This window comes from Brassica napus, chromosome C3, assembly GCF_020379485.1.
Source record: "Brassica napus cultivar Da-Ae chromosome C3, Da-Ae, whole genome shotgun sequence".
Taxonomy (NCBI): domain Eukaryota; kingdom Viridiplantae; phylum Streptophyta; class Magnoliopsida; order Brassicales; family Brassicaceae; genus Brassica; species Brassica napus.
The window spans coordinates 35468247-35540335 of record NC_063446.1 but is presented as its reverse complement, the minus strand read 5'-3'; the positions used below and the strand labels follow the sequence as shown (position 1 = coordinate 35540335).

Here is a 72089-nt window from a genome sequence, read left to right as displayed (position 1 = left end):
ATCAGCTGGCTGATACTTTGACAAAACCATTGCCTCGACAAAAATTCCAGGCGGCAAGATCCAAGCTTGGAGTGACACAAGGCCCTCCATCTTGAAGGTGCGTATTGAGCAACTATCATATCATTGATATGATATGATTATGATACTCACAATATTCTTTGTAATCGTATATAGAAACTTAGTTAATACGCTCTAATTTAGCTCATAGTCTACGCTTCATGTATATATACAAGCTGGTAAGGTTTCTCTATCAATAAGAAAGTATTACAAATCTATATATATGATAATCAGTCCACTTTCTATAGTAGTAATGTTTTATATGTTTATTATTAAATTGATCGGATGAGCAGATAAAAAATATATAAAAATTATGGGTTAAGTCTTATATCTTTTCTTTTATTAAAAGGTTTTTAGTCCACATCTTTTATTTTTCTATTATGTTGTCATTTTCTTTGTTTCTTATTATGTTTTAATCTTTAAAGTTTTTGATGACTAAAAAATATCAAGATAAAACATTTTCCTCAAAGTCTATGTAAGTGTAATTTTCATTTCGTTTTTGGAACACCAAACCACATTGAACTAATACTATATAATATTCAAATTAAGAAAAAAAAAATCTTATATCATCTCCAATTACTTTATTCTATATTCTAAAAAAAATTTTGCTCCAATAAGTCATCTCTATCTTTTACTTTGAAGATTGATTATTATTTAATTTTTATTATCTTACCAAACAGTTTACTTTACAAGTACACAAATTCTATATATTTATTTTGCAAGCTTAGAAAATTCAATATGGCTGAAAAATATAAAATATCAAAGTCACTTTAGAGATGAATTTTAGACAAGACCGGACCAAAAATAAGTAAAACCGAGGTTTTCTCTCCTATTGAACTAGACAAACCAGTTATAGTAAAACATACGTAACTTTTAATTTAACCGTTGAATCGACCTTAAACCACTTTCACTAAAAGCTAACACATTTCTATATTTTGTATCTGGAAATGAGTTCAATCCATTAGTCCAAAGTATTTTATTCATTGATAAACTTCTGAATTTTGCATTTTAATTGTTTTTTACATCCAAATTAATGTTTTATGTTCTAAGCTGCCCAATAATCTAAAAGACTCAGTAAAAAATTAATAGCTTTTTAAAATATATTTTGACTCGACAAAAGATTCAAAACATTGATTAGAATCCGGTAAACAGGCCCGGGTTTGACCCCATACTTGCACTACAAGAAAACAATATGGATACTGAGGGAAAAAATCGTCGAAATTTCGTCGGAATAACGTTATTCCGACAACATAACGACGAAACAAGTTCTCGGAAATAATTCCTCGGAATTTCTTCTTTCCTCGGAATTCCGTCGGAAATATCCGACGGAATTCCGAGGAAATTCCGAGGAGCACCAGTTTGTCGGAAATCTCCTCGGAATATACCGAAGGAGTACTTCGTCGGGATATACATCGATCGATGCGTTTTTGGACATATACCCATCGATCGATCCGTTTATAAAAACACGTTCGAAATATACCGAGGGACACCTTTCCTCGGAATATTCCGAGGAACATGTCCCTCGGTATATTCCGAGGAACATCTCCCTTGGTATATTCCGAGGAATATCTCCCTCGGTATATTCCGAGGAAGATGTCCCTCGGTATATTCCGAACGTTTTTATATAAATGGATCGATCGATGGGTATATGTCCAAAAACGCATCGATCGATCGAGTAAAAAATATAATTAATTTCCTCGGAATGTAAAAAATATTAATTTTTTATAAAAAATAAAAATTTTGAAATTTAAATTCAAAAATATAAAATTAAAATTAAAATTGAAATCATATTAATTAATATTCAAAGTTTCAGAAATAAAATAAAACATTCTGAGTTTTTGGAAAAAAAAAAACTACGGGTCTGGCACGTCCGGGAACACCTCGTTCGGGTACATCCTCTATATCATCTCCATCATTTGCTGGTTCAGCCTCCTCTGTGCCTCATAGCCCGCCTGTTGAGCCGCCATCTGGGTCTCCAACAAAGAAATGCGATCATCCTTGTCCTTCAACTGAGCCGTAAGTACTTCTGGATCAACAAAGGGCGGTGGTGCAGAAGAAGGAGGAACCGACCGGGTGCGACGACCCCAACCGACCAAACGTCCCTTCTTCTTTGGAACCGACTGAATAGAAAATAGCCAAATTTACAAATTTAAACCAAGAAATAAATGAATTGAACTTAAAAAAAAAGAACTTACGGATTCAACGATTTCGTTGATTCGAAACCGGGACAAGTTGGTCGAAGCCGTCGAAGTGTCATCCTCGGTTTGAAGCTGAGACACTTCGTCTACCACCTGAGTTTGGACCAGGTCGACCACGTCCCTCACAAGACCGTCATCAATCTGGCCGGTCTTCTTGTTGGTATACGCCCTCCTCATTAGGGCGAGATCATCAACCGGCTCGCCATCATTTTCTTCCGCCTTGAAAAAAAACATAAATTAAAGAAACATTAGAAATTAGAAGAAATGCACAATAAATTAAAATTTTGAAACTCAAATAATTGAAGAAAAAACGTTTGAACTTACCATGCGATCTCCCAGAGTGGCAATAGATTGAGCACCCAAGTTATGCTTGTAGATGCCCTTCCCTTTACGGTCGCTCCTGCGGTTGGTGGAGTTGGTGGAAGAAGTTTCTTTCGTCTCTTCCTTATCCCAATGCGCACACAACTCCTTCCAGACCGTGTCGTTCATCGACTTTGGGACATTTTAATAATAAAAAAAATAGTTTATTAAATTTAAAAATAGTTTAATAAATTAAAAAATTGTTTAATAAATTAAATCAAACCTTATTGATTTTCCACTTCTTCTTCCAGTCGTGGATCTGCTTCCCATAGTTGTCCATAACTTTATGGACGAAGTGGTGATAGATAAAGAGCGTCTCATCGGAATTCCAGTTGAATTCTTGCTGAAAAAAAAACACAATTAGTAGAAAATTTATATTAAAGATTAAAAATATAAGTAAAAAATTAGAATACTTACCGCAAACTGACGAAACCACAGAACCTGCTTGTCGGTAGGGAAGTGAGTGAAAGTCGGATGTCCCTTGTCGAGGGCCGAGTACATCATACGGTTGATCCATGCGCTGATCCCGTTCCCGGATCGGTTGAACCTAATAAAAAGAACAAACGGTTAATAATGAATCCAAATTTAAAGAAAAAAAATGTTTAATTACCATGTTTGACCCCGTCCATGTGGATACGGAGTGAGATACGGAAGATGGTCAAGACCGGGCTGTTGAACCAACTCCGCAACACTCATCACTCCCAGAGGACCCGGAGGAGGAGGAGCGGATGCAGTAGCGGGAGCGAGAGGAGTAGGAGCGGGGGCAGCAGAGGGAGATGTATGGTTGGAGCTGTGGGGCGAAGGGGAATCCTGAAAATGGCTGGAATCCCGAGACTGGCTCCCCGTACCACCACGACCACGACGCTGTCGAGGCCGGATCTGATCATCATAAGACCTGTAAATTAAAAAAAAATATTTAATAAATACATAGGAATCTCCTGTGACAGTCAAACCAACACGTTTTCCTTCCGTGTTTTAGTTGGAAAGCATCAGTGTTATCTTGACAATATGGACATGATAGCCTTCCATGCGTTGTCCATCCAGACAACATACCATATGCTGGAAAATCACTTATTGTCCACATTAGTACTGCCCGCATTTGAAAGTTTTCTTTACACGAAACATCGTATGTTTCAGCACCTTGAGCCCATTGTTGTTGCAACTCATATATTAGTGGCTGAAGAAACACATCAAGTGATCTCTTAGGATGCTCTGGTCCGGGAACGAGAATCGAGAGAAACAAAAACTCTCGTCGCAAGCACAAGTTTGGGGGTAGGTTGTATGGTGTAAGAATGACGGGCCATAGAGAATACTGTCTTCCACTCTTGCCAAACGGACTGAAACCATCAGTACATAATCCAAGGTAGACATTTCTTCTCTCATACGCAAAGTCGGGATACTTTGATTGGAAATGCTTCCACGCTTTTGCATCTGAAGGATGTCTGATCTCACCATCTGTTGAGTGCTCCGCATGCCATCTCATTGATTGCGCTGTGCGTTCAGACATATACAACCTTTGCAACCTTTCCGTCAAAGGCAAATACCACATCCTTTTATATGGCACTGGAACTCTTCCACTCGTATCTTTATAACGAGGCTTCCCACAAAATTTGCATGTAACCCGCTGTTCATCCGTCCTCCAATAAATCATGCAGTTGTCGCTGCATACATCTATTACCTGATACGATAAACCAAGACCAGCTACGAGTTTCTGAACCTCGTAGTATGAACCAGGAGCTACATTATCCTCGGGTAGAATACCTTTTACAAAATCAGCAATCGCATCCATACAGTCTTCAGCCAAATTATAATCTGTTTTAATGCCCATCAATCTTGTAGCAGATGATAAAGCTGAATGACCATCTCTGCAACCTTCGTACAATGGTTGTTTTCCAGCATCCAACATATCATAAAATCTCCTAGCTTGTGCATTGGGTAAATCTTCCTCTCTAAAATGATCATTTACCATCTGCTCAGTACCTACACCATAATCTACATCCGTTCTAATTGGTTCTTCTAATCTAACCGCTGGCTGAGGTTCGCTAGTACTACCATGTTCATAATCAGTTTCCCCATGATGATACCAAATTTTGTAACTTCGTGTAAACCCACTCAAATATAGATGAGTCCAAACATCCCACTCTTTAATAACCTTTTTATTTTTACAATTAGAGCAAGGACATCTTAACTTACCTGTTTTTGCTTCCGGTTGTCGGTGAACTAACCCCATGAATTCGGTTATACCTCGTTGGTATTCTTCCGTAAGCAATCTCGTGTTCGGATCCAAATGAGGTTGATCGATCCAAGAACGAAAATAATTTGAAGAAGACATATTTTTTATGAATCAAATTCGTGTGTAAATAGAGTAAGAGGGAGGATGAAGATATGGAGTGAATGAAGAGGAAGAGGAGTGATTGTATTTATAGGTTAAATCCTGCCGACAGACCGAGGAAATTCCGACGGAATTCCGACGCCAACGGTTAGTTTGTCGGAATTTTGTAAAATCCCCAAACGGCTCTCCAACGGCTATAATATTTCCTCGGAATTCATCGGTTTTTTCCGAGGAAAATGTATTTCCTCGGAATTTCCTCGGAATATTCCGACGGATTGATATTTCCTCGGAATTCCGTCGGTATATTCCGAGGAAATTCCGAGGAAACCAAATTTTGTGTTTCCTCGGAATTTCCTCGGAAATTCCTCGGGATATTCCGAAGATTTCATTTTCCGTCGGAATGTCCGTCAGAATATCGCTGTTTTCTTGTAGTGTTGTGATACATTAGTATGAGGCCTATTATTTATTTAAACATTTTAGGGCCTAATTATTCAATGTTGTTATTTGTTAACATATCAATATGTTATGTGTTAATGTGTTTGATAAGTTAATAAGGTGATGGGCCATCTCTAAATAAAAGACAACTAAGTTTTATATAGCCTTTCGTGTTATTTAATATGAGTGGATTAAAAGGAATATAATAATTTAACATAATTGTCTTCAATGTTATCAATTAAAAGAGATGGATCAAAGATCAAAGCATTTGATTATGAAAATTTGATAGATGATTTTGTAGGAAAAAATGTAAAAAACCAATATTTAAGAATTGATAAAAAAATTTACTAGTTTTAAAGATATTGTAATTTTTAATCATAAATTTGACTTTTCTTATCGACAATTTTTTTATGTATTATCTAAAGGCCTCATTTTTATATTTCGTATTGGACCATGAATATCTCAGGACCGGCACTGCCGGTAAAACACAGTTTATGACGTTCTAGTACCATAAAACAATTTAAAACTTGATTATATTCATTCTTCAAGTAAGGTATTTACAGAATGATGTTGAACCCTTTTTTTTTTTGAACACAATGATGTTGAACCTAATACTAATAGGAAGATACTAGAATGTGATATAATAGATTACAAGATAGTGTAATCCTTTATCGTACTAAAAGACATCACTCTGAAAGAAGTGGACGACTCGAGTATAAACCAGTTCCCAGTTTTAAAGATAACTCTTCTCGTGAAATCTGGTTGGTTTGTGGCAAAGGCAAAGAGGATCGTCCTACGATTTTCCACCATGTGACATTGTCGATGAATCTTTAGTAACATTGAGAGCTAGAAACGAGAAGCTTAATAATAACTAGGATTTGGCCTGCTCTGGGGGGGTGGGTTAGTAAACAATAAAATATGATTAGTATATGTAAATTTTGTTAGTTATTTGAAAAAATTAAATGTATTTTAAATGAAAATTCCTGTTATGTATTAGACAAATAATAGAGCCAATTTTTTTCTTTATACTCGTTTTATATCCTTTGTGATTGTTTTCTTTAGTTTTATTTCATTTTTTTGCTATGAGGATTTATTTTATTTATAAGATTATATGACACATATGAATATGGCATTATATAAAAAAATTTATCCTTTGATATTGTGACCATTTAGTATTTATTTTTTATGTATGGCTATGTGTATGTTGTTTTAGATCGTTTATCCATATTTATAAGCCAAAAGGAATTTTCATGAGCAATTCAACATTTTTGTATATTTAAAATCATTCTACCTTGTGCATCTCCTGTATAAACTATACTACTCAGATTAAATGCTGAAACTCTCTTTTGCTATATGAAGCTCTAACGTATTTTAATTATGGGATATTCAAACACGTTTACATATATTCATGGTACAGCTTACTTGACCAATTCTATTTTATTAATTTGAAGGATATTTTGTACTAACCCTGTAATATCACCCTTCGTAAACTTTTACCTTTTTCCTATTTATAGTTAAAATATGAGTTCCGAACAATACTTAAAAGGCAAAATCTATACTATTAAAAAAGAAGAATTCTAAAATAAATCTACTTAAACAAAGTTATTGGACCATTTCATTAGAACTATTTTTTGGTCTTACCTTATATTTCTCTAACTATATAAATACTTTACATAATTTAAATGAATTCATTTATTATTCTCCCATAATCTATTATATAATTACTCTAATAATAAATGTCTATGAATATAGGACAAATAGATTATTCAAACAAGTTTACACATGACGTTATCATTACCACATATAGTTCCATTAATAGTATAAAATTTCCAGTGGTTTAGTTATGTTTAATATATGTTGTAATGGAGAATCCTTTGGTGTATAACAATTTTTTTTCATTTTTACGTGAATTAGAAATTAAAAGCTTTAATGTCAACTATTCAACTATAAAGCATTAATTTAATTAATTACATGCAATCAATTATTAAAATTTGATCTTACATTCTTATAGATGAACTAAATTATTAATCTTATCATAAAAATATCAAATGGGTCTAAACGGATCGGAGATTTAAATGGAATTAGTAAAAAAAAAGAATAGTTTAAATAGAACATGTCATTTACTTTACAAATTATAACAGTGCATATGATACATTTTATTGATTCTTACAAATGTAAAATATCTTGCGCTTTAAATCGGGTAGTTTAGGTTGTTTGAAAAAAATATAGGATAGGTAATTAACTATTAATTAATTGAATAAAAAATATCGAGTCATTAATTTTTTTTGCATAATTTGGTTTCTAAATAGTATTTTTAAGATATTTGGTTATTTAAAAATTAAATATAATTAGTATTTGTAGGTATATAATTTTTATTTTAAAAATTGAAGTACTTATTTGGTTCTCAGTTCAGTTTCTAATTTTCGGTTCCAATGATATAGGATATGCTCGGTTATTTATGAAATTTAACTTAATTTTAGTTCTTTTTTCCAATTTGGTACGGTTCACTATACCCAGATAAATGTACCCAAATCTACACATTATCTTATATATAACATTACCAGATTCTCTCATATTCATGACCTTGAGTTCCTCAAACAGTAACAACTATGCTCCAACAGTTAATGTTTTATGCATTGTAGTGATAGCGCAGACTGACTCCTGCAATCTCCAACCATCTTGGTGTCCACCACTATTCTACCTTTAAAAGTGAACGTGGCCTATGTTCAGACTCATCCATATGTTGTGACCTTGACCAATTCCATTTTATTAAATTGAAGGATATGTTGTAATAATAGCACCCTTCGTAAACTTTTACATTTTTCCTATTTATAGTTAAATATGAGTTCCGAACAATACTTAAAAGGAAAAAAAATGATTAGTTTAAGAAAGCTAATATGTAAAGTTCTTTTTAGTAAAAGTTGACCACCTCAAGAATCCTAAATGTGCAACTAAATTTTCACAGCATATCAGTTTCATGAGTCTATAGGAATCATATGTGTGTTATATATGAAGAGTTATTTATTTCAAGCTTCCCCTACGAATATTTATTTTTGAATTTCAAGATTTGTACAAAACTAAGCCATAAGTTTAGTCCACTGTGATTTTCTTCAAATATGCAGATTTGAAATGTTTTATATTATTCCATTATGAAACGAATCATAATTACATTAGAAACCAAACCTGAGGCGAACAGAAAGCAAATGTTGCCACACAAGAAAAGTTATAAAATAAATAAGAGAGAGGAGAAGAAAAAGTGAAACTGCCAAAGCTTCTAACTATATATACTCGTTTTTATAGCATATTTCCAAAACATAAGCATACTCATTTGTTCTGTTTCAGAACACCTTTAGGCTTTTTCTTCTTTTCGGCTTAAAACATTACCAGATTCTCTCATATTCATGACCTTGAGTTCCTCAAACAGTAACAACTATGCTAACAGTTAATGTTTTATGCATTGTGGTGATAGCGCAGACATGACTCCTGCAATCTCCAACCATCTTTCTGTCCACCACTATTCTACATGTAAAATTGAACGCGATCTATGTTCAGACTCATCCATATGTTGTGACCTTGACTTACGTTAAGAGCGGCTGCTCGAGCGAGAGCGTGACCGTGGCCTGTGCCTCTCCTCTCTTTCTCGATCGAAAGACCTCTTCCTGTGGATAAATGATGATACCATCAACTTAAGAATGCAACAATCTTACACCAGAAAATAACTGCAACACATTATCAGTACCTGATCATTATCATCAATATAGTCTCTCTCATGTTCCCTTTTCTCACTATGTTCTCTGCTGCTGTGTCTATAACAATTTCTACCATTGTTACGTCGCATTCACTATCCTTTTCATCATGTCTCTATCTCTGTCCATGCTCTTCACACTTTCAATGTCGATCGTGATTCACGTCTGTCATTTTGACGTCCCATTTTGTTATGAAAATTCCGTTTAAAATTAATGAGATTCAAGATCTGAAAGAAATGGTAAAGGCTTCTTCAAAAGGTACATAAGAACCCATAAGTAAAATATGATCTTTACATCATAGAATAATATATAAAGGCTCCCTCCAACACAAGGTCAAGGAAGCAAAACATACAAATGAATTAACCAATTCCCAGGCGATAAATGAGTGTAAGAAAGTCAGCACATGCATTGTTGTTAGTGATCAATGATATCTTGTGGATCTAAAGCAAACCTGTGAGGAAGCCGATCAATGGAACCAATGCTTTCCAGCTGCTGCCTGAATTCACCGAAAAAGAATAACAGTGTATTAACATACGGTTATATTTTTCGATAATCAAAGCAAACAATGACTAAAACCATAGCATATTAACACATTATGAGAAGACTTTTGACTCGAACATAACCTTAACACATTATGAGAAGAGCCCAAAGAAGGGTCAAGCGGTTTTGTTCGTTGGGGAGATCTCATACGCTGATAATCATCCGAATCACGACAATAATAGATGGGATAGTTGGTGAAGATTTGCTGAAAGAAGCACAGCTTATCAGCCCTGGATTCGGACCACAGGAAACCATGAACTCGATTTTGCTCCCGAGATTGTAAAGCTTCTTGCTTCCTCTATGTTTTTGGCTTTAATCTTCAAAATGTTATTAGCACAAAGCATTACATGGACTAGACTGCCATTGAGATGGATTGTCTTTTTATGCACTCTTGCAGGGAGATAACAGACCGCTTAAGCCATTCACGCATAGGTACCGTACTCCTTACCGAGCTTCAGGCAGCACAGAACCATTCTGGTACTCGATCAAGAGAGGACGAGCTTACATAATCGTGCTATCTTCATACTCAGCATACGGTAAATACATGCCGCAATACACGTGGCTCGAAGAGGAGTTCCCAAAGGTTAACAGATCAGAAACTCCATGGTTGATTGTTCTGAATCATTCTCCGTGGTACAACAGCTACGATTACCATTACATGGAAGGTGAAACTATGAGAGTAATGTATGAGCCGTGGTTCGTCAAGAACAAAGTAGATGTTCTTTTTTCAGGTCACGTCCACGCCTACGAAAGATCAGTAAGAACACAAAACTTAAGCTCATCCCCTTTTTAAAACATATATTTTGAAAACTTTGAGCTATTTGTGAAACTAGGAACGCGTATCAAACATAGCGTACACCGTGGTTAACGGCATTTGCAGTCCAGTAAAAGATCAATCTGCTCCTGTCTATATCACTATTGGTGATGTAGGAAATATTGAAGGCTTGGCTACCAAGTAAGCTATATAACAAAGGACTTGTGACCATTATTGCAAACCAATTTTTTATAATTTGTAACATGGTTTCTGCAGAATGACTGAGCCTCAGCCTAAGTACTCTGCATACAGAGAAGCTAGCTTTGGACACGCGATATTCTCGATAAAGGGAAGGAGACGCAACGAGAGAAGGATCCGAAATCACTGATACTCACTGGGCAGCTAGATTAGGGTTTTACCTTTGTTATCTCGCCTTGTTGTATCTCTCCGGTAAAGCCTTCAAGGCTCCGGTACCTTTCTTTTCACGCATCTCCTTTCCTTGTAACCAACGAAACACTCTTCCGACCGTTAATAAGACGTCTTTGCTTTGCCCACATCTAAAAACTGAACGTTCTCTCGTTCCGTACCATATCCTGATCAAACACATGGCACAGGAACCAGGATGGTTACGCCGTGGAGGCTGACACTATGTGGTTTTACAACAGGTTCTGGCATCCTGTTAATGATTCACCTTCTTCTGATTCCTGAGAACCTTGGAATCTAATTTGTGTTCTTGTATAACGATGAATAAACGCAATGTGGCTGAGTTCTTGCTAATAAAACTCGTCACTCAAGGAAAAACATTGGCTCTTCTAGGATTTATTTCGTCATGGTTAACCTTGCTTCAAGATCCTTGATCTTAGTTCATGTTTAGTTAAACTCGAAAGAATAAACGTTTGAATAAAATTGATATTCACTTTGATTATGTCTGGTCTTTTCTATGCACCACATTTCTCATTTTTCTTCTTTGCGCACTGACCGAAGTTACTATATATACACTCGACTCTTGTGATTTAGTGCATGCACTCATTAATGAGAATGAACCAATGTACCTAGTTGAAAGAATACTTTCAAAGGCTGGCTTGATACTTTTATAGTTTCTGAAGAAAATGTTCTCAGCTCATATGAAACCTACTGGGTGTAATGTGGGAGTTTAAATGGGATTTTTAAGTGTTGCTACAGTAGAGTCTCCCAAACTTATACTACTATTAGGCCAACTATGCAGTACCAATGCTCTAGTTATGTAGCTTTTATTGTATTATTGTAAGCTTGTAACGAGGATTTACCACCTAATCACTCCTCTGCTTCAGTCTCATTTAGCCTTTGGGCTCGTCTTCCCTCTCGTATAAAATCTTACGGTTGTTGTAACATGGAGGTTTGTTATCATTTTTCTACTAAATACTTGGTATTACGGTTCTTGGGTCGAGTTTTAACTACTTAAAACTTGGTAAACTCTACCCTAAAACAGAGCAAAGCTCAAACATTCTAATAAAATAATTATTTGAAGCTTTACACATGTATATCTAACTATTATATATTTATGTACATATACCTAACTATCACAAAGCTTTAATTATTATAAAGCTTCTGTTTTCTAGCTAGCGATGTTATAAAACAATCTTGACAAAACAAGGTCGACAATGTCACATGGTGAAAGATCGTAGGACGATCCTCTTTGCCTTTGCCGCCAACCAACCAGATTTCACGAGAAGGGTATCTTTAAAACTTGTAGCTGGTTTATATATACACGAGTCTTCCGCTCTTGAGGAGTGCTGTCTTTTAGTACGATAAAGGATTATACAATGTTGTAGTCTATTATATCACATTTTTTTGGTAAAACTATTATATCACATTCTATATATATTCCTATTAATATTAGATTCAACATCATTCTCTAAATACCTCACTTTAGGAATGAACACAATCAAGTTTTGTTAATTATTTTATGCGTACTGAAGAAAATTAGAAACTTTCGCTTATGTCAAATAATTTTGTAAAAGATTTATAGGGCATAGTTTTATATATTGTTTATAAACAAACGTGTTTGGTTGTTTCTTAACTAAATAGATACAACTTAAATGCTACTAGCAATATAATGTAACGTATTATCTATAACCTTTTTTGAGAGAAGGCTAACGTATTTTCTGTAACAACTTAGATATTAATCAAGACTAGTTAATTGCAATTACATCCTAGCTTTATTTTTTACTAGAGGGGTCTCCGCGCTTCGCGCGGAATATTGTTTTATTATTGGTAAGAGCATGATTTTTTTTTTGGATAATGTAATTATGTTATAGTTTTTATTTGTTAAGATCATTATTTGGTGTTTTTAGTTTGTTATGTAGTAGGTGATAAGCTAATATATTTTGCGTTTGTTTTTTTTTGAATAATGTGTTGTTGTGTGTATAGTACTTGTTAGTAGTCAAATGAGCCTCTAACGTAAACTAATATTGAATTTCAATAACTTTGCATCTACGCATTTGTTGATTCTAAGATTAACGGTTTCATCGTCAAAATTGTATTATATTTTTTTCATATTTTTGAAAATTATAATTTTTAATATGTTTTTTGCCCTCTCCCCATATTTTAAACTTGAGCCCTCACCGTCTATGTATTTCGTTACATTTCTGGTGTGCGGTGCTTCTCACCATCACCGGAAAAAGACTCACATTTTTCTCTTGTTCTTCTTGCCTTCTTCACCTATGAGATTATACGGTATTTGTTGCAGATCGGGTTTATGAGTTTTCAGTTGTTCGGTTGCTTCCCACGGCATTGTAGGCTGTTCCAGTCAATATTGATTGCTCCTCTTCTTCCTTAGATTTCAGCTAATGTTAGGAACTGCATCTCCTTGGTTGGGTCAGAGTTTATTCGTCTTTGATTTTGTATTCCTCGTCGTTGGCTTACCGTTAATAGTCTCTGCTCATTTTGGTTTTCAATATCTAGTTTTTGGTGTTCTGACTTCTATGCTCTCTTTCATAGCTCGAGGACGGCTCCATAGTTTACTGATTTCGCTCCGTCTCCTTTTCCCTCTCAATTCTTGCATCTCATTGCAGCTTTCATCGCATCTCTGGTGGCTCTCCTTTCACCATGTTTGCCACTCGAGATTTGGATAATGTTTTCGTTCGTGTATGCTATGTGGGCTTGGAAGGTTATTTCTGATCTCAAGTTTAGTCTCTGATTTTTTGGTGGTTGTCTTCTATTCTCCGTCTCTCAAGTTGTTTCTTTTCTTTCCATGTTTTCCCTGGTATAGGTGTGCGGAGTTAGTCTCTTGGAGCTTTGGTCCTTTCTATCCAGAGCTTTGTGGTTTTTCAGTTGCATGCCGTCTTGTATGTTCTTGTTTAGTCTGTGAGGTGTTTCTTACTTTTTAGCTACTGGTTGTGATTCCGGTGTTTTAGACATATATTTTCCTGCTTTTTGGTGGCTTTGGCCTTTCGATTATTATTCTCCGTTTGGTCCGCTTTCTTAGTTTATGTGTTGGTTGTCTAGTTTCTTATTCTTAATTTGATTATCTTATGATACTAATAGTGAAATAAATATAATTTGTAAATGAAATAATAAAAATTAGTAAAAATAATAAAATAATGAAAAGTCTTGCTATTTTTAGGTGTGAATAAATTAAATATTTAAAATATATTTATATTATTTTATTTATTTCTTGAATTTTAGAGACCAATAAGTGTGAGAAGGATTAGATAATACACAATTAGAAATTGATGGAGAAAATTGCAATAATTTAAAAGAAGAAGAATTTAAATACAAAAAAAAACATGAGGACACATGTCAACAAACCCCCCTTCCACATGTCATAAGAAGGGAAAAAGCCAATTTTATATATATAGATTTTTTGTATTTATCCACATGCTCACCTTCTTTTCTTTTTACTAATTCTTTTTTATCGGTCATATGTTTTTCTTCTCTTACTATTTATTTCTTTTGTTTAGTAGTGCTTAGTTTACAATTTAAAAATAAATGATGTATATGAAAAATCAAATTTTGTATGTTGCAGTTTTATATTTTTAAACTAAACATAACACTATATTAAAACTGGTTATTTTATAAAACTTTATTTCTAAATTTTTTTACTTTCTATATTAATTAAATGTTAAATAATTTTATTAAATAAAATATTTTCTTTGGCTTAGGACATCAAAAATCCATGGCACGTGCGACTTACAACTGTGATAAACAGTGTTTTTACCATTTTTTTTTTTTTTTTTTTGAATTTTTCTATAGAATTAAAGTGTATTTTTAGTGTCTCTTAATTTTTTATTGAGTCTTTTCAGATTTTATATCAATTTACAACGAAACAAAAATTTAGGTGCAGAAAAATAATTAAAAATATATAATCGTGCATATGCATCAAAAGTTTAGCAATTGAAGAAATACTTTGCACCGATGGATTAGGCTCAATTCCAGATAGAAGATAAGAATTGCGTTGTCTTTCCAATGCAAGTGGTTTGAAGTCAATCCAACAATTGAATTAAAAGTTATGCATATTTTACTATTCACTGTATTGAAATCTACTTTTTTTTTTGCTATTTTATTTGGCGAATACAAAATTGAAATATGATTTTACATTTAAAAACATATCTTATTTTTTGTTGTTGCATTATTACTATGAATTAGTGAGTTTATTTTTTTCCATGTCTCTTTCTTTGTTTCATGCTTCTTAATTCTTCCATTTCTCCACCTACTGATCTTTCCACTTTTTCTTTTCATTTCTTCGTCTCCTTCACCTCCTCTTCTCAGTTTTCTCTTTTTACTCTTTTTTCGCAATTAGTAGAACAATTATGTCTGGTACTATATTATTGATATAAATACATTGTTGTATATTATTTGTCTAATGCATATAGTATAGTATAACTTTTCTGATTTACATCGAGTCAATTAGACAAACACACGCTTGAACAAAGATAATTGGTCTTTTGTCCGAAATTGTCCAAAATACATCTGGGAGAACCAAATTATTACATGATTTTTTCACCAATTTTTTCTCTTGTTATGTGTACTAGGTTTTTGTCCGTGCTACGCGCAGATTATTGGTCTGTAAATTTTGAAAATGAAATTTGTTGTATGAAAAATTGAAATCAAGGAAACAATATATAATACAAACTAATTTAGAGTTTGTCATAGTACAACATAAATACATTCACTATTTTATTGAAATAATTTTGAGTGTTGTTTAGATTCAATTATAATTTTTTTTTAATTGTTTGATGTTAGCTTTCCAATAACTTTGCACTGGTATCAATTTAATTTTATATAAATAATTATATTTTTTGTGTACTATTTATATTAATTTAATAGACATGATTCTTTGAATTAATACTTTTTTAAAAAAAAGTTACATTCTATAAAACATTTTTTGTTATTTAATATTTTATATTACTTTTGGAATAGTTATTATATATTTCATGTCAATTTTTTTATATTAAATATTATACATGTTAATTTTAAGTTGGCTTTTAACTTATATATATAATAAGATGGATGTTTGTGACTAACATAATTTTGCTTTTCTATTTTGATGCTCAAGTATTGATGGGTGCACATGTGATTTACATATATTAAATGTAATATTATATTGTGTATTATTTATATATTTTTAACTATTTTCTCCGTATAATGGTGTAGTAATGTTGTATGTGGTTGTAAACGTTTATTCTCAAACCATTATAAAAGCATGTAATCGTAATTTATTGTAACTTAACCATATTGATAAATCTATATTTATAAAAAAAACATATTATTGTATTTTTGGTGGAGTTACATTTTTGTGGTTTAAAATTCAACTAATAATAATTTGTAATTATATTTATTTTGTATAGCAGTATTGACGTATTTATATGTGAATGTACTTATTAGTTTCATTTTGATTTGTATTTAAAAAAAAAGTTTCATTTTGATTAGAGAATGTATTCACCGTAAGTGTCTTTGTATCGGAAAATCATATCTACAGTTGCTTTAATGCTGTGACACAAAATTTAGAATTTAGTTTTATATAGAAACAATTGGATTAAGAATTGGAACATTTCAAATTTCTCCATAAACATAAGATATGTTTGATTTCTTCGACCTTCGTAGGAAACACAGTTTTGTATTTCTTAACATTTGTACCAAAAATAGAAAAAAAAACAAAGTTTAATTAAAAAAAGGTAATGATGCGTGTATCTTTATAGAAATGTTATTGTATTAAAAATATTTATTAGAAAAGTATTACGTTTTTGGTCTAGATTAGCAGCATTTATATTCAGATATACATCTTCATATTGGTATGTCCGTAGCGAAATAGGTACCATTTGGGAGCCTTTAATGCTCAAAACAGTAATTTAATTATTTCTAAAACAAATGGTTAGAATATAGTATATAAACTCTTTGATTTGAGAATTTTTGATGCGAGTCTTTCAGACTTTTTGAAACACTCCCAAAATAAATAGATGAGACAGAGAGTTTAGGTGAGAAATAATTGATGCAATATCCTTATTAATGCACACTTAACATATCGTTTTGTATTGTAAAATAAGGTAGAGAAAACCATAATTATTCTCGACTATTCTAAATATAGAAAATAATCCTTTTTGCTCTCATAACCCTTCTAGTAAATTCTCCAATAGAACTTTTCATATCTTCGGAATTTGATTCTGAAATGATCTTACAAAGACTTTCAACGACAAAGGCGATGTTTGGGGTTCTCTTTAGCCACTCTGCTAACCATAGCAAAAAAAAAAATACTTGTTTCATAGATTCAAAGTCAACTATCATTCCAAAGCTTTATATAATATATATGAACACAAAATAGTTTGATCCTTTCCAAAAGAATCTTTTCATTCGCTTGAGTGTGCGAAGACCAGCAATAATCATGTACGTAACAATTCCAAAGATATTTACATCGATGTGGTTCCTGTCATGATGGGTTCTACGTACTCCCGAGATGCATAGTCGTTTCTTCCGGTAATCTCTTGAGAGAATCATGAAAAAGGGAAAATGTGAATTGGTTACTTGTTGAAGAAGTAACTAATAATATTATAAATTTGTAACAGAGACGGGAGACATGTTACTTACTGCAGTAACAAAATGATTATTATCTCTAATACCTTTCTTTAGCCAGACCAATGCCTGATTATTTTGGATTAAAATCATCATCGAAAAAAACGTATCATGATTTGAAGTCTCCGTATATAACCTGGTCAAGAGACATGCATCTACTTAATGCATAAAACAATGAAAAAGGTCTGTTGTAAAAGCAGATTCGTTGTTGATGTACCTGGAGTTCATGCAAATAAGCCAATCCTTGAGCTGCACAGAGCATGATCTCAAGCCTTTGATGGGATCTGGGCTAAAGTCACCATGAAGATCACCTCTGAGATCACAATTGGCTTCAAAATCTGTAAAGGAGTGCATTCTGAATCGGTCTGACAAAATTGGGGAGACTATTTTTTTCAGGCCCTGAAAGGACAGAGTCGTGTGTAAAGCAAATAACACGCTTCTGATCAGCTACACAGAACATAGCCTTGCTGTTGGAGTGTGTAGATGGAGCCATGCTTGAGCCGACTTTCATATCACTTGAGACGGTTTTGAGCAATGAAACCTTGTGCCACAGTACCTTATAGATAAGATCAAAGTACTATTTTAGTCAATATATAGAAGAAGCATGCCTATTATATGGTGAACATACAATAATAAGCGATGAATACTGGATTGATTTATATCAGAAAGCTAAACAGTATATCTCCTTTGGCATGGTTGCAAGCTTCCCAGGAATGAAGAAACAACATCTTCGAAGTGGATGGTCCTATGACAGCCACTTGACTGAAGAAGAGTGCAGGAGCATTGGCAGTGGTGTCTTACTGTCGAGTAGCCATGGTATTATTAGGAATGAGTCAATGAAATTTTGCGACTGAGAAGGAGATTGATGGGGATATAAATATTCTGATGAGGGGAACACAGAGAGTTGGACGTTTCTAATGAGTGGGTAATGATGGTTACTTGAAGAGCCATCGAAATCGTTGGTTAGGAGGGATGCACGAAGCTTCGTCTTGAAGGGTGATTAAGGAGCATTGAAGGTTGGGCTCGGTTTTTTCATTGATGAGGATACATGCGTTATTCCGGAGGAGGGAGATAGACAATCGATTTCGAGAGCTTGATGTCGGAGGAAGCGCCTAGGGTTCGCGAGGAAGAAGCTGCAAGATGACTACTGGACCTCAAGAAAAATAATAAGAATGAGCTTAAACCTTTGTTTGCTGCAAGATGAATGTTGGACCGTGATGACATGGCAAAATGATTGGTGGAGAATTTTTTTGCCTATGTGGCACCCCTCTTTGGGTTTCAAATTAGCTTCTTTTATATAGTAGAGATCGCACCAATTCATCCTTATTAATGTTAATCCCACTAAATTAGTGATAAAATATCATTACGACACCAACAATCCAGAGTCCGCCATTGAAAAGGGTGCATTGATTTTGTAATGTAAAATCTTCAAGTCTTCCGAGAGTTAAAATATGCCATTTCGGCATTTTAGTCAAAATAAAAAATAAGTAATTAAGGAAAGAAAGAGAAATATAACAACATTATCATATTCCATTGCGCAAAACAACACATGCATATCTTGCCTGCCCTGAAATTCTAAAGAGCAGAAACAATCCAAATAAAATTGGTCTTTTAAAAATATTTTTCATTAAAAATAGCTATTTTGTATATATTAGCAACTTTTTCTTACAAAATGCCAATTTATTCAACCTTTTATGGGAGGGACATGGAAAATGCTTCCCATCAGGACCGGCTTCGTAAGAAAACTTCTCCGTCTTTATACAATTAGCTCTTCAGAGGACCTTTCTTCACAAAAGATAGTCTGAGCACTCAAGAAAATGGGCAATTTCGAAGCAGTAAATCCATATTATGTTCTTCTTTTCCTGTGTTTGGTTCTAGACAGCTTAGTACTATTCTGTCATGGTGGTACAACAAGTAGTTACGTCAGGAGGTTACAAGCAACGGTTGATATGCCACTCGATAGTGATGTATTTCGTGTTTCTCCTGGTTGCAATGCACCTCAACAGGTACGTATCACCTTTCCTTTAAATAATCAACAGTCTTTTATGAGTTTTGATATGGTATCACTTTTGTCTCTCTTTTTTTTTTACTTGTTTTAGTGTAGAAAAAGCTATTTATTGGATGTTCTTGAATGATTTAACCTTTGCTTGTTGAAAGATTATAAATATGCAAGCTTTTTCTTCTCATCTTTGTTAAGCAATTGATCTAAATTAACATCAGGGTCGACATGAGATGATGGGGACGCTATATAGTGAAAATTATAATAATTCTTTTTTAACAATTAAGAGGTCTATGTTTATGTATATTACGTTTAAAAATTTTGAAATCTCAAAGCCAATGTTTTATTGGACTACCCATGATCGGTTATGAATTAAGATTTTTTATTTGGGCTTTCCACAAAAAGGTGCAGATTACACAAGGAGACCTTGAAGGAAAGGGAGTGATAGTTTCTTGGGTGACACAAAAAGCACGAGGATCTAACATGGTTCTTTACTGGAAATAGCATAGCAGCAAAATGCTAAAAGCCCATGGCAAATCCAAGACGTACAAGTTCTACAACTATACGTCTGGTCACATCCATCATTGCACCATCAGAAACTTAGAGGTCCATCATCATCATTATCACAATCTTTTCTATCATAGTGTATCTGACTTTGTGGTTGTGATAATGATACTCTACGACAGAAAAGATTATGAGAATGATGATGATGGACCTCTAAGTTTCTGATGGTGCAATGATGGATGTGACCAGACGTATAGTTGTAGAACTTGTACGTTTTGGATTTGCCATGGGATTTTAGCATTTTTCTGCTATATGCTCTTTCCAGTAGAGAACCGTGTTAGATCTCATGCTTTTTCCGTCACCCAAGAAACATTCACTGCCTTTCCTTCAAGATCTCCTTGTGTAATGTGCACCTTTTTGTGGAAATCTCAGATAAAAACCCTTATTTCAGGACCGATCATGGGTTCTCCAATAAAACATTGGCGTTGAGATTTCAAACTTTTAAATTGTAATATACATTAACATAGACCTGTAAATTGTTAAAAAAAATTTATTAAACTATTCACTATATAACGTTCCCAACATCTCATGTCGACCCTGATGTTAATTTAGATCAATTGTTTAACAAAGATGAGAAAAAGCTTGCATATTTATAAACTTTCAATAAGCAAACGTTAAATCATTCAAGAACATCCAATAAATAGATTTTCCTACACTAAAAGAAGTATTAAAAAAAAAGACAAAAGTGATACCATAACAAAGCTCATAAAAGACTGTTGATTATTTAAAGGAAAGGTATACGCACCTGTTGAGGTGCATTGCAACCAGGAGGAACACGAAATACATCACTATCGAGTGGCATATCAGCTGTTGCGTCTAACCTGTTGAGGTGCATTGCAACCAGGAGGAACACGAAATACATCACTATCGAGTGGCATATCAGCTGTTGCGTCTAACCTCCTCACATACCTACTTGTTGTGCCACCATGACATAACAACACTAAGATAAAATCCTTCGAAACGACCCATTTTCATAGGTTTTTTTGTTTTCTTCTCGAGTGCTGAGATTAGCTTGTGTGAAAAGAGCTATTCTTATAAAGACGGAGAATTTTCCTTATGAAGTCTTGCCTGATGGGAAGCATATCAAAAATCTTCTACCACCCTCCACAAAAAATAACAATAGAGATGACTTTTATATAGAAATTGCTAATATATCTTTTATTTTAATTAAAAATTATAATATTAATGAAAATTCATTTTAGAAAGGACATTTTTAGTTAGAACATGTTTAACGGGAAGATATAATAGGAGTATTAGCTATTAAAAATTAAAATAATAAAAAAGCATGTGAGATGGTAAGACATTCTTACTGGCGCACCTTTCGGATATGGGTTGTACTAGGGGTGGGCATATCGGTTTAGTTTCGGGTTCGGTTTGGGTTCGGTTTGGTTTGGTTAATTTGGGTTTTATAAAACTCAACCCAATTAAAAGTAGCTTTGGTTTGGGTTCGGTTTGGGTTTAGTATGGTTCGGTTTAGTTCGGTTTTGGTTTAGATTTAGTTTGGTTCTTTAAAAATCTATGAAACAAAAAAAAAATTAAAGCTCGATGACAAAACTCTTAACCACGTCAAAGGAAGAAATACATAATAAGCAAAGAGCAGACTATTTGTAATATAATTAGCGTAACAAAGACTTGTAAGCATTCCAAAACCTATTAACTAAAAGACTATTTGCATCTACCTTTTTGTTTTTATTTAGCGCCCTTGACAGGCACTCCAGGACCCGCCAACGCTAGAAATCCTGAATGGAGATGTGGGCGGAGGCTTCCGAATGCTTCGATTGGAACTGGAAGTTCCAGAACAGGAGGTTGGTATACCACCATAATGAAACTGCCTTTTATACCTCAGAACAATATATTTTTTTTGCCACGAGATATATTAGCAGCTGCCGATCATTTGATTGAGATGAAATTTGGAATGGGTACACTTGATGATATGAATCATTTGAAAAATAAACGTATTCGCTCTGTAGCGGATCTTTTACAAGACCAGCTCGGGTTGGTCAAGATCTCATTTGTGATCTTCTTCTTCGCGAACCTAATCTCAAGTGAACATTTATTATTGAATTCTCAATTTTCGTATAAAAATACCTGCCTTTCATTTTATTGAAGAGAAAAACTCCCCCCACTTGCTGAAGAATTCTCCCCTGGATAAAGGCCCCGCCCCTCAAAATCAAAGAGTCCTTACATACAATTACAAACTACACGAAAGTTGCCCCTTTTTCATGGGGATTTGCCCATCACAGAGATGCACAGAGGAACAAAACGAACTTCATAGCTATTGAATCAGCTGCTATAGACTTAGCTAAAGAATGTCTTGCACGAGATTCAATGTTATGTGCTTGATTACGATCACATTTTTCTCGTAGTTGATGAGCTGCCAACGATAGCCGCCCTAGCTGAAAAATCAAGCTGCGGTAGAAGGTGTAAAGTCAATAGTTCCAGCTGGGCTTGGCAATTATCTATAGAAGTAGAAGGTGAAACCCCTACTTCTAAGGATAGATAGAGAGAGTTACTTTATGAAATTATCTCCCTTATAAAGCAGCGCAAGTCGCCCCCCCCCCCAGAACAAAGCCCTACTCCCGAGAGGCACGGAGTGACTTGACTAAAAGGAGAGGTCCAAATGGACTTCCGTGAATTACAGTGATCCAGTCTCACGGATATGGGGCCTCGCCTTCCTAGTGCTCCTCAATCAGATCCATAACTGCTGTTGCTTGTGCAGGAGTAGCTGGAGAACTTGACATCTGATGCCCTAATTAGGGCTAAGCACGGAAAAAAGATCCAATAACTGAGAAAGACAAAACAAAGATTCTTTTCGAGAAAATAGAAATAAGACAAGATATATGAGCAAGAAATCTGCCAAAGGTCTTCGAGATCTTGTATTTAAAATTACATAAAGAAACGCGAGAATCTTCACAGTTGACATTTTCGATTGAGAAAGTGGCAGGCGTTCCTCGAGCTCTACTTGTAGGCCCTTGCAAGGTCGTAGAGCAAAAGCTTGCACTGTCTTTTCGCACTTAGGCACACAGCGTGCCATTGGTAATGATTCTACTACGGTGCCACAAATTCGCAAGCTGATCCTAAGTAATCGTTGTTGTTCATTGGATTCCAGAGGAACTACTTCGTTAGGATTGGGGAATTGCTGCGATTCTTCCTGACTAGCCTGGATTCTCCCTTACCATAGATTAAAGGCATGAAGAGTCGTTTGACAAATTTACGATTTATTTGAGTTTTGACAAAATGTAAACATTATTGCTCCTGAGGTGTGATGTGCATCTATCTCTGAAGTTGTGACTGGTGTATCCTTCTGATGTGTGGAGGGAACCATTGCTGCTCCCCCCCCCCTCGCACTTGTAGCTGAAGTAGGCCCTCTAGTTTCGTAGGCGAAGTACTATTTGTTTGTGCGTTTATTGGAGGAAGTATCTAGAAGTCTCCAAGGTTTCTTCTAGTCTTCTCCTCCCTCCCGACCGTTGCGTTTGCCTATAATAAATTTAGAGAATGAAAATTGGAGAAGATGAACGAAACGAGATGGTTATGATTTAGATGCTTATAGTTTTTAGGTTTTGTTTTCAATACAATATTTGGGTATTAGGATTATTTGAATCATATTTGGATTTTTTTTAAAAATATATGGAAGTTAAGAAAAAATGGAAAACAAAACTTTAACTAAAATTTACAATATGTTAATATATATATTGGATTATTGGTTTGGTTCTGTTTGAACCCAAACCAAACCAAACCATTCGGGTTGAGTAAAACGTGAACCAATTGGGTTATGTAAAGAGCACGGTTTGGTTTGGATCGGTTTAACTTCGGTTGGTTTGGTTTGGATCGGTTCGGTTTGGGTTTTTTGCCCACCCCTAGGTTGTACACCTATCACCAAGCTGTTGGTTTAAATTTGTAAAGAAGAATGAAAAGTCATTTATCATTTTAAAACTATTTTTTTTTCCTCTTAGAAACTTTAATGAAAATTTGGTTGTATAACCAACAAAAAAATTGTGATTCAAAAACTAACTATTTTACCTAAAATGATAGAGTGCACAACATATTTTATATATAATTGCTATTTTGTCCTTCTAAACAACCTGTATAACCTCCTAAAAATGTATATTAAAATAATTATTAGATAATGTATTTATTATGTCGTGTCTTATTATTCTTCGCATGTTTATATATCATTAGGTGATGAAAAGGTGAAGCCACAAAGACATCGGTTCTTCTCCTTCATTATTCTATAAATTTCACCTCTGATCATTACGCCACGATCACCTTCGTCTGTATAATCAAACCATCACCGCACACCATTAATTATTTTACTCTTCGCAACCCGTTTCTTCCACTTAAACACCTGATGTTCCGCCGCCATTATTTCTTCCATTTGAGGAGAAAAGGTAAATAAAGCTAAGCAAAAAGACATTTCACATAAATTATATATTTCTATTCTATTTTCCTTGCGTATAACATTCCATATTTTATAATCATGCATGTATTTGCACATCTTTCAAGCGATCCAACTTGACATTGTGAAAGATTGTGCATCTGAATGGAGGAAACAAGTTTGGAGGTACCAGTGGTGAAGGTGGTGCGTATTTTCGCAATGGAAGGGATAATAGCTCATGAGATTTTAGGTCTATTCTAGTTTTTTTTTTTTTTGAAACAGTCTATTCTATTTGCTACTTTCAAATATTTGTAGTATAGTAATCTTAGACTATTTTCTAATTTTACTAATAGATTATAATATTTATTTATTTCATTCCATTTGCGGATTAAGCATAAGTGTTTTACTATGTTTAAGATTACAGTTTGTAATATGTTTATGAACATTTGTAATTTTTAATGAAACAAAGTCGTATTATTTGATCATTTAAGCATTTGTATCATATATTTTTTATCATCAGAGAATACAAGTTTGGGTTACCATTTCGTAAATGTGTTGTGTAGTGTTACAATGGAAGAGAAAATAGTTTTATGACTGTAAATTTAAGTACTATTTTATTTGCTAATTACATACATATAGTATAGTAATTGTAAACACTTCATAATTTTATTAATATGTAATATACTATTTATTTGATCCATTTTATTTGATGATTGAAAAAGTTTGTTCAATTTTGTTGTAAATTACAATTTGAATTTCAGTAGTTACATTCTAATACTATCTTGCATTCACTCAACTTATTTATCCGCATGTATAAATATAATACAAGATAAATGTAAAATAGAATAGAATAGAATAGCTTATTCTACTGTTCACTTATTCTTTATATTATATTTATATTTGTGTTTGAAGTTTATGATTTAGGGTTTAATGATCAGAGTTTATGGTTTAGTAGTTAAAGAATGGGGGTGAGTTGGGGTTTGGGTTTTGATATTTACATAAACCATCTATGTTTACTATTATAGAAAATCTATACTATTGTTTTGTATTTTTTATTTAAAAGGTTTTCATGCCGCATCTTTTATTTTTCTATTATGTTGTCATTTTCTTTGTTTCTTATTATGTTTTAATCTTTAAAGTTGTTGACTAAAAAAAATATCAAGATAAAATATTTTCCTCAAAATCTATGTAAGTGTAATTTTCATTTCGTTTTTGGAACACCAAACCACATTAAACTAATACTATATAATAGTCAAATTAAGAAAAAGATAATCTTATATCCTCCCCAATAATTTACTTTATTCTATATTCTAAAAATAAAAAGAAATTTGGCTCCAATAAGTCATCCCTATCTTTTACATTTTAGAATGATTATTATTTAATTTTTATTATTCTTACAAAACAGTTTACTTTACAAGTACACAAATTCTATATATTTATTTTGCAAGCTTAGACAATTCTATATGGCTGAAAATATAAAATATCAAAATCACTTTAGAGATGAATTTTAGATAAGACCGGACCAAAAATAAGTAAAAACGAGTTTTTTTCTCCTATTGAACTAGTAGACAAACAAGTTTCAGAAAAAATTCTAAACTTTTAATTTAACCGTTGAATCAACCTTAAACCACTTGCACTGAAAAGCTAATACATTTCTATATTTTTTTGTCTGGAAATGAGTTCAATCCATTAGTGCAAAGTGTTTTATACATTGATAAACTTCTGAATTTTGTATTTTAATTATTTTTACATACAAATTATCGTTTTATGTTCTAAGTTGACCGATAATCTAAAGAGACTCAGTAAAAAATTAAAAAAAAAAATTATAATACATTTTGACTCGACAAAATATTCAAAACAATGATTAGAATCCGGTAAAACACACAGATTATGACGTTCTAGTACCATAAAACAATTTTTAAACTTGATCATATTCATTCTTCAAGTAAGGTATTTATAGAATGATGTTGAACCTAATACTAATAGGAAGATACTAGAACTAGATAGTGTAATCCTTTATTGTACTATAAGACAGCACTCTGAAAGAAGTTGAAGACTCGAGTATAAACCAGCTCCAAGTTTTAAAGATAACTCTTCTCGTGAAATTTGGTTGGTTTGTGGCAAAGGCAAAGAGGATCGTCCTACGATCTTCCACCATGTGACATTGTCGATCTTTTTTTGTCAAGAATCTTTAATAACGCTGAGAGCTAGAAACGGGAAGCTTTATAATAACTAAAGCTTTGTAATATTTAGATATATGTATATAAATATATAATAGTTAATGCTTTGTATATATATATATTTTTTGATAAAGGTTTACTGCTTTGTATCAAATAATTTGATTAGAATGTTTACGCTTTGCTCTATTTTTGGGTAGAGACGTTTACCAAGTATTAAGTAGTTAAAATTCGTCCAAAGAAACGTAAGAGTTTACCAAGTATTAAGTAGCAATAACAAATCTCCATGTTACAACAAAACGGGGGTAAATTTATAAACCGTAAGAGACTGTACGAGAAGGAAGAGGAGCCTAAAGGCTAAATGAGACTGAAGCAGAGGAGTGATTAGGTAGCAAAATCCTCGTTACAAACTCTTACAATATACAATAAAAGCTACATTATTAGAGCATTGGTAGTTGGCCTAATAGAGATGACATAACTTTGAGAGACACTACTTTAGCAAAACTTAAAAATCATTCTGCATACAAATTAACTCTCGCATTACCCCCAATAGGTTTGTATGAGCAGATAAGATTTTAGTCAGAAACGATGGAGGTATCCAGGGCGGCTCAACATATATATATATAGACCACCCTAGTGAAAAAAAAGGAAAGAAAAAGAATTAGACCCTTCAAATTTGATCTTTTTAACTTTACTAAACTTTACCCTTTAAGATTTTATGAACAATATTTATATTATTCAATAACAAAAATAATAAGTATACAGAAAAAAAAAATTTGAGCCTTTTTAAATCTATTAAATAAGATCTTAATTTTTTATATTTAAAATATGTATATACAAAATCTGAGTCATAATAATCTCTAAACCAGAATAGGTACACCCAAACAGTTATATCAAAAAATCTGTAGTTTCTGCATTTGTCTATTGATCTAATTCTTTGCTACACTTTCGCTGTTTGATCTAGAACAAGGACATGTACAATAAAATTGATGCATACAAATAAGATACTAATGTTCTCATCAAGAATCATCATCAGGAGAGTCATCAATGGGATGCCAAAATCTATTAAAGAACCACATGGTGTCCCCATCCACAGCGCAGCCATCCTGGTTCCTGTGCCAACCATAGTAAGTGTGCGTCCTGTTCTTTATTGAGGATATAGCATGTCCGAAGCTCGCGTCTCTGAAGGCAGAGTACTTAGGCTGAGGCTCAGTCATTCTGCAGAAACCATATCCATTCAAATTCGATCTTCATAGTACTGATGAATCTAATGGAAAAAAAAAAGTTGCAATGATTAGAAAAGTTTAATTAATAGTTCACATGGTAGACAATCCTTCAAGATTGCCTCCATCACCAATGGTGATATATACAGGAGCAGATAGATCTTTCACTGGACTGCAAATTCCATTAACCAAATTGTACGCAATGTTGGATATACATTCCTGGTTTTCACAAATAGCTCAAGTTTATTAGGAACTATAGTTTAGTAGAGACATGGTGGGCTAAAAAAAGTTAATTGTTGTCTTACTGATCTTTCGCCATGGACGTGACCCGCAAAAATAACATCTACTTTGTTCTTGATGAACCATAGCTCATACATCGCTCTCATGGTTTCTCCTTCCATGTAATGGTAATCGTAGCTGTTGTACCACGTTGAATGCATCAGAACAATCAACCATGGCGTTTCTGTTTTGTTAACCTTTGGGAATTCTTGTTCAAGCCACATGTACTGCGGCGTGTATTTACCTGACCAAGAACAGTTGGGGGTCCTCTTAGTCTTCGTTTAAGAAAAATAGGGGTTTAAGAGCTTTAAGCTGCATTTAATTACCGTATGCTGAATATGAAGCCAGCACGATTATGTAAGCTGGACCTCTCTTTATAGAGTACCAGAATGGTTCTGTGCTGCCTGATGATCGGTGAGGAGTACGGTACCTATGCTTGAATGGCTGAAATGGTTTGGTTTCTCCCTGCAAAACAATCAGTGTCAGTCTAGGTAAAGCCAAAATAGAGAAAATAAATCCAAGAAGCATTACAGTCTGGGGGGCAAAATCAAGTTCATGGTTTCCTACGGTCCAAATCCAGGGCTGATATGCTGTGCTTCTTTCAACAAATCTTCCCCAAATGTCCCATCTATTATTGTCATGGTTCGGGTATGTGTCAGCGTATGAGAAATCCCCAACAAACAAAATTGTTTGACCTTTCAATGGGTTATTCTCATAATGTGTTAAGGTTATGTTAGAGTCAAAACTCTGCCCAAGTTCCCCTGCAACAAAACTTTACAACTCAAGTTCAGGTCGATTCAAAGCTATAATAACTCCCTCTCTTTTAAAACCATTAATATGCTTTCAGGACACAATTACCAATAAGACCAACCGTGTAGGGAACGTCAGGACCAGGTTTAGGAGGAGTGAGGAACCAGAACGTGCGTTCGGTTTGTCCCACACCTACCATATAGTAGTACTTGGTGTCATACTGCAAGAAGAGAACCACAAAGTCAGATACACTATGATAGAAAAGATTGTGATAATGATGATGATGGACCTCTAAGTTTCTGATGGTGCAATTAGGCCTGGGCAAAATAACCGAAACCGAAGAACCGAACCGGAACCAAACCGAAATACCCGAAACCGGAACCGGACCAATACCCTCAAATATCCGAACGGTTCCTATATTTTTATATCCGAAATAACCGAACCGAACCGGAACCGAACCGAGAACCGAACGGGTACCCGAATATATAAAAATATTAATTATATATACATATAACATCACTAAATATATATTTTTAATTTAAAATTCTATTAAAAATATTTAAAAATAGTTGAGGATAACTAAATTATTATAAAGTATCCAAACTACCCGAAAGTATCCGAAACTATCCGGATATTTTTATCCGAAATATCCAAAGTAATCCGAAATATCCAAATTTTTTATCTAAATCATCCTAATTATTTGATATTTTACCTTAAATAACCAATATTTTATCTAAATTATCCAAACTACCCGAACTATCCGAACCCGAACCGGATCCAAATGAGAACCGAACTTTTTATGGATATTTTCCGGTTCCTACATTTACTATCCGAACCGAACCGAACCCGAAACTATCCGAACCGAACCGAACCGAAAATAGGTCGAGTACTAAATGGATCCTCTAGCCCCTATCCGAACTATCCGAAACCCGAAATACCCGAACCGAACCGAACCGATACCCGAAATGCCCAGGCCTAGGTGCAATGATGGATGTGGCCAGACGTATAGTTGTAGAAATTGTACTTCTTGGATTTGCCATGGGCTTTTAGCATTTTGTTGCTATGCTCTTTCCAGTAAAGAACCAAGTTAGATCCTCGTGCTTTTTGTGTCACCCAAGAAACTATCAATGCCTTTCCTTCAAGGTCTCCTTGTGTAATGTGCACTTTTTTGTGGAAAACCCAAATAAAAAACCTTAATTCAGGACAGATCATGGGTAGTCCAATAAAACATTGGTTTTGAGATTTCAAAATTTTTAAATGTAATATACATAAACATAGACCTCTAAATTGTTTAAAAAAAAATTATTAAATTTTTCACTATATAGCGTCCCCATGTCGACCCTGATGTTAATTTAGATCAATTGCTTAACATAGATGAGAAGAAAAAGCTTGCACATTTATAAACTTTTAATAAGCAAATGTTAATTCATTCTAGAACATCCAAAAATAGCTTTTTCTACACAAAAACAAGTATAAATAAAAAAGACAAAAGTGATACCATAACAAAACTCATAAAAGACTGTTGCTTATTTAAAGGAAGAAACGTATACGTACCTGTTGAGGTGCATTGCAACCAGGAGGAACACAAAATACATCACTATCGAGTGGCATATCAGCCGTTGCCTCTAACCTCCTGACATATCTACTTGTTGTGCCACCATGACAGAACAACAAGAAGCTGTTCAGAACAACACTAAGATAAAATCCTTCGAAACGACCCATTTTCATAGGTTTTTTTTGTTTTCTTCTTGAGTGCTGAGATTAGCTTTTGTGAAATGTGCTATTCTTATAAAGACGGAGAAGTTTCCATATGAAACCTTGTCTGATGGGAAGCATAAAAAGCACCTTCCACCACCCTCCACAAATAACAAATAATAAAGATGCCTTCTATATAGAAATTGCTAATATATCTTTTATTCTAATTAAAAAAATTAATATTAATGAAAATTCTTTTTAAAAGAACATTTTTAGTTAGAACAGGTTTAACGGGAGATCTAGTAGGAATATTAGTTATTAAAAAAAAAAGGCATGTGAGATGCTAAGAAAAGTTCTTACTGGCACACCTTTCAGATATGGGTTAACACCTGTCACCAAGCTGTTGGTTTAAATTTGTAAAGAAGAATGAAAATCATTTTATCATTAAAAATTATTTCCTTTTTTTCTCTTAGAAACTTTAAGGGAAATTTGGTTGCATAACCACCAAAAAATTATTATTCAAAATCTAACTATTTTACCTATAAAATTAGAGTGCACAGCATATTTTATATATAATTGTCATTTTGTCCTTCTACACAACCGTTGTAACCTCCTAAAAATATATACTCCCTCTGTTTCATAATATTTGATGTTTTGCTTAAGTGCACAAAGATTAAAAAAGTTAGATTTAAGTAAAAAACAATTTTAAAAATATAGTTTTTAAATCATTTAACCAATTATAAAAAAGACGATAAAATCTAATTGGTTGAACATTTTCCATTAAAGTTAAAGTTAACCTTAAAATCTAAAAACTTCATGTAAATTGAAACAAAATACTTCTTCTAAAACATCATCTATATTGAAACAGATGGAGTATTAAAATAATTATTAGATAATTGTATATATTATGTCGTGTCTTATTCTTCTTCACATGTTTATATATAATTAGGTGATGAAAAGGTGAAGCCACAAAGACATCAGTTCTTCTCCTTCATCATTCAATCAATTTCACCTCTGATCATTACGCCACAATCACCTTCGTCTGTATAATCAAATCATCACCACTAATCATTTTACTCTTCGCAACCTGTCTTTTCTTCCACCGTTGCGAATCACTTTGTTCATTTCCTCCCATTGCTCTTCTTTTCTTCCAGCTATCAGTCTCTTCTCTTCTTCGGGCTATCGTAAATATAATACAAGATGCATGTAAAACATAATAGAATGGAATAGCTTATTTTTCTGTTCACTTATTCTTCATATCTATCTATCTATATATATATATATATATATATATAAAGTACAGTTCTTTTTTTCCAGGTGAGGACACGTCGGATGACAGGTCATTAAGTCATTCGCTGTGGAGACGACACGTGTATCTACGGACAGAACACAACGCTTCTTCGTTTGTCATTTGGGCTGTTTCTTCGTTATGTCTACGTACAATCCTATTGGGCTTAGGTCAAGGGAGTGATTCGGCCCAGTCAACTATATTCTGCGTTAACCCTAATTTTTTTTTTTGTCAAAAAAATGTTCATCCCTTCTCTCCCTTATTCGGCGACGATGACTGTGGAACTTCCTCAACGTCCATGAAACGGATCTGTGATTAATCCCATCGATTGAGACTCCCACTACGAGTTCTTCAATGTGTTGTTTGCGTTGGCTGGATCTGTGAGGTCGGGTATGAATTGGTCAGTATTTTTCTTCTGGAAATCACAATCTCTTCCTCACTCTTCTACTCGACTCTCTTATATTGTACTAAAGATTCACTGCTTAATGGCTAACTCGAGTTTTTTTTTCCGATAACTCCAGCAAGTGTTCTGCTGCGATTCTGGGAAGCTCAAGCGCTCATGTGGCTTGATATGCTGATGGTGGACGTTAATGTAAGTATTCTTTCCAGATCCTGACTTATTATTTTCCGGTGAACCTGTGGTTTCCGGTGAAACTCATCCTGATAATCATCATTGATTTTGATTTTCTGTTAATTTGCTCTAATATTTATTTTCGGGTGAACTTCCTTCCATCTGTAAATCGACCATAAGGGTTGCTCGATCTCTCACCTGAATAAGGTTTCTGGTTCGGTAACCAGACGGAGCTGTTCGATTTAGCTAACACAAGCACTCATCTACCAGGTATTCTAATCGAAACAATATTCTTAATTAGCTGGGCTTCATTTATTAAAGATTATGATATGTTTATCTATATAACATACTGATACCACTCTCAAACTTTCCGTAGACATCACAGGAGGAATCATTGGTGTGCAAAGTACTGTTAGTGATCCTCCGGAAGAAAAGAATCGTGTCATGGTGTCATGGTGACTATAAAACTAGATAGGTAACTGTTATTAACCTTGATTGTCTATATATACGTACGTATGTAGTGCCTGGTTTTTATTTTTTTCTAACAAATGCTATTCTGGATATGCGCAGTGATGAAACTGTCACCGTAAGCTTATTTGACTCCCAGTTGTTTCTTTTCACAAAGAGCTTGAAGCCATGCGTGTTGATCCGAAGGTCATTGTTGGTTGTACTGATATTGGAGGTACTACTGAGATGTTCCATATCATATGCTAGTATTTAATGACATAACATTCAAATTTTTATAAATTTAGTGCATTATACAGGTTGTTTGTTCCTCAATGCAACGTCAGGAACACATGTGTAATTTGATAAGAAGACGAATGCAGGGGAAGTCCGATTCTACTAGTATGTTATTCGTTTATTAAATGTGTATATGTGCATTGACACTATTAGGCTGCCTAACCGTTCTATGGTGCGTTGGTTGGTCGCCAGGGACACTGGTCTACCATCAGCCGCCCCACTGCTAAGATCATATGCGAAGGTTGAGACAATGACAATGGCTGAGCTCAACGCTTTTGTCGTCAATGCTGCATCGCAGGTAACGTGTCTGGCAGTGTTTTAAAAAAAAATCATGGATTTTAGGATGTGACGTTGCATGTGAACCTTATTTCCATAATGCAGGAAATTGATTTCCTGCGCATTGGGAGGTTTGTTCGCCTTGACAAAGATAAGGGGTGGTGTTATGCTGCATGCTCTAAATGCAGTAAAAAGTTGCAGCGCACTGCCTCTGCTTTTACGTGTGCGCGATGCAATAATTTGCATGCTGTTGGAGCCCTTCGGTGAGTAGCGTCTCTACTAAATAGCTATGTAAATATCGGGACGTATACCTGTATTTCAGAAGTATAATTTTTTTGTTTGGTCAATGTGTTTAGAGAAGCTTAATTAGTTTTGTTAGATTTAAAAAAAGAATATAAATTTATTTATTTATTAATTACGAAAACACGTATTGTTTTTCTTTTGGTATGAAAGGTGAGAGGTCACTGTGAATAATACATGCAAGAATGTTTTGTTTTGTTACATGCAATCAGTCATCGCCTGTGCGTCTGTACTAGAATGTAGTTTGTATCAGATCTCTTACAGTAAGAAGCTTTTGTCTGATTGCAGATGCTCAAAACAGTGGGACAAGATGAACTCAAGGCTTCTTCTCGGTTGCTATCTTTCTTTGTGGATCACCTTAATAATATGTTTGTAGTGTTGGACACAAATAATTTGATTCTCTGTTGAAAATGTTACATTGTTCATCTAACTTGATATTGAAAAAAAGTTCTCTGTTATTTGTTCAAAACAACCCCATATACAGCTTCAATAAATTAAGACTATTGATTGATCCCTGATTAGTACTAAGATCTGCAGTGTTATGTTAGGTCAAGTGTATGAAATCCAGTTCTAATTGGTTTCCACTGTCGACTAATTAGAGAAAGTCACTGAAAAATATATTAAACATGAGGATTAAACATGTTATGTGATCTCTTTGATTCAGAAAGGCATTATGGATCGTGAAAGATTTCATTCATTAACTTATAAAAATATCCTCTAAACCTAACCACCGTAATTAGGAGTTTGTCTCAAATAATTTAAAGCATTCAATTTTATGTTTTAGTTTGTGAATTTTATATATATAAAATCATTATGCTCTGAACAATCATATTGAATCCAAATTTACGTTCGTTATATCTTTATATATAAAAGAGACTTTTAATCACTCCTGGTGCTGCCAACAAGGACGACACGTCAGAAATAGGAAGCCTCCTGCGCTGACACGTCAGTTGCTTTAACGCTCCGTACCATTCTTTTCTTTTCCAAAATCCGTTGGGCCTACGTTCTTATTCTGTCTGAACATTTTGCATTATTAAGCCCATAGACATTTTTTTTTGTGCGACTCCCATAGACTATTTTATTAAAGCATGATATGATGTATTGCGAAAAGGTGCGTTTATTATCATGTCTTTTATCTCTCTACCATCTCTGCCGTAGGCGATTTAGGGTTTCCATTGAAACTGAATATTCTTCCTCCTGATCCAGCGATCAATTGGCGCCGTATCGACTCTATAGTTTCCAGCGAACTGTTCATCTTCTTCCTACTGATCAAGTAATCAATGGAAACGTTGCTATTGAATTCCCTCTTTAAATCCACCTTCCACGATCTCTCTTCAATTCCACTTTAGCTCTTTAAAGGCGGTGGTGGTTCCACTATAAAAAGGTTAGCATCTCTACAATCTATAGCATCCTATCAATCTATTAAAACAAAACAATCTCCTTATTTTCTGAAAAAAATGGCTAATGCTCGAGTTTTCCTTTCAGATTTGAAATTCTGTAGATGTTTTTCCACGGTGGAGGTGGAGGTTAGGCTATTGCGTTTCTAGGAGGCAAGGAACATCAGGCGAGGTGATGAACTGATGTCCGTGGATATGCTCCTGCTTGATTCTAATGTGACTACAAAGTATTCTCGACTTTAAAACTCACATATTTATCGACTTTTTAAAATGCAAAAGACTATGTTCATATTTCTAAGATCTTTTTTTGCTTCCTTTGTTAATTTTTTTTCACTGTGTTCCTGTGTTGCAGCCGACACTCATGTAAGCTACCGTCAACGTCCAACAAACACTCATGTATTCCAGGTAACCCTATTATTATTATTTTTTGGACTTAAACTCACTCATCATTCAAAGCAGTTTTATTTTTTCAAATGTTCATCTTAGGTCATTTATAACTGGTGAACTAACTTCTGTAAAGAGGCATGTAAGCGATCCTCCATAAGACAAAGACCGTGTTATGGCAACCATAAAATAGATAGGTGTCTATTACTTTATTATATAGGTTTCTACACCTTTATAATTGATAACACTACTTTATTAGACAAACACGTTGAAGATTTGGTCCGCATTTTTTTCTTTGTAGTGACGTGTCTTTCACCTTGAGTGTGTTCCACTATCAAGTTGTGTGGTTTCACAAAACTTAAAAGCTTTAGGGTGGATCCACGAGTTTTTGTTGCAACAAACTATAATCCCAAGATTGTGGGAGGTATTCTTTCATACTGTTGTGAAACCCTATTATGTTTTCGTAAAATGATGTCCACCATGATGCTTTTGCAAAGACTGACACCCCATCTCCAGGACGATTTTTCTAAATGCCACATCAGGCACTCACTATGACAAGGAGAATGATGCATGAGAGAGTTATTTTTACAAGTAAGCATTTAAAAATTACTGCTTGATTACATCTAGAAACGTACTGCTACATGACTTATCTCACACACTCCCACGGGACACTCATTACTACTACAGTTTCTTCACAAATGATACTGGGAACACATCAGCAGTTTCTTTGTTGAGGGGATTTTCAAAGGTTGAGCCTATGAAAATAGCGGAGCTTAACCAGTTTATTATCACTGCTCAGCATCAGGTACAGTTTCAAACTATAATATGTTTATATACAGCAGTTTTCTTAACTCTGTTTCTGATTGCAATAATTTATACCTGCAGCCCATTAAATTTATTTGCACTGGAAAGGTGACCGTATCAAGCCAGAAAAAGGATGGTGCTACATCTTGGACCCTGGAGATCACATGCGTGGGATCAGTTTCTCTCTCAGCGAAGATGTTTGGAGGTGGGAATGAGAAGGAGAATAACTCTGGCAGCAAAACTTCAACTGGTCTCATACTGAAAAAAAGCTCAGACCACAACATCTGCTAAGGTGAAGAGTATGCTAGAGCTGGTCACATTAATACCTGTTTGAAAATGCTTATGAATCATTATCCCTGTTCACCCTATTCTCTGTTGTGTTTTCTTCAGAAGATCTTATAAATTAAGTTCAATAATCCAATGGTTATTTTACTCCTGAGTCATTCAACCACTTAGGTTCCTAGATTCCAGATATTTACTCAGCAAAACATGTACTAAAAAAACGTATGGCCATAAAAATGATAATTTAAACACTGAAACAAAAATAAGATGTGTGACGTAAGGAAATAAAGATAATGTGCTGAACATATATACTCTGCTTTTTATCATCACGCTGTATTCCCTCACTGTATAGCTCACGATCTAAAATAATTTTATTTTTCCATTCCTAACATTGTTTTGGATAATTATGCGAACGCTTTCCGGTCTTAGCTCAGAGTTTTAACCGTCTCGAATAAGAAGGTAGATAATGTAAAGATAGTAGATAAATATAATTTTCCTTTTTACCTATCTCTTCTTTTTTTTCTAGTGTGTTACCTTCTCAGACGCATTGTTCTTTTTTTGACATGATAAGACACTTCCCACTGGAGGGACACATCGTCCTCTTCCACCCTATGTGATTTTACAGCAGTACCCCTCACGCTTGGTTAAGGGAAACTAAAGGATGGTTGCATTTTTTTATTTTAAAATGTTGTCTATATTGTGGGGATCAATATTTACTTTAATTAGTTCTTTTAGATAATTGAGTTTAATTTTAAGCCACTAGATGACATCTAAAACAAAAAAAATTTAAAGATTGAAATATATATTAAAATTAATTGTTTTTTGTTAAAAAATGGTTTTGTATTTCCCAACATATTTTTTTGGTCATTATTACAAATTATAATGTATGAAATCTATATTAATGTATAAAATAAGTTAAAACTTTTTCTCTTCTACATTTTGATATCCATAATGTATATATTTTTTTTGTAAATTTCTAATAAATTTTGATGTCCATGTGAACGAGTTCTTGTGGACGAGGTTTTGTGGACACTATTTTGTGGATATACATATTTCTATATATCATATAGGATTGTGTGGACACCGTTTTATGGACATGCATATTTTTATAGAGCATTTCGTCGAACATCTTAAATGCATTTTTTGTGTTTTTCCATTTTGATGTTTTTGTCCATATAACCTTCAAATTATTTTCTCAATAAATTAAGTTATTTTACACACTTTGTTTCAAAACTCAAAAGTGATTACAACAGCCAAACAATGAACAAAACCATCAAGGAACAAATATAAATTTAATCCACAAAATAAGAAGACTTTGTACATAAACAAGAAAACAAACAAGCTTTTTAAAAAAAGAGGAAAAGTAAGAGTGAAGCACATACTTACTTCTCCAACGAAAGAAAAGAAACAATTAAGGTAACTATCATCCATCCACTTAAGAAAAATAATTGATCACTACAAGAAATTCTGTAATTAGCCATGAAAAATGTTGTGGCTATCGCTTAATATTTGTGGCTATTTAACGCTTAGCCACAAATCGCTACAAAAAAATTTCGTTGACTACGGGCTTGTGGCAATCGAATAAGCGTTGTTATTTGTTGCTGTGCTTCTACGACTTAGCCACAAACGGTTTTTGTGGACAATGGCCACAAATAGCGCTAACTCGGATTCGTTGCAATTTTTGCTACAAAAAGCCACATTTTAAACCGTAGAGAATATTCTACAAACAGCCACAAAACTAATTGTGGATGTAATACGCAATTAGCCACAATTTTTTTGTGGTTTTATTAGCCACAACTCGTGCCACTTAAAATCGTGGCTTTATTTCTACTGATAACAACAAAACGTTTTGTGGAAATTTAGACACAAAATAACCACAATTATTTGTATTTGTGGCTTTTATAACTATAACTTATTATGTGGAAATCTGTGGTTTTATTTTAAAAATTGCCACAAATTTATATGTGCTTTTCTGTGGCTTTATTATTTATTTTGATTTATTTTTTAAACTGTACTGATTAATAATTTGAAATCAAATTTAAAGCATTAAACAACATAATAATTAATTTAAACATTCAAATACCATTAAAATTATAAATTTTTTTTACAAAAGACATCTAATGATGTTCTTCAGAAGTTACAAAAGACATCTAGTGATGTTTTTACAAAAGACATCTAGTGATGTTAGAGCTTAACTTAGTATAAACACAAAAAACACCAAGATCAGAGTTAATGTACGGGAGAATTTTGGTCAAGTTCTTGGCTTGATTGGGGAGTTCGATCAGATGCATCACTCTCACGCTGAATAGGTTCAAAGGTAACAGGGTCCACTCCATTCATCTTCATCAGAACCTCAATGCCTCGCTTAATACCAATTACATCCTCCTTCAAGCCAGAAACATCATCCTTCAAGCAAGTTACAACACCCTCCATGGTGGTCAAGCGTCCATCAACTGCCACATGTGTAAATAAAGATGCTGGTGCAGTCTCACTTGGTTCATCATCAATATCCTGAATTGAACCAAGCCCATAAACTCGCCCTTTGCCATTGGTTGCCACCTACAAGAATTTTTTTTTGAAAAGACTCATGGATATAGACAAACAAAACAGTGTCGATCAATTCATTATGCAAAACTAAATTCATTCTGCTATTAAAATAGATTATGTAAGTTAGATTAGGAGATTCTTACTTCAATGTAAGCAGCGTTGAGCTGCTGGGTAGAGGGTGCTGATGGGGTTTCATCAGTCAGACAGGAACCTTGTGATCGCTCCAATGCAAGAGCCTCGGCAGCCTTCAAAAAACCTTCTGCTCTTTTGTCAATGAAAGTGCCATCCTTGCGAGTATGGGTCATACGCACTACTTCAGTGACTGGAGGTGCTACTCCACCAGCCTTAACAGTCTGCAAATGGTGTTAAAAAATTTATGTAAGTTACAGAAGATAAAGCTGATGGAATATAAAAATTGACTAACCAAGTCATAAGCATAACGCTTGTGGTTTTTTGATCCTGAAGTATGACGGTGAGTGCCTAAACCATCTGGGTTTGAGGAAGCATTCTCAGAATTCGTTTTGCTCCTCTTTTGGTGTGGCTCCTCCTGCCAAGTCTCTAGCATCAAGTTCCAATCTGCTAGGCCAATAAAATCTGGCTTCTTTTTTTCTTCTGATCTCCTCCTCTTGCTTACAAGGTCTCTGATTGAGCTTTTCAGAATTTGTTCCCACTGAAAACGAACTTGACTGTGATGCTTAGGATCCCAATAGTATTGTTGCTACAACAAAAACAGAGTTAATTAGAATAAGGTGAGAGCTTATACAACTATATCAACCAATAAACAAAGTAAATCTAGAGAAGCTACCAGAAAACTAGTCCACCAAGCGACCTTCTTCTCATCTGGCACCATTCTGTAGGTCCACCATGGTCCCCAAAAGTTTGACTGATATGTTGACACTACATCTTTCCGGATGCAATCGTCTATCCCAAACCTATGAAAAAAAAAGCACCAAAACATTTTGTTAGATGAGACAAAGACCAATGTAAACTCAAAGCATTACAATAGCCCTTAGACCTAGTACAAGACCACTGTCTGAACCATAGCTCAAATACAAAACTTAACAAATAAATTAAACACTCAAACACATAATTAAAAATACAGTCGTTTTAAACAGACGTTATCAAGTCAACAAATCATCTTTATCCTTTAGTTCATGTCTGAACTAATAACTCAAAAGACAGAACTTTAAAAATAACTCAAACACTAAAACGACAAACAAATAACTGAAACACTGAACTCACCATAAAGTTCCATTGGGCCTTTGTGGATGGAGAAGAGGCATGTTACGTCTCTCTGGCGCACTCATCACAGCAGCTAAGCTTGGAAGTGGATGTCGAGACGCAGACGAAGCCGGCCTGGTCGCTCCAGGAGGAAGAGAAGCGGACGTAGCAGGCCTGTTCAATCCAGGAGGAAGACAAGTTTGACGGCTCCTCTTAGCTGGCCCTGAAGAAGAACCACGTAGGATATTCATCTGCAAAAGAACAAAAAAAACATTACAAATACTTGAACATTACAAATATGGGTTGTACATTGACCCCAACCCTAAAACGAAACAGAACATGAAAATTAAAAACCCAGAAGATTGACCCCTCAGATTTCAATATACGAATCTAAAAGGGAAACAAATAAGAGATTTCTGACCTTAAACAGAGGAACGTAAGGAAGAGAGAAAGGATACTGAGGGTTAGCTTTTTTTTTTTTTTTTTTTAAATTGACTGTGAGAAAAGGATAGAGATTGACTGTGAGAAGAGGACAAGATAGATACGTAATATTTGTAGGCGGAGCAAACAAGTAGATTAGCTTCCTTTTTTTCAATTAATAAATCAAGTGGCTGATATTGGTTTAGCCGGGGAAACAACCCGGGAAGTGAAAAATTTCGTGATTACTTTCTAATTTTTAGATTGTTACCAATCTACTTGTCGCTATTTGTTTCTACGGGAGTTATATACCCGGGAAATTACTCCCGCCACTTAAGAATTTTGTGGTTAGTATTTTACAATAATACTATTAATAATTAAATAGGAATTTTGATAAAGTTTAGCATTCAAAAATAAATTAAAAACAATATTAAAACAAAGGAATTAAGTTAAATACATGACAAATTATTATTTGTTTTTTTATTTGTTTTAGAACACATACATTATTTTCTTAACCATTTATTCATACAATATTAAATACATTACAAATTATTATTTATCTTCTTATTTGTTTTATAACACATACATTATTTTTTTAACCATTTATTCATACAATATTATTAGTCCGAATGCGAATCTGAATCAGAATATTCGTCATACTGATCGATAAAATCATTTTCAGATAAATATTCATCTTCTGGATTAATCATTGGCATCGGTTCGTAATTTGAATCATCTTGGACTGCATGTGCTTCGACTCGCACAATATTAGTGGATGGTATCACATGATCAACAATATTGTTTTGTATTGCATTTTGAGAAACTTCTTTAGTTTCAAAAAATCCTCTCGGCATAACTTTTATTGTTGTCCACCATTCTTCTCTTCTTGATCGTAGACGAGGATAAGGAACATAACATACTTGATCACATTGTTCTGGTAATATAAAAGGATCGTACTTGTCATAATGCATTTGTGGGCAAACATCAACAATGCCAGATGGATGTCTTCGTATTCCTTGATCGATGTTGAACCAATGACATTTAAAAATCATGGCTTTTAACCCAACGGCACCGTGATACTCTATCATGAATATTTCTTCGATAAGTCCAAAATACTCGGTCTCAGTAGTTCCAGGAACACAAACACCAAAATTCATTGTCTTTTTATTTTGTCCATGGCTTTGTGTGTGGTAATGATATCCTCTCGAATAATACATAGGCCATGACTTGATTTGGTGCTTTGGACCTTGTACAAATTCCAACATCCACAATGGAAATTCAAATGATTTGCTAGCATTGTTAATCTGCATATATTTCTTATTTAATAGCTGAGATAAAAACATGTATATAATATGTTATAACATGTATATAACTTTCGCACTTACGTAATCTTTACACCACATTGCAAATTTTTCATCTTTTGCTCTTGTCATATCGTTAGAAGTTATGTTTGGGTGGTTATCCATCATATAATCTTCAAACATCCTGCATATATATTATTGGTTTTCTAGATATCCATTATATATTAATAACCATCTACGTCATTATTAATTATAAATAACATAACATACCTCTCATATGGTTCAAATACTTCACAGTTAAGCAATAAAAATGTCTGAAGAATATTATAATCTTCATCATTTAACCATGCACTACTTGATTTTCCACTGATTCTTCCTTCTTGCTGGAACATTATTGGAACATCAAGATATTTGTAAGTGAATCTGATTTCGTTGACATCTTTTTCAGGGACTTGAACTGTTGAAGGTGCAATATAATTATTTGTCACGTAAGAAATTTCTTCATTCACACACTGAGCCACTATTGATCCTCCGATCCTGGCTTTGTTTTTAACCTTTTTTTTCAGATGATACATGTATCGTTCAAACGGATACATCCACCTATATTGGACCGGACCACCTAGTAAAGCTTCATCTGGGAGATGGACAGGTAGATGTTCTATCACATCAAAGAATGCCGGTGGAAATATTTTTTCAAGATTGCAAAGCATAATTGCAATATTTTCTTTCGGTCTAGCAACATCTTCAATCTTCAAGATTTTGGAAGATATATCTCGAAAGAAGAGTGCGATATCTACACAAATAAAACAAATAAGAATATTAATTAAAAATATTCAGCAAGAGTATTATATCTTTTTGGCAAAAAAAATAAATAATTATTTCAAATATTGAATACCTGAAATTGCCGTATGAACAGGTTTTGGAAGAAGTTCCGCAAATGCAATTGGGAGAAGTCGTTGCATGATGACATGACAGTCATGGCTTTTTAATCCTGATATCTTTCCACTGTTCAAATTAACACAATGTGAAAATTTCGAAACATACCCATCTGGAAATTTAATATCGGTCTTCAACCATGTTAGAAATTTTTCTTTGCCTTCCTTCGACAGTCTAAAGATTGGAATAGGCACTCTTCCATCTTGGGAAATCTCTAACTCGGGTCTTCTGCAAAACAAAGGGAGATCCATCCTTGAGTTTATGCTATCCTTTGTCTTCCCAGGTACATTTAGCACTGTGTTAACCAGATTATCAAAGAAATTTTTTTCTTTATGCATAAAATCAAGATTGTGTCGAAGAAGTAGGTTCTCCCAATAAGGTAACTCCCAAAAGATACTCTTCTTCACCCAATTATGATCAACACCATACCCTTCAATAGATCGAGTAGGATTGTCATGTCCTTTGCCTCCACAATCAACTGTTTTACGCAGTCCACATATATTATTTATTCTTTCATGTAATATTTCCTCTCCGTTTAACCATGGTGGAGGATCATCATGGACAGTTTTACCTTTTAAGAAATCTTTAACATTCCGCCTATAAGGATGTCCTTCAGGCAAAAACTTTCTATGACAATCAAACCAACTGTGTTTTTTACCGTTTGGTAACCAAAACGACTTGGTCTCATCCATACAATACGGACAAGCCAACCTTCCATGGGTCTAACATCCAGATAACATCCCGTATGCTGGAAAATCGTTAATTGTCCACATCAAGGCCGCTCGCATCGTGAATTTTCGTGAGACATCGTAAGCCTCCACCCCTTCACTCCATAAATTTTGTAATTCTTCAATCAACGGTTGCAGATATATATCCAAGCTTTTCTTTGGATGCTTTGGCCCTGGCACTAATATAGAGAGGAAGAAATATTCCCTTTTCATGCACACTCCGGGGGGTAAATTGTATGGTGTCACGATGACGGGCCATACAGAATATGATTGTCCATTCATACCAATTGGATTAAATCCATCGGTTGATAAACCCAGATAAACATTGCGACTCTCAGAAGCAAAATTAGGATATACCTCTTTAAAATGCTTCCATGCTCTTCCATCTGAGGGATGATGCATTTGTCCTTCGGGGGACACATGTTCAGCATGCCACCTCATTTGTGAAGCTGTCGTTTCTGATTGGTACAATCGCTTCAACCGATCCGTAATAGGCAGATAAAACATCCTTTGCTTTGGTATTTTCTTCCCTGATCGGCCGACATTTGGTTCATAACGGTCTTTTTTACAAAAGCGACAATGTAGTAACTTACTATCTTCCCCTTTCCAAAATAGCATACAATTATCCTCGCACACATCAATCTTATGACATGGCAACCCTAGAGACCGCGTTAACTTCTTTGTCTCGTAGTACGATTTAGGCGCAATATTAGGCGACGGAAGAACAGCTTTAAAGGTTTCAGTAATTTCATCCAGACATTCCTCTGAAAGATTAAAATTGGTTTTCCAATTCATCACTTTTGAGGCCAAATACAGTTGAGAAATTCCATCAGTACACCCCTCGTATAAAGGTTGATTTGCCGCTTCTAACGCTTGAAAAACAGCATCATGTTTTTTTTCGTAAGCTGGCTCTTGGACGTTGTCTGGAAAACTAGCATCACCGGGTAACATATTAAAATCTGTATTGGAATCATGGTACTGATCCTCCATTGGAACATTGTTAGAATAATCACCCCATGGTTCATGCTCCATCACATGATGACTTCCTGATGCTTCACCATCATTGTATTGCCAATTTTCTCCGTGATGCGTCCACAAGTAATAATTTTCTGTAAATCCTTTCAACATAAGATGTTTTGTCACTGTATCAACATCGCGATATTTTTGATTCTTGCATTTTTTACAAGGACAAAACAACTTCCCACACTCAAGAAAAAATGCTTGATTACAAGCAAAAGAAATAAAAGTGTTTACACCCTCAATAAATTTCTCGCACAAACTATGATCAGAACGTTTTAATCTTTTATACATCCATTCTCTTGATTGAAAGAAATCTCCCATTTTTTAGAAAGTTTGTTTCTTGTGTTATGAAACGATGTCGAGCTTGTTTACAATTTATAATCATCTTAGGCTTCAAATACAAATAGTCCTTGCCCCATCAATTATTTATGGCTAAAGAGAATATATTCTTTGCTCCATCTAATGTATATATATACAAGGTGATTCTCCCGTGATCATGCACGGATATAAATATTTATAAAGATAATATATTATAATTAATTGATATTTATAAAGAGAATATATTCTTTGCTCCATCTAATGTATATATATACAAGGTGATTCTCCCGTGATCATGCACGGATATAAATATTTATAAAGATAATATATTATAATTAATTGATATTTACTTTTGGCTTTAACTAAATTTATAATTTATTTGTATAATTTGTTTTGATAATATTATATTATTTTAACTAGACATATGATTTTGGATATGTTTTATTTAGTCGGTTTGGTTGTTTCTGGGTAAACAATCGATTTTTTTATCACCTAGGTATGTTGGATTGCATCTATTTCTCCGAACTGGACTATAATATTTTATTCTAAATATAGTAAATTTTGATTAAATTCTTATTTGCATTTAGATTGGTTGTTTTTCCAGATATGTAAATATATTTTAGTAAGATGATGTACAACGTAATATATATTTTTCTTAAAATTAAGTAAAGAATAAATGAAGTTTTTATTGAAAATTACATAAATGAATATAATGATAATATTCTGAAGACTCATACATATATATATTTAATTATATTGTAACAATTAGTTAATATTTTATTTTTATTTATTAATATATTTTGAGTCATCCTACAATAAATATGTATAAAAATAAATATATTATTATTATAAATTATATATTTTAATTGTGGTTAGATCTTTGATTTAGGATATAAATTGGATTAGTCGAGTTAAATAAATTCTGTCAAATTCAAACTCAAGTAAAATTATTTTTTATTCTAATTAATTCAAATCAAATTAGTTTTATTTCTCGGTTATAAGTATATTTTTGTTCGGTAAAAATATGTTTTAAACGGAATATTACTATTTTGGGAACTTTCCTTTTTAATTAAATCATATTTTATATACATATATTTTCGTTTTTAAATTCGTTTTTAAACTTTATAATTTTTTCTTTTTATATATGTTTTGGAAAAAAAATAAAAAGAAAACTAAACAAAAAAATTAATAATAATATATTAATTCAATATTTTAATTCATTAAGGGTATCTCTGTAAATAACCGTTGTAAAGATTAACGTGAGCATGACACGTAGAAAACTGACTTCTCAAATAATATTATAAAGATATATTCTTTTCCCCATCAAATATACATATTCTTTACGTACTTATATTTGAGGCTAAAGAAAATATATTCTTTGCTCCATCAAATATAGATATTATTTAGATAGCTATATTTGTGGTTAAAGAGTATATTCTTTGCCCCATCAACTATTTGTCTGAACCAATAAATATGCATCTTACAACCTTATGAGAGATTGATTATATGACTTATATTTAATGTACAACATGTGACTTGTTAATATATGATTCTTCTTTTTTGTCAATAATATATGATTCTTCATTACTCATTTTTTGTGTTTACTCTTTAATAGTGTTGCGATGAATCATTTATTTTTCGGTCCCAAAATCTAGTTAATATCTTTTGTAGTTATGATGCTAGTCTATGGCTACTTCTTAAATATTTAAAAGAATTATTTTCCGAGCTTTTTTATAATTGATGCAACTAGTCTTTCACACATTTATCTGGAACCAAAGAACCAAATTAAACTAAATCGGAAAATAAGTTTGGTTCGAGTTTGAATCCCAACAGTTATATTAGTGGACCATATATATCTATTGAACCAAAAAAAAAAACTGAATTCGAACCAAACCGAGAGCCAAATAAGTACCCAAATTTCTATAATATAATATATTTATATATATATATACTAATTATATTTATTTTAAAAATAAAAATAACTTAAAATTATTTATAAGTTAAATAACCAAAAAGTTAAATGACTAATATAATTTTGATCCAATATTTATTAAAATTATCTGAATTATTCGAGTTTTTATCTGCAACCCCAAAATATCTGATATTAATCTCAAAAAATTGTTTTTTTTTATTTTTAACCCAAATTAACAAAAAAATCAAAACCGGATAGTATCTTAGATTACTTTGGAAATAAGAAGGATTTCAACTTGGTTACCCAAACCAAACAAAAAAAAACGAAATAAACAAAACAAAACCAAACTCAATATTTTAATAGATCCTAAACCTTTAGAACCGAAGAACCAAACCATGAAGCAAACCGAGAATTGAAATGCCTAGTGATATGTGAAATTGTTTTACTTTGTATCTTCATTTTTTTTTAAAAAAAAATTCTTATCTTTTTTTTTTTGGTAATATAAAGATATGTTCTCCCTGCAACCTAAAAAAAAGTAAAAAATGTATATATTTAATGTATCGTACAAATCCTAGTACAAGCGTAGATAGTTAATGTAATTAATTATGGAACCAGATTTGAACATGCTGATATGTTTTCTTAACATTATAATCTTTTAAATATTATAACCACAACCACATTTGTGACCACATGCAATTTTAAAAATTATATTTCTACGGATAGCTACAATTTAAGTATGTGTTTAAAATGTTAACGAAAAATTCTGTGGATATTTACGGATAATATATGTCCACAATTTATTCTGAAGCGTATTGTGGCTTTTTATCCTCGAGATAGCCACAAAGTACATTTTGTAGCTATATAACAACAATTATCCGCGAGTAAAGTTGTGGATACGGAAACCATGAATCTTGTGGGGGATTTTTGTGGAAATGTATATCCACAATTTATTTTTGTAGTTAATTGTGGCTGTGTTTCTTCGAATAGCCACAAAAGTTATTTTGCTGCTATGGAGCGACAAAAAAACAACAAATGGCCACAAATTTTAGATTTTGTAAGTAGTGGCTAATTTTGCGGATATTTTGTAGCTGTTTTATACTGTCCACAAAAGTTTTGTGGCTAAGTTGTGGCTAAAAGCAAGTTTTCTTGTAGTGGATCCAGTTCTCAACGTTCTCAGCGTTTTTATGTTTGCCACCACGAGATTGGTGATGATGATACAAATAATTATAGTGGTCATAAGGAGAGTAAGGAGGCGGCGCATACATCATCTGGTGAGGCATCATGGTCGGTTTTGAAATCAAATGAAACGAGAGGTGAAAGAGAAATCAGTGAGATTAAAATTCATGGATTTGGGAAAATGATTTTGAGATTCGGAATAAGAGAGAGAAAAAGTCTTTTGTTTATTTAAAATAAAGAAAGTATTAAGGAGAGAAGAGACGTGGATTTGAGTTAGTTAGTTTACTTAAGAGAGTAAAAAGGACAAAGCATAGAGAAAAAGTGTTTCAAAAGCAAGATGTGTTCTATTGTGTAATTGCAAAGACATAATGTGTCTTTGGAGTGTAAATTTTTTTTTTTTTTTTCAAACCTCTTTTTCCCTATCTCTCTAGCTTCTTTCTACAAATCTATTTTTTTTTGTTATTTGGCAAATAACAAACAAGACTGCGAATACCTAGCTTGCTCACTTTCCATAACAAACCTTATGGTCGTCAAAACTAAAAACTGACCACCAAAACATCCATCATCAACCATTGCATGATCTTGGCACCAACCTGGAGGACACAATATTTTCAAGTAATAAGTCCCAAAAAGAACGACACACTCATTCCATTAAGTCAAACACATGAATAAACCTTAAGATTTAAACTTCCCACGTCATAAAATCAAATCCAAGTACTAATATCTGACAATCACTATGTACCAAAATATATACAGGTCAACATAATCACTGAGCTTGCAAAGTTTTCCAGAGCAGATGTTCGTAACTTAATGGCATCGTGCCCAATTCTCGATGAGGCAGCACAAAACCCGTAGCCCACAGGTATACAAGCATCTTAACCTCCAGCCATTTACAGTCTTTCCATTGACACACGTCCACCGTTTCCACGATCTTATATATAATATATATCATCTTCATCAACCTGCTAAATGATTTGTATGACATCAAATTCATGGAAGCCTCAAAATCTCCAACAATCAATTCCTTACGTAAAGTTCAAAAAAAAAAAAAAAAAAAAAAAAAAAAATTCCTTACGTAAAACATTTCAAAGATATAAAACTCCATCCTAACCAAACAAATAACTTTCAAATGCAAAATCTAGCACATCCAAAAACAGCCAACAAAATTCTAATATTTTACATGACAATGACAAGTTATGATGAAGATCAAACCAGATCTACCAGAAGATACTAGCAATTGGATCACTAATTTTGTTTTTTTTTTTAAAATAAAATAGAAGACAGTGAATGTTACCTCACTTTAAACTCAAACAGAAAATATTTATCAAAAATATCAAAATGATCTCAGAATTATATTTTTATTTGTTATTTTATAGTTATTTTAATTTTAGAATATTTTAAAATACTTTATAAAATAAAAATATATTTTTGTATAGAATAACTTTTATTGTGTACTCAACATCCGCCCGTAGGGCGGGTCAACCCTAGTTTTTCTATATACAAAAGCAAGATAAAATTATATATGTCTTCGTTGAAACTATTAAATTCCTGACAAAAAATACTGGCTGAAACGTACTGTTTTTCTGTTAAATAAAACATTATACACTAGATTGTGCATCCATAATATTTAAGTCTTCATGATCCAATGCAAATATATCTTCCGTACGTTTCTGTAATCATTACTATTTTGTTATAATTAATTAAACTTCAATCACAAATTTCAATGGAAGTTTAGCAGCTTATAATTTATACATTTTTAAAGTAAAAAACATAACGAATACAAAAAAAACCAAAAAACAAGTTAACAACCCCTAAGACTATTATCCATAAATTTACTCACATCTCAACCACAACGTACACAATATTAATAACTTCTCACTTATATATAAAAATAATCAATTACAATAAATATGAAATGCACCACATAGGTTATTACGTAATAATAACTTACGGTACGACAACATGAAATCTCAGCAAAAACTGATGTAATGTCACCTCAAGGAAAAAAAGAAACCTAACTAATTATTAAAATAGCATAGTTTATTAAGACTTCAAAAAAAAAAAAACAAGTTCAGAATTTAACAACTATTTTTTTTTTAATTAATAAAAATAATTATAGTAGATTACTCAAACTATTTCAATTAATTTCGAATATTCATCCCGCCCATAGGGCGGGCCGACCCTAGTTATATTTTTATTTGGGTTTGAAGTGTATGATTTAGGGTTTAATGATCAGAGTTTATGGCTCGTTATTTACAGAGTGGGGGTGAGTTGGGGTTAGGGTTTAATATTCACATAAACCATCTATTTGTACTATTTATAGAAAATCTACACTGTTCTTTTGTAAATGCATGGAAAACGATTCATCAGTGACGATTTCATAATTATTTGTACTCTTCTATGAAGCTGTGATTGCACCTCATCTTTTCTGTAGGATATATTGCCAGAAGAAGCTACCATAACTATCAGAATATCACATAGCCAGTGATCCACTAATACATAAATAATTGATTTCAAACTGAAAAAGTATAAATACTTGTGTATGTGGTAGTTAATTCTATGATGTAGTGTTGCATATATTACTTATCTAATCTATTAAAGCTGAAGTACAAAAATAAAATAACTCTTAATTTAAGGTAGATATTACAACTTTTGCCACTGACATAATAAATAACTTCTAATCTATCATTAATTGTTCTTATCATTTAACACAAATATACAACTTACCTAATTCACTATTATAAAACATTAGAGGGGTGTTCGCGCGAAATATTATTTTATTATTGCTAAGAGCATGATTTTTTGGATAAGCTATGTAATTATGTTGTCGTTTTTATTTGTTACGAGCATTATTTAGTGTTTTTAGTGTGTTATGTAGTAGTAGGTGATATGTTAATATATCTTGTGTTTGTTTTTTTGAATAATGTGTTGTTGTGTGTATAGTACTTGTTAGTAGTGAAGTGAGACTCTAACGTAAAAGAATAATGAATTTCAATAACTTTGCAATTACGCATTTGTTGATTCTAACATTAAGGGTTTCAGCGTCAAAATTGTATTATATTTTTCATATTTTTAAAAATTATAATTTTTAAGATGTTTTTTACCGTCTTTCCATATTTTGACCATGAGCCGTCACTGTCTGTGTATTTCGTTACCTTTCTGGTGTGTGGTGCTTCTCCCCATCACCAGAAAAAGACTCACTTCTTTCTCTTGTTCTTCCTTGCCTTCTTCACCTGTGAGATTATATGGTATTTGTTGTAGATCGGGTTTATGAGTTTTTAGTTGTTCTGTTGATTCTCAAGGCATTGTAGGCCGTTCCAGTTAATATTGACTACTCATCTTGGTTTATGCTCGTCTTGGTTTTCAAGATCTAGTTTTTGGTGTTCTGACTTCTATGCTCTCTTTCATAGCTCGAAGACGGCTCCATAGTTTTCTGATTTTGTTTCGTCTCCCTTTCCCTCTCTATTATCGCATATCATTGCAGCTTTCATCGCATCTCTGGTAGCTCTCCCTTTCACCATGTTTGCCACTCGAGATTTAAATAATGTTTTCGTTCGTGTATGCTATGTGGGCTTGGAAAGTTATTTTTAGTCTAGTTTAGTCTCTGATTTTTCGGTGGTTGTCTTCCATTCTCTCTCCCCTAAGATGTTTCTTTTCTTTCCATGTTTCCATTGATATAGGTGTGCGGAGTTAGTCCCTTGGAGCTTTGGTCTCTTTTATCCAGAGCTTTGTTGTTTTTCACTTGAATGGCCGTCTTGTATGTTCTTGTTTAGTTTGTGAGGTGTTTCTTACCTTTTAGATATTTGTTGTGATTCTGGTGCTTTAGGCATATATCTTCCTGTTTCTTGGTGGCTTTGACATTTCGATTATTATTCTCCCTCTGGCCCGCTTTTCTTGATTATTATATAATGTTTATTATCTTACAAAACAGTTTACTTTACAAGTACACAAATTCTATATATCTATTTTGCAAGCTTAGCAAATTCTATATGGCTGAAAATATAAAATATCAAAATTACTTTAGAGATGAGTTTTAGACAAGATCAGACCAAAATTAGTAAAACCGAGGATTTTTCTTCTATGAACTAGAAAACCAAATTCAGTAAAACATGCATAACTTTTAATTTAACCGTTGAATCGACATTAAACCACTTGCACTGAAAAGCTAACACATTTCTATATTTTGTGTCTGGAAATGAGTTCAATCCATTAGTGCAAAGTATTTTATTCATTGATAAACTTCTGAATTTTGTATTTTAATTGTTTTTACATCCAAATTAACGTTTTATGTTCTAAGTCGACCTATAATCTAAAAAACTCAGTAAAAAAATTAAAAGATTTTTAAAATACATTTTCACTCGACAAAAGATTCAAAACAATGATTAGAATCCGATAAAAACACAGTTTATGACGTTCTAGTACCATAAAACAATTTTACAACTTGATTATATTCATTCTTCAAGTAAAGTATTTATAGAATGATGTTGAACCTTTTTTTTAACACAGTGATGTTGAACCTAATACTAATAGGAAGATACTAGAATGTGATATATAGATTACAAGATATAGTGTAATCCTTTATCGTACTATAAGACAGCACTCTGAAACAAGTGGAAGACTCGAGTATAAACCAGCTCCAAGTTTTAAAGATAACTCTTCTCGTGAAATTTGGTTGGTTTGTGGCAAAGGCAAAAGAGGATCGTCCTACGATCTTCCACCATGTGACATTGTCGATCTTTTTTTTTGTCAAGAATCTTTAATAACATTGAGAGCTAGAAACGAGAAGCTTTATAATAATTAAAGCTTTGTAATAGTTAGATATATCATATATGTATATAAATATATAATAGTTAATGCTTTCTGTATTTTTTTTTTATAAAGGTTTAATGCTTTGTATGTAGTTAGATATATATATGTAACCAGTGGCGGAGCTAGACATTTGTTTCACAGGGGTCATAAATAATTGAGAAGTTTACATTATTGGATACTTACTTTCTCATGGGTCTTTATCATGTTGATATACTTTTTCTATGAGAGGTATTTTGAGCCTTGCTTTTATTTTTTTCTTCCCTTATTTCCCTTCCATGGATAAGAGATGCTAAGTAATAGTTCGATGCTAACTAAATGTAAAGTAGCCGCTGAGGCCGCTGGTGTATGAGTTTATGAGGTTTGAGGTAAATGATGGAAAAACTGCATTTTTCTGGTTTGATGATTGGCTGCGTATGGGAAGACTTATAGACATCACGGGTAACGTCGGAACTTGTTATCTGGGTATAGCTCGCAATGCTCGGGTCAGTGATGCAGCTAGACAATCAGAATGGAGGGTTAGGGGACAGAGAAGCCGACACTATCATGAGCTTCATGCCCGTATACAGGCTGAGCCGGTACCAGATGAAGAACGAGGGGGAGATGTAGTGCTATGGAAGCATTCAGATGACAACTATAAGACATGTTTTTCATCAGCTAAAACATGGGATCAAATTAGAGACCGAAGGCCTGTAGTATTCTGGAGTAAGAGTGTTTGGTTCACACAAGGAGTGCCAAGGTTCTCCTTCATTGTTTGGTTGGCTGTGAAAAACAGATTATCTACTGGTGACAGGATGAGAGCTTGGGGGATTCAGCAGGGTTGTGTTCTTTGTGGAGAGAGGGATGAGACTAGAGACCATATCTTCTTCGCCTGTCCCTACTCATTTACGGTATGGGATACTCTTACGAACAGACTTACAGGTAGCAGAACTGATCCAGATTGGATGCATACTTTGCAGTTTGTGAGCAAGAACAACCTTCAGCTGCTAGACAAGATCCTGGTAAAAATGGTCTTTCAAACCTGCATCTATCATGTGTGGAAGGAGAGAAATGAGAGGAGACATCAGACTGGCTATCATACAGTGCAGCAAGTGGTTCGAATCGTCGACAAGGCAGTGAGGAATAGAATCACATCCCTTCGGTATAAGTCTGAGCATAAGTTGGCTGGACTGATGCAGAGATGGTTTGCGGTCATAGGGTAATACCATGGCAGGAAAGTTTATACTTTGTAAAGATTTCTTTTAGAGTTTTGTAGTCTATTGTAAATAGTCATTCTTTACACAGATCAATAAATTTCACATTTTATCAAAAAAGAAAAAAAAGTAGCCAAAAGTTAATTTATTTTGGGTGCATTAATTTGGTAGGTTTATTGAACAATGGGATTAAGTTAGAACGCTAGATTAAAGATTTATAAAAGAAATTAGATGGATGTTATTGAAGCAAGTACACATCTATTTGTTTGGTGGTGGCTGGGGATTCGTACTTTGGTTGGGTGATGTGTGGTTAATGTTAGTGTGGGCGGAGAACTTGTGGTTGGGGTAGGGGTGTGACTTTGGAAAATTGTTGCTGTCCATGAACATGTGGTTGGGCGAGTAGTGGTCGGAGACAGGTTTTGGTGATGTGGGGTTAGCTGATGTGTGGTTGGGAGAGTTCTGCGTTGGTGAAGCGTGTATCAGAGTGTATTGAGGTAAATACCATTCATCATTGAAGCTACGGCTAAAAAACGTCTGCAAGCTTTTTTGTGTTTTCGATGGGTCGGAGAAGATAGATGGTTTAAGAAGGCATGAAGCACCAATCAGATGGTGAAAATAACGCTCGCGAGGAAAATAGAAGGATCAAGGAAGTTAGAAATCGACAAATTCTTCGATTTGATTCACTATGTTTTGGAATTACCGAGGTTATGAGGAGGCGGCGGTGAGATTGAAGAACTCGACGACGTTTTAGGGGTTGGAGGCTTTGGATTAATGATAAATTATAAATCAATGTGTTAAAAATAAGAAACGACACTCTCCTTTTAGTTACAAGGGTAATTTGGACAATGATATGTGAAAAAGTATTTGACATGTCCAAAGTAGGTTAAAGTGTTATAGAGGAAGGAGAAAGTATGTCTGAGCGTAATTATTTCTAAATAATTTTTTTTAGTTAAAAGAAACATAGCTGAGTTTTGAACTCAAAAAAAAATAGTTTAGCCATTTTGTCACAGCTAAAACACTGGATATAAGCTTACATGTTAAAATATTTATATTTCATAGGGGTCAGTTGACCCCTACCTCTCATGTGGCTCTATCACTGTGTGTAACTAAGGGTTTGTCCGCGATTCGTGCGGGATATTACATCTTGTTAGTTTAATATTTGACATTTTTATTTTTATTTGGTATAAAATATATTTTGTGATAATTATTTTAACTATATTTTCCTTTTGCATTGTTTTATTTTTGTTTAGCGAAAACACATTCTCATTGCATCTTCATATATTTTTAATTGAATTAACATTATTTTTACTAATTTTATTATTTATTAAGAAATTATAAGTTTTTAACATTAAAAAGATTTTCATGATTATAACTATTGTAGATTTTTAAATTTTTGTTATATTCTTACTATAATAATCAGTAGGATGGAGTTTCTTAAACATTTTATTTTCTTTTCATATATATCTTTACAAATTTGTTGGTACTTTTATTTTAGCTGTCTGGAAGAGACATCGATAGAAGAAAAAATGGAAATTCTCAAAAATACATCAAATAAAAAATATTACAAACAGCTGATATTTCACATATTTCCTTAATCAAAAGTCTTGTTTCTTCTGCTGGAAGCCTTCAAACAGCTGAAGTTCGATGCAGAGCAGCCAATATGTTAAACTGTGGATAAAAACACAAAAGAATCAAACCCACTGTGAAGAAAAGAAAAGAATGGTGATAATATTCACAACCCTTACTTCAAGCTATCTAGATGATCATGTTATGTACAATTATTCAAATACTATTATCTTACCTTGTCATCTTCTCTCCTCAGCTTCCCCGCCAATTGAGAATATAGGTGCCGCAATCGTGCAAGCTTCCTCACAGCTTTTTGTCACATATAGACTGAAAGAAAGATATGATAATAGAACATGTGTCAATACATTGTTAAAGAGTAAAATTGAAACTAACTGCAGACAAAAGGTTTGAAGATGCAGAGAAATAAGAATGAAGTTAAGTTTAACTTGTCTCTTATATTCTCTTGTATAATAGAGAGCTCAACGTCATATTTCGGGCTGCAGCAGTTTAGTAAACCAAATCAGTATGCATATCTGGAAATTTCAATGAAAAAAGTGATTATGTGATTCTTCAAAACAGTAGAATAAGAAACTCATGGTTAGTAAGTTACGCTCTATCTCGATATCACGCGCAGTTGAAGCAGCTCGAGGCCTAGTTGCAGCGGAAGCTTCACTGCAGACACCTAATTGATTCCTTTGGAAAAGTCTGTCAGGTTATTTCACAAAAATGTATGTCAAACAATGTGCACATATCTTTAACAACAATTTCTTCAAGATATGTGAATCGAACAGAATGCACCAAGAGATTACTTATATACCATATCGTGTTCCCGATAAAAGCTTGTGCACCAGTTAGTTACAGACAGAACTTATGAGCATCATGCCCTTCACTCCGTGAAACAATAACTTGAGTGAGATTCAAGTCTTAACCTTGCTTTATTCTAAAAAAAAGAATATAGTATCCTTAGTCAAAAAAACAAACATGTAACTGTGCAAACCAAGCAACGGGATCAATATCAATATCCGTTATAATCCTGCTCTTGCGAGCAAGCAAGCACAACCTGTTTTTTAAAGCAGAAAACATCTGCTAAGCTGCAAGAATAGAGACGGACATTGGTCACTAAACTACCTTGCTAAGAGATGAAATTTTTGCTTAATCATCTCCAAAGCCTTGTCTACAGCAGGGTAATGCGATCCTTTTGTGGGAACATGATTCTTTCTAAGAACAGATACTCCCTTCGTAACCTCATAACAACATAAGAAATCTGACACAACAACTCTGATATATATATGACAAAAATCCAGGGCATGAGGATCCCTACATGAATGCCTTAAAAGATCAGATTACAGCAAAAATGAGATTCCAAAGGATGAATAGCGGAACAAACCTGTTGAGGAATGGCGAGAGGAGAAGAAAATCTCCCGACCATGCTGGTCATCTTCAAATACGATTCCAGTGATTTTCAAGTGATGAGGCCTTACCCTTTTATAGGAAGAGTTAATATATCATTGATAACGGTGAATCAATGGAACTTGTAACGCATGAGAGGAGATGAATCAAAAACGAAACGACACAACACGAACCGACATAGATGCAATGATTACTGACTATGAATCATTTCTCTGAGACTTTGAAAACCTCCATTGATGGTATACCTAATCAGCTTTGGGAGAGGAGTATAACTCCAAATGCCCCATACTCCCTTTGAAAATCCTGAATTCTCCCCTTAATAAATATATATATATATATATATATATATTAAATGAAAAAAGTGGCTAAAGACGACGGTATCCTTAACAAAATCACCTAATTACTTAAACCGACCAGAGATACCCAACCCATCCAAACCAATCTGGATCCAAACCGGTTCCTAAACATAAACGTTCCCATTTCAACTTTTTTCCTTGTTTCTGGCAAGTCGATTCTCTCTCTTTCTCTCGCGACAGAAACGACGATAGACCCTAAAATCTCCATCATCTTCGTTTCTTCTTCTTTCTCTGTAATAATTGAGCCCCCATCTTCCGAATCGACAAGAGATCGACATCCTTCATCTTGGTAAGTGATTTATTCTGGTTGATTTCGTCATATTTTGTATTTAGATTAGATAAAAATTGGAAAAAACTTGTACGTTGTAGACGAAACTAAGGTATTGTCTTTAGTAAGCGGGTTTGTGCTATGAAATTGGGGAAACATGGTGAAATCTTAGATTTGGTATATGTTATGATAGAAAGGTTTTTTGAACTCCTATTTTGGACCAAACTGTTGCGATTTTGTGGGTTTTTTTTACTGGATAAGTTGAATCTAATTGGTGAGATTCCTTGTTAAAACATAAACTATGAATTAGGGAGAAAATGTATATGAGTATGTATTCAATTGGAGAGAATGTTGGGGTTTTAGGCTATGGAGATTGAAAGTAAATTTGGTTTTGAGATTAGTGTAGTGAGGAGAGTCTGTGTAGTGATGATTGTCGAGTATGACCATGGTTTAGAGTTAATGTTTTCGTGGTTGAATGTTTGATTTGAAAAACCGAATTGGTGGTTGAGTCTTTGAATGTTTGAGCATATAGATTGAAAGGGATTTTTAGATTTATTGATTGAGTGAATGGTGTTGAGATTAGCCAAATTAATGATTCTCGTTTTTGGTTGTTTTTGGATTTTCAGAGGATCAACATAATGGCAGGCCGTAAGAGCGCGGGAAGAAAAATCAGAGTAATCAGAAAAAGGAAAAAATGATCAAGAAGAGATCAGTGAGGCTCGGGTTGAGGCAGAGATCAATGAGGCTCGGGTTGGAGAAGAACCTGAGGAAGCTGAGAAACTAGAGAAAGAAGCTGTGAAAGAACTCGAGGAGGAAGAGTGTAGGAAATACACGGAGGAAGAGAAAGCATAGTGAATTCTTACCATTTTCAAGAGCTATGATGGATTTTTTCCATTTTCAAGAGCTCGTGTTGTGGATCAGATGGATAGAACTCCTCCTGCTCCTGTTGTGGATCAGACGGATAGAACTCCTCCTGCTCCAGTTGTGGGTACACCACCACGTGGTACGACTAAGGCAATGGCCGCGAAGAAAGGAGTAGATACACCACCACGTCGTAGGGAAAAGGCTGATTATCCACAGAAATTTACAATGCCACCACCGGAAAAAGGGTATGTGTACCATCACAGTGGCTTTCCTCTCCTTTCATGGAAGTGAATACCAATGAGATCGAAGAGAAAAAGAAGAAGCCTAAAACCAAGGCTTAGAAAGACTATTGGGTTAAACTATTTTGATGTTTAATATTAACTCGGCTTTGTAGTGAACTTATGTAGGATGGTCTGTTTAAACCTATGCTTTGTTGATGTGAAACCTTAGAAGTTTATTATTTTGGAATTGTATGATTGTGTTGTAACAGGTTTGGACCACTAGTAATACAAGGTATTACCATGCCTAAGAAATTAAATTTGTACTACTAGGTTTATTAGATATTATTAAGAAATTATCAACACTTTCAAATAAAATTAACACACGTGTAAAACGTGTAACATACGTGTAAAACGTGTAACATACGTGTAAACGTGTAACACATGTAAAACATTCTCAACATATTTACACTTAGTAATACCTAAGGTTGTAGTAATACTATGTTGTTCATAGTAATACATTTACAAAATTTCAACATTTATTAGTAATACCACATCTAAAACAAAACTTTCATAGTAAAATCAATTCATTTAGGCAGTTTAAGATTGAATATAAAAAATTGGTAGAAAAACATTTCAGAAAAAATGTATTTTGTGTTATTCACCTCATTATGGTCTTACCATAAAGACATTAGTCATAGAAGTATAAGGATGGTTTGTATGGAATGAGAAGTTTTCTATGGACTTATAAAATTTATAGTTTTTAATGTATAATTTGATAAATAAACACATATTTAGACATATATATACAACCAATAAAAGTTATATCTGATAAAAACAAATAATAAGACGAAAATATAAGTTTTTAGAAACATGCATAATACAAATAGTAGTTCAAAGAAGAAGTAGTACTCTAGATTACACATATTAGTTCTAAGTAGTACTGCAAATGCGGTCAACCAAACCAGAGTAAGTGACTTTCTCCACTAATTTCTTTAACACAATCGTGTGAATTTCATCTCTTCCTTCATCATCATCGCCCACTGAGTTCTAAGTAGTACAGCAAATGCGATCCATTTTATTTCAGCCACATCATTTATATAATATCTCTCATAATCAAAACAAATGATTGTGCAATGTGGATTTTGCATTTTTTCCTGAAATATAATAGCATTATCATTAGAATTATTATTATTAAGAAATACGAATTAATTCTCATATCGTACATCCTTCTATTACTAATATTAATTCATTTCACTACTACTATACAATATAGTAATACCAGTAGAACTTGTCTACATAGTAATACGAGTAGTACTAGTAACACTACTTTGCCATAGTAATGCAGTTTCCTTAGTAAGTTAGTAGTACCCAAAAAAATTTATTTTAAGAAATAATCTATTTTTAACGACTACATTGTTCTGATTATACCACTACTATCAGATTTACGACCATCTAAAAAATCTTACTATACTACCCACAGAGTCTCCCACAAACAAAGTTTAAACTTTCTTTTTATTCAACAAAGTTTAAACCTAAACACAGTTTCAAATTTGTTTTCAATCTCTATGAATTTCTATTTAATCTTACATTATTTACATACCCATGATATATGCTTCATTTTAATGATATTCTACAAAAGAAAGTTCATCAAAAACGGACATAAAATGAAGAAATCCAAAAACACTGTTACGAAAAACTTTTTTAAACTCACGAAATTTACATTAAATCTTATATTTTTTTTATCACCCATCATAGAAACTTCATTTTAATGATATTCATAAAAAAAATCATCAAAAACGGACAAGAAATACCTTCTTTTTGAGCTTCAAATTTTGTCAATGGAGGATGATAACAAACGAGAGTTTGGGGAAGAAGAAAGAGAATGGGTTGAGTGATTTAATTGGTTAAAGTTGTTTGTGGGGTCGGGTGGTTGGAGATCTGATTTATGGAAATTTATCTAATTGGAGAGTTAAATGTAAAGGGAAGGCTAAATTTAGGAATGCACGTATAAAAAGGTAGTGTGAATAGAAAGGGGTAGTGGGAATCGTTTTAAGAGGGTATGGGGTATTTGGAGTTAGTCTCCTTTGGGAGACGACGATAAATCCTAAAACAAATGTCAGCTTCACCTCTAGAAAGTGAATGTGCCTAACGGGTGTTGAAATGGACAAATGTCAGCTTCACCTCTAGATAGCCGAACGTTAAAACAAATGTTGAAATGTCAGTTGAAATGGATAAATCCTAAAACAAATGTCAGCTTCACCTCTAGATAGCCGAACGTTAATGAAACTAAACATTTTATCAAATGGACAGGTGTTGAAATGAGGTTAATCGGCTTGATGACGTGGTGGGCTGAGAAAAGAAAAAACATAACTTTAAATATATAAGTAAATAAATAAATAGATAGATAGATGTTAAATGATATTTTTAAATGAATATTTCCTGTTTTACTATGTAATATAATTATACAAAATATAAAATGGTCAAAATATCTCAAACTTTTAAATTTACAACTATATTATATCTACAAATAAAGAAACATAAAAATTTACAATTTGTTACCAAAAAAATAATTCTGCGTTTTTGTTTAAAACACATGTCAAAATCTTGTTGTTTATATATAGCTACTAGGGTTGATATATGGAAAGTACTATAACCTTGTTATTCAAGGAAACATTGGCTCTTCTAGAACTTATTTCATCATATATAACCTTGCTTCAAGATCTTTTATCTTAGTTCATGTTTAGTTAAACTCAAATGAATAAACGTTTGAATAAAAATGATATTGACTTTGATTATGTCCGGTCTTTTCCATGTACCACATTTCTCTCTTTTTTTGCGCAATGAAGTTACTATATACATTCGCCTCTCGTGGCTTTTAGTGCATGCACTCGTTAATGAGAATGAACCAATGTACCTAGTTGAAAGGATACTTTCCAAGGCTGGTTGATACTTTCAAAGTTTCTGAAGAAAATCTTCTCTGCTCATATGAAACCTACTGGGTGTAATGTGAGAGTTTGTATGCAAAAGGATTTTCAAGTTTTGCTACAGTAATCTCCCAAAGTTATATGTCATCTCGATTATGCCAACTATGCAGTACCAATGCTCTAGTTATGTAGCTATTATTGTATTATTGTAAGTTTATAACGAGGATTTTGCCACCTAATCACTCCTCTACTTCAGTCTCATTTAGCCTTTGGGCTCCTCTCCTTCTTGTATAAACTCTTACGCTTTATAAATATGCCCCCGTTTTATTGCAACATGGATATTTGTTATCAGTTTGCTACATAATACTTGGTAAACTCTTACGGTTTTGGGTAAACTCTACCCTAAAACAGAGCAAAGCTCAAACATTCTAATTAAATTATTTGAAGCTTTACGTGTGTAATCTCCCTTATACAGACACACACACATATATATCTAACTGTTACGAAACTTTAACTATTATATATTTGTGTACATATATCTAACTATTACAAAGCTTTAATTATTATAAAATATTGGTGTATGTATTCCCGTTTAATGGTTTGGTTTAGGTTGGTTTAATTCTCTACTTGTATAGCTAACTATATATAATTGTAAATGTTCATTTTAATCAATAAAAGATATTTTGATAACAAACTTTCTTCACTCTCTCTCTGAAGCTTGATGGTAATATGGTATGAGAGAGAGAGAGAGAGTGACGAAAGTTTGTTATCAAAATATCTCTTATTGATTAGAATGAATATTTACAAGTATATACTATATATAGTTAGCTATACAATTGGGGAACTAAACCAACTAACTAACCAAACCACTAAACCGGAATATATACACCAATTTAAAGCTTCTTTTTTCAAGCTCGCGATGTTATTAAAGGATCTTGACAAAACAAGATTGACAATGTCACATGGTGAAAGATCGTGGACGATCCTCTTTGCCGCAAACAAACCAGATTTCACGAGAAGAGTTATCTTTAAAACTTGGAGCTGGTTTATACTCGAGTAGCCCACTTCTTTCGGAGTGCTGTCTTTTAGTACGATAAAGGAATATACAATGTTGTAGTCTATTATATAACATTTGAGTTAATTCCTATTAATATTAGGTTCAACATCATTCTATAAATACCTTACTTTAGGAATGAATACAATCAAGTTTTGTTGATTATTTTATGGTATTACAACTGTGATAAACTGTGTTTTTACTAGTTTCTAATTTTTGTTTTGATTTTTTCTATCGAATTAAAGAGTATTTTTAGTGTCTCTTAATGCTTTATCAGGTCCTTTCAGATTTTAGATCAATTTGAAACAAAGAAAACCAATTTGGGTGCAAAAAAATACAATTAAAAATACATAATAGTGCATATGCATTAGAAGTTTAGCAATTGAAAAAAAAAACTTTACACTAAAGGATTGGGCTCATTTTCAGACACAAGAGATAGAACTGTGTTACCTTTCCAATCCAAGTGGTTTGAAGTCGATTCATCGATTGAATTAAAATGTGCATGTTTTACTAATCATTGCTTTGAAATATACTTTTTTTTTATTCTATTTGGTAAAAGTAAAATAAAAATATAATTTTACATTAAATAAACATGTGTTATGTTTTATTGTTGCATCATTACTATAAATTAATAGGTTTATTTTTTCATTTCTTATTTTTTTTTCTCCTTCTTTTTAATTCTTCTCCTTTTCTTTCTACTCATTTTCCCATTTCTTTTTCTCCTCTCTCTTTTTTCTTTTTATTCTTTTTTGCAGTTAAGACAAATATGTTTGTTGATATATTATTGGTATTAATGAATTATTCTATATTATTTTTCTAATACACATAGTGTAGTATAATTTTCTGTTTTGCATCGCGTCAACTAGACAAACACTCGCCTGAACGAAAAGAATTGGTGGACTTTTCATCCAAAATTATCACATTATAGAACCAATTTGTGACATGATTATTTCACAAAGTTTTTATTTGCTATGGGTGCAAAAGTTAATAAAATCCTACGGGGGAATCGATCTTAGGCCATGAGAGGGGTGCATAACTCTACTAAACCAACTCAGCTAGCTGATTTCTTTAATATTTTACATACAAAACGTATAATATTTATAAAACTACGGGTGCACATGCCACCATAGTCTAAGCGGTGGCTTCGCCCCTGATTATGACACCAGAACAATCTTGGGTCCGATTGAAAAGGGTGCATTAATTTTGTAACATAAAATATTCCCAGAGTTAACATATGCCATCTGAGTATTTTAGTCAAAAAAAAAAGTAATTAAGGAAATATAACAACATTCATATTCCGTTGCTGAAGACAACACATGCATATCATGCCCGTCCTGACATTTTAAAGAGTAGAAGCAATCCAAATAAAAATTGGCCTTTTTAAAGTATTTAATAGCTACACATGCATATCAAGCCCGTCCTGGCATTTTAAAGAACAGAAGCAATTCAAATAAAAATTGGCCTTTTTAAAATAGTTAATAGCTATTTTGTATATATTAGCAATTTTCTCTTAAAAATGACAATTTATTCAACTTTTTTTGGGAGGGAGGTGGAAGATGCATGATTTGATTCCCATCAGGACCAGCTTCATAAGGAAACTTCGGTCTTTGTACGCTCTTCAGAGGACCTTTCTTCACACAAGATAATCTGAGCACTCAAGAAAATGGGCCATTTCCAAGCGTTAAATCAATATTATGTTCTTCTTTTCCTATGTTTGGTTCTAGACAGCTTAGTGCTGTTCTCTCGTGGTGGCACAACAAGTAGTTACGTGAGGAGGTTAGAGGCAACGCTTGATATGCCACTCGATAGTGATGTATTTCGTGTTCCTCCTGGTTGCAATGCACCTCAACAGGTACGCATACCTCATTTCCTTCATATAAATTAATCAACAATCTTTTATGAGTTTTGTTATGGTACACTTTTGTCTTTTTTTTTATCTTGTTCTAATGGAGAAAAAGCTATTTATTGGATGTTTTTAAATGATTTAACCTTTGCTTATTGAAATTTTACAAAGATGCAAACTTTTATTTTCTTTTTTGTCAAACAATGGTTCTAAACCCAAATCAAAAACCCCAGTCTTTTTTGTTTTTTTTTTTTTTTTGACCAAAAAAAAAACTGGGGTTTTTGATTTGGGTTTTCCACAAAAAGGTGCACATTACACAAGGAGACCTTGAAGGAAAGGCAGTGATAGTGTCTTGGGTGACGCAAAAAGCACGAGGATCTAACACGGTTCTGTACTGGAAAGAGCATAGCTGCAAAATGCTAAAAGCCCGTGGCAAATCCAAGACGTACAAATTCTACAACTATACGTCTGGTCACATCCATCATTGCCCCATCAGTAACTTAGAGGTCCATCATCATCATTTCATAATCTTTTATATTGTAGTGTATCTTATTTTGTGTTTCTCTTCTTGTAGTATGACACCAAGTACTACTATATGGTAGGCGTGGGACAGACAAAACGCAAGTTCTGGTTCTTCACTCCTCCTAAAGCTGGTCCTGACGTGCCCTACACGTTTGGTCTCATTGGTAATTGTATCCTGAGCATATATTCATGGTTATAAAAGAGAGGGAGTTATTAGCTTCCCATGGACTTGAACTTGAGTTGCAAAGTTTTGTTGCAGGGGATCTTGGGCAGAGTTTTGATTCTAACATAACCTTAACACATTATGAGAATAATCCATTGAAAGGTCAAACAATTTTGTTTGTTGGGGATTTCTCATACGCTGACACATACCCAAACCATGACAATAATAGATGGGACACTTGGGGAAGATTTATTGAAAGAAGCACAGCATATCAACCCTGGATTTGGACCGTAGGAAACCATGAACTTGATTTTGCCCCCCAGATCGTAATGCTTCTTGCTTTATCTTCTCTGTTTTGGCTTTAGCCTTTAGTTAGACATGTATTAGACTGAGAATGATTGTTTTTACGCGCTTTGCAGGGAGAAACCAAACCATTTAAGCCATTCAAGAATAGATACCGTACTCCTCACCGATCATCAGGCAGCACAGAACCATTCTGGTACTCAATAAAGAGAGGTCCTGCTTACATAATCGTGCTAGCTTCATATTCAGCATACGGTAAATGCAACTTAAAGTTTTTAAACCTTTTTTAGATATTTTTTTAAAACCAAGACTAAGAGGACCCCAACATTCAATCTTTTCTTGGTCAGGTAAATACACGCCGCAATACACGTGGCTCGCACAAGAATTCCCTAAGGTCAACAGAACGGAAACGCCATGGTTGATGGTTCTGATGCATTCACCGTGGTACAACAGCTATGATTACCATTACATGGAAGGTGAAACAATGAGAGTGATGTATGAGCCTTGGTTCGTCAAGTACAAAGTAGATGTTGTTTTTGCTGGTCACGTCCATGGCTATGAAAGATCAGTAAGACAACAACAAATTTTTAGCTCATCATGTCTCTTTTAAACTATACTTCTTGATAAATTTGAGCTATTTTTTAAACCAGGAACGTATATCCAACATTGCGTACAATGTGGTTAATGGAATCTGTACTCCAGTCAAAGATCAATTTGCTCCCATCTACATCACCATTGGTGATGGAGGCAATCATGAAGGATTGTCTACCAAGTAAACTATAAATTAAACTTTTCTAATCAATGAAACCTAATTTTCGATGTTATTCTGTAATGTGTGATATGGTTTCTGCAGAATGACTGAACCTCAGCCTGAGTACTCTGCCTTCAGAGAAGCGAGCTTCGGACACGCAATATTCTCGATAAGGAACAGAACGCATGCTTACTATGGCTGGCACAGGAACCAGGATGGCTGCGCTGTGAATGGTGACACCATGTGGTTCTTTAATAGATTCTGGCATCCCATTGATGACTCTCCTGATGATGATGATTGAGAACCTTATAATCTTATTTGTATGCATCACTTTAATTGTACATGTCCTTTTAGATCAAACATTAATCAAACAAAAGTGTGGAAGATTATGTAAAGGATTAGATCATTAGATAAATGCAGAAATTGCAGATTTTTGGTATTTGTAACTGTTTTGGTGTATCTCTATTCTTGTTTAGAGAATGTGACTCAAATTCGATTCTACTTATCGCCTTCAGTTCACTAATATATTCTGGTTTCCCATGGTCTTCTACATAAATCATATATTTTAAATTGTAAAATCAATCAAAATTTTAAAGTCTGATATATTGTTAAAGTTGACGGAGTTGATTTCAATATATGCAACCAATAACATCCCAAGTCTTATGACATATGTTTACTGTTGATGTAGGATACCAAATCAATAATCAGCTCAACGAAGAGATCTGATAGAATCCTCACTTGGTATTTGTTTCGGTCAATCAAGGATTCTTTTCTTGAGATGTTTTTTTATTTGATGAACTCGATCAAATCAATAACAAGGAAAAAGCAAATCTCTCTCTAAATATTGTTAACTAAGTGTTTTCCTGCACCATGTGCAGCGAAAATTTTTTAATTTCAATTATATTTAAAAATTAAATTTTCTTAATATTTTAGATTTTACTATTTTTATACCAATATTTTAATATAAATATTAATTTACTTAAACATAAAATTATGATAAAATGAATAATTTTATTTATTTAAAATTATATTTTAGATAGATTTTCATTTATTTTTTTGGTTAAGATATATTAATTTTTTTTATAATTATCAAAATATAAACTAAACAAAAATTTTAAAATTGGTAGATATCATAAAGAAAAAAAATGATATAACGAATAAAAATTTATAAGTGTTTTGAAAAGACTGTATAACATTTGGAAAGTTTAATAATAAAAATTATATGATTATAAAATTATACTAAAATAATATTTTGAGATTTGCAAAACATTTATGTATTTATTATTATATTATTTAATGAGAGATTTGAAAATATTTATTTTAATGATGATTTATGAGTTATTACCTTATTCTAAAAAGTTTACCAAAAATATAAATTTACATTAAATGTAATTGTCATGTCATATTTCTCATAAGCCATGTCATCAATTTTAGCATGTCATGTAATCTTTTTTTAGTGAAATTGATTGTTGAGATGACATATGTCAAATCACTTCTCAAATAATGTCTAGTAGATTCATATTTCTCATAAACCACGTCATCAATTTTAGCATGCTATGTCATCTTTTTTTTAGTGAAATTGATAGTTGAGATGACATGTGTCAAATTAATTCTCAAATAATGTCTAGGGGATGTAGATCCTGAAATCTACACTAGTAATTTGATAGTGATCGGGAGTTTAATCAAGGGAAGATAAATGATATAGGTAACGATATCTTTAGAACACAACGATGTAATCAGTTTCCGGTAGGCAAAAATTGACTTTTATTGATGAATAAGATCGAATACAATGAGTAAAACAAGATCGAACGTTACAACGAGATTGTTAAGAGAAAAGATCTAAAGACATATAAAAACAAGGTCGAAATATGGGTGTAGCCCTCTCTAGGGTTTTCCACGTCCCCCTTCCTTAAGCGTCGATCTCTTCTTATAACGGACTGCTCCCGTGATGCTCGCAACCGTTTCGCGATCTCCGTAACTGTTCTGTGATCTCCAGCTCTTCCGAATCGGTCTCTTCTTCCTCGTACTAGGCCTCTTAGTTGCTTAACGTCGCATGACCCAAACTGGCTCCGGCCCGTTTGGCATATGGACCAGAATTGGGTCCAACATTTGTTCCCCAGCCCTTTTGGTTTATTGGTAAACCGAAAGGGTGAGAACTGACACACTTCGGCGGCGTCGCAATTCTCGGCAAGTGGGATACCACGCGCGTCGTTTGATTTGACTTGTCGGCCATTTTTCTAATCGTGTTGCTGAGATCGATAGTTCGTGGCTGATTAGCATTAACCTCTCCGGGAACCATTTTTCTGCGTATATATATATTATCTTCATTGAGTGTATCGTCTTCTTTAACGCAACGGTTCCATTTTTCTTATATCGCCTTCCTCTTGATCTTTCTACTTGCTCTGAATCTTTGGCAAATGAAAAGTTTGGTCCTCATCTCCTGACGATTCTCGATGCGAAATATATCGAGGCCATCTACGAGCTCTGGGGAGTTGATTACGCCTTAGAGATTGAACTTCCTGGCGACGATGAAATTTCAGAAACTGAGGCCGGGGTACTGCAGGGCCTACATGTCGCATTTCGAAGACGGAGGCTTGTCATTTCCTCTTCCTCGATTTCTTCTTGAGGCGCTTGCGGAGCTTGTAATGGTTTTTGCTCAGAAGGCGTCTAATTTCTCCCGCTACTTCTTGGCTTCGTGGGTCCGAGCTAGGGAGGAAGGTCTCGAGTTTGGCCCCGGGGAGTTAAAGCAACTGTTTGCTATTAAGCGGAATAGCGGCTTCCCTGGCACGATGATTCTCGCTCCTCGAGCCGGCCGTTCTATCATAGACGGTATTCCTAACAGGGATGACCGGCGGAGACAGAAGTTTTTTGTTTTCAAGGCGTCGGTCGGCGACTTTGATTTCATAAGGATCCCTTGGGAGCGGTCCGACGAGATTGGTAAGTTTTTATTTTCTGAAGTGAATTCTGCTCTTCAATCTCTTTTGGTGTTTTTAACTTTTCTCTACTTATTTGTAGAGCCCTTCGGTTCTGCACCTATGACTCCCGAGCTTCGTGGATTAATCGCCACTCTGCGGTGAGGTAACCCTCGATGGCTCGAATTTACCGTAGATCGAATTCGAGCTGCTTACGCTCTTCCACCGGGTGAAAATCGAGCTACCCCTATTGGTCTAGCGGCTCCCGGTCGACCAGGGAAGGGTCGTCGTAACAAAAGTAAGCTGACTTTTCTTTTCTCCCCTTTTTCGAAAAGATTTGAGCTAGATTGTTTGCGTGTTCATCAATTCTCTAAATTAGTTTTGTTCAGGAGCGAGGGAGAAGGAGGCGTTACCCGATCATCCTACGAGTCCTCTGAGGCTGGGTCATTTGAACGAGCTCAGAAAGCTCGGCGTGGACCGACTCTTAGGTCGAAGTTGCAGGCTCAGTCTCCTGGATTTATGGCTAGGCCGGTGTCGATCGCCATTCCTGTTGGTGAGGGCCGAAGGACGTCGAACATTTTAGGCGGTTCTGCCGGTGATCAGGCTCTTGATGACGACGTCGATTCATCGACTCATCCACGTCGACGCCGAGCCCTAGAGAATATTAATTCAGTGAGTTTGAATTCGCCGAGCTCAGGACTTCCTCCGTTGTTGCGGGCTTCTGGCAAAGGTACTTCTCGGGTCGACCCGAGTGCTCATCTCCCGGTGGTGCAGGAGGCCTCTTCGTGGAGATTTTCGTATGATAACGAGGTATCGATCCTCGAGAATCCCGAGCGTCTCGCCTTGATCTGGCGTAAGTTCAGGGAGAGAGGATGCGAGCTTCCTTATTTGGGGGACATAAGAGAGAACGTGACGCGTACGTTCAGATGGCGGTCGTGAATGCTTCTGACGTTTTGGATAAACTGATGGCTGTCTCAATTTTATTATCGCCTTTGCTTAGGCTATGGAGGCGAGCAATGAGTACGCCGCCTTGATGTAAAAGCGACTGGCTGACTTTCAGAGCAAAGAGAAGGTCGGGAGTCATCTCCTCACAATTCAGTAACTTCGAGGTGAGTTGGAGGCTGTTCGAGTGACGGAGCAGCAGCGTGATGTCGAGATCGAGGGGTTGAAGGGGAAGTTGGCTGCTGCTGAGATGGAGAAGGTCGCTGTTCAGAATGACCTCGACTCAATGAAAGAAAAGCATAGGCGGGAGATCGAAGGTCGTGACACGGCGGCTCGTAAGGAGCGCGATCTTGCTCGTCGTTCTCTGGCTCAAGAATATGACGCGGTTCTGGCCGTCGTGAAGGATAAGCTTCAAAAGAAAAAGAAGGAGACGGCCGCGGAGATTCGTTTGCAGTGCGAGTTTGTATTGAGGCTTTGACTGAGTACAGCAAAGGTTCGGGAGATCTCACTTGATCTTGATTATGGTCTTTCTTCGGTGTCGGATCCTTCCCTTAGTCGCCTCGAGGTTCCAGAAGTTTCTGGTGACTCGGTCAATCAAGAATGATGTGAAAGTTGACCCGCATGCTTTGGAGTTTGTAATTTTTGTTGTGTTTTTAATTTTTCTTTTGGTTTGTTGAAGAAACATATATATGTTTTCAAAATGGATTATCAGGTTAATACCTTTCTAATCGAATGCTTTGTTCAACTTTAGCTTCATTGAGCTTGTTTGTTTTAACATTTAGAAGGTGCGGAACAGAGACTGATCAAGAATCTGTTTTGTGGGACTTTATAAGACCTGATGGCATAATCAATTGGGTGGGTTATGCTAGAAGTTCAAGTCTTCTAAGTGATAGAAGGAAAGTGACATAAGTTTGTTTGGTTGTTTGGGTTGCGCTCGGTATCGAACTTCTTATGTACCCTCTTTTAGGGATCAAGCCTATTCGTAGTTCTGTTTCGTTTTACTGAGTTGTTGGTGCCGGTAGCCTCCCAGCTCAAAGCTCGGTAGACTTGGTCGAGGTTCGGGTTTGTACTATTTGTAGTATTTCTTTAAGTTGTAAGTGTTCCAAGGTCTCATTTCGGGGAGACCAGTTTTGTATTTTTCTAGCTCGTAGACTCCGGTTCGGATTTATTTGGTTACTTTGTATGGGCCTTCCCACCTTGTTCCCAATTTTCCTGCTCCTGGTTTCTTTGTTCCATCGAATACTTTTCGAAGGACTAGGTCGCCAATGGAAAAGGGGCGGTTTCTTACGTTGGAGTCGTAGTAATGTGCCGCGGCTTGTTGGTAGTTTTGTACACATACTGCCGCTTTTTCTCGTCGTTCTGCGATCATGTCTAGTTGATCGATCAGTAGTTCTTCGTTGAGCTCGATGTCCTCTAGACATATTCTGCATCGTTGGATTGGGACCTCGATCTCGGCTGGTATTACGGCCTCGATTCCGTAAGATATTGAGAATGGGGTTACTTAGGTTGCTGTGTGAGGAGTTGTCCGGTAGGCCCAGAGGACTCCGTACAGTTCTTCACCCCACATCTCTTTCTTGAGGCCAAGTCTTTTCTTAAGGTTATTCATTATGGTTTTATTTGCGGCTTCAGCGTGCCCGTTGCAATTTGGATATCGGGGGCTCGCGGTCCTAATCTTGATTTTCCACTTTTCGCATAATTCATTGAATATTTTCGAGATGAATTGCGGTCCGTTGTCGGTTACAATCTCGTACGGTAAACCATGTCGACATATAATGTTTTTCAAATGAAGCTCGTTACCGTCGCTGAGGTGATTTTGTGGTATGCCTCGGCTTTGATCCACT

The 72089-nt window shown here is 34.1% G+C and overlaps 4 protein-coding genes and 2 long non-coding RNA genes across 8 annotated transcripts; 2 read left to right on the top strand and 4 right to left on the bottom strand.

Annotated features, from left to right (window-relative positions):
* The first annotated feature begins 19271 nt into the window (after positions 1–19271).
* Positions 19272–66934, top strand: LOC106429537 (purple acid phosphatase 10). 2 transcript variants are annotated; one of them, XM_048751166.1, is made up of 8 exons: positions 19272–19475; positions 64961–65161; positions 65230–65341; positions 65437–65666; positions 65760–65898; positions 65991–66211; positions 66294–66415; positions 66497–66934. In XM_048751166.1, the coding sequence occupies exons 1-8, from the start codon at positions 19287–19289 to the stop codon at positions 66693–66695; spliced, it is 1413 nt and encodes a 470-aa protein (XP_048607123.1). In that variant the 5' UTR covers positions 19272–19286; the 3' UTR covers positions 66696–66934. The 2 variants fall into 2 exon arrangements, with proteins under 2 accessions (XP_048607123.1, XP_013725747.1); XM_013870293.3 differs by lacking the exon at positions 19272–19475 and adding an exon at positions 64250–64664.
* LOC125583717 lies at positions 23691–24892 on the top strand. Its single transcript, XR_007320772.1, has 2 exons — positions 23691–24420; positions 24536–24892. It is a non-coding gene; the product is annotated as an uncharacterized LOC125583717 (long non-coding RNA).
* LOC106429549 (purple acid phosphatase 10-like) lies at positions 27385–30648 on the bottom strand. Of its 2 annotated transcripts, XM_022699714.2 has the most exons (8): positions 30391–30648; positions 29861–29999; positions 28945–29056; positions 28618–28847; positions 28413–28551; positions 28113–28330; positions 27905–28026; positions 27385–27802 (listed from the first exon to the last, which is right to left on the bottom strand). In XM_022699714.2, the coding sequence occupies exons 3-8, from the start codon at positions 29033–29035 to the stop codon at positions 27604–27606; spliced, it is 999 nt and encodes a 332-aa protein (XP_022555435.2). In that variant the 5' UTR covers positions 29036–29056; positions 29861–29999; positions 30391–30648; the 3' UTR covers positions 27385–27603. The 2 variants fall into 2 exon arrangements, with proteins under 2 accessions (XP_022555435.2, XP_022555434.2); XM_022699713.2 differs by lacking the exon at positions 29861–29999 and having other exon boundaries at positions 30391–30642.
* LOC106429482 lies at positions 38631–40826 on the bottom strand. The gene is made up of 6 exons (XM_013870232.3): positions 40764–40826; positions 40364–40593; positions 39927–40053; positions 39546–39839; positions 39265–39474; positions 38631–39133 (listed from the first exon to the last, which is right to left on the bottom strand). Exons 2-6 carry the CDS (start codon positions 40591–40593, stop codon positions 38804–38806), a joined length of 1191 nt encoding a protein of 396 aa, XP_013725686.2. The 5' UTR covers positions 40764–40826; the 3' UTR covers positions 38631–38803.
* On the bottom strand, positions 41337–43696 carry LOC106441382. Its single transcript, XM_013883205.3, has 4 exons — positions 42956–43696; positions 42331–42853; positions 42145–42244; positions 41337–42063 (listed from the first exon to the last, which is right to left on the bottom strand). The coding sequence occupies exons 1-4, from the start codon at positions 43686–43688 to the stop codon at positions 41380–41382; spliced, it is 2040 nt and encodes a 679-aa protein (XP_013738659.3). The 5' UTR covers positions 43689–43696; the 3' UTR covers positions 41337–41379.
* Positions 59606–64006, bottom strand: LOC106429560. Its single transcript, XR_007320773.1, has 2 exons — positions 60646–64006; positions 59606–59988 (listed from the first exon to the last, which is right to left on the bottom strand). It is a non-coding gene; the product is annotated as an uncharacterized LOC106429560 (long non-coding RNA).
* Positions 66935–72089: the final 5155 nt, after the last annotated feature.

Excerpts from the sequence above, each read along its gene's own strand:
- LOC106429549 (XM_022699713.2), bottom strand. The coding sequence starts at position 30,564 with ATGAAAATGGGTCGTTTCGAAGGATTTTATCTTAGTGTTGTTCTGAAC. Across the intron at positions 29,057-30,390 it reads GTTGCAATGCACCTCAACAG|TATGACACCAAGTACTACTA; the intron begins GTACGTATACGT and ends CTCTTCTTGCAG. Across the intron at positions 28,027-28,112 it reads ACGTCCATGGCGAAAGATCA|GAATGTATATCCAACATTGC; the intron begins GTAAGACAACAA and ends TGTGAAAACCAG.
- LOC106441382 (XM_013883205.3), bottom strand. The coding sequence starts at position 43,688 with ATGGATGAGACCAAGTCGTTTTGGTTACCAAACGGTAAAAAACACAGT. Across the intron at positions 42,854-42,955 it reads TGTTCATACGGCAATTTCAG|ATATCGCACTCTTCTTTCGA; the intron begins GTATTCAATATT and ends TTATTTGTGTAG. Across the intron at positions 42,245-42,330 it reads GTATTTGAACCATATGAGAG|GATGTTTGAAGATTATATGA; the intron begins GTATGTTATGTT and ends ATATATATGCAG.
- LOC106429537 (XM_048751166.1), top strand. The coding sequence starts at position 19,287 with ATGGGCAATTTCGAAGCAGTAAATCCATATTATGTTCTTCTTTTCCTG. Across the intron at positions 65,667-65,759 it reads TTGATTTTGCCCCCCAGATC|GGAGAAACCAAACCATTTAA; the intron begins GTAATGCTTCTT and ends CGCGCTTTGCAG. Across the intron at positions 65,899-65,990 it reads AGCTTCATATTCAGCATACG|GTAAATACACGCCGCAATAC; the intron begins GTAAATGCAACT and ends TTTCTTGGTCAG.
- LOC106429482 (XM_013870232.3), bottom strand. The coding sequence starts at position 40,593 with ATGAATATCCTACGTGGTTCTTCTTCAGGGCCAGCTAAGAGGAGCCGT. Across the intron at positions 40,054-40,363 it reads AGGCCCAATGGAACTTTATG|GTTTGGGATAGACGATTGCA; the intron begins GTGAGTTCAGTG and ends TTTTTTTCATAG. Across the intron at positions 39,134-39,264 it reads TCAACGCTGCTTACATTGAA|GTGGCAACCAATGGCAAAGG; the intron begins GTAAGAATCTCC and ends AAATTCTTGTAG.